At 42.5% G+C, this 72,089-nt stretch overlaps 1 protein-coding gene across 1 annotated transcript; it reads right to left on the reverse strand.

Moving 5' to 3' along the window:
* Nucleotides 1-5,210: 5,210 nt before the first annotated feature.
* On the reverse strand, nt 5,211-58,287 carry LOC126204164 (uncharacterized). The gene is made up of 3 exons (XM_049938571.1): nt 58,102-58,287; nt 23,043-23,164; nt 5,211-6,196 (listed from the first exon to the last, which is right to left on the reverse strand). Exons 1-3 carry the CDS (start codon nt 58,285-58,287, stop codon nt 5,974-5,976), a joined length of 531 nt encoding a protein of 176 aa, XP_049794528.1. The 3' UTR covers nt 5,211-5,973.
* Nucleotides 58,288-72,089: the final 13,802 nt, after the last annotated feature.

Genomic DNA, 72,089 nt, shown 5'->3' on the forward strand with positions numbered 1-72,089 from the left:
CGTGAAGTACTGCACTTCTATCACTGTCGTCGTCTGAGCTTTTCTTAGATTTTCCTGAGCTTAGGCCTAGTTGTCAAACCTATGGCGAAACGCACTCTTCTCTTTATGGTCTTCTGTATTTTCTCTATTAATTCTATATGGCACAGGTCACCCACAACATGAAGTACTAAACAACGGATCGATGTTTCGAAGCTACCACCTTCGTGAATGAATTATATATAATTAGAATTTTTCCAATGAATCTGTCGGGCATCAGCGTCTCCAGTACCTAGTTATTTGTAGTAGTTTAACTCCAGATGGCTGCAGATGAACACTCCTATATACTTTATAGTTGCTAATATTTTCTGTGATTGATCGCCACTAGCGTAGCGGAACAAAAATTGGTCCTGCCACTTATGCACGATACGTTAAATTTGTTCATGGTGAATGTTGATCGCCAAAGCCTATGAGGTCCTTCCTTCACAATACGCAACAGCATCATCCACGATCATTCTGATGCTTTGCCAACGTTATCCACTAGATCATTTATGTATATCGTGAAGAATAACGTCCCTAAAACACACACTTGAGGTAAGTATGAAGATAATTTCGTAATTAATGATGTCTTCCCGTGAAGAATTTCTGGGAAGTCCTCAGTGCATTCACAATGCCTGTATGGTACTCGTCAATCTAGTGTATTGCTCACAATGTCACAGCTTGCAGCAGTATGTAACGCCCTCCGCAACAGTGAATCAACCCGTGTGTCGCTATCTAACAATTTATCTCACAGATTAATAAAACAGCGAACTCAGTTTCTCAAAGTCCGAATTGATCTCCATGTACTAACGTGTTACACTATATGGACGTAAAATATGTCCCATGAATCTGTAGGAAATTGACGTCATCAGTTTATGTGCATCTGCCGGACGATCTTTCTTCAGAACAGGAACGTTGCTAGAACAACATCTCTTACTGGTAAAGTCCTCAGCTGTTAACGTTAGGTGAGGAGTGAGTTAACAGAAACCGAGTGACTATTTTTACTTGTGCACTGTTTTTATAGAGTTTACGCTCTCTCAAAATACAAAAACGACATATTCTACTTCTTACTTATTACTGTGCGTTTACCATAAGTGTTACGTCACCAAACCTGCCGAGGTATAATTTTTGCAGTGGCTGTCATAGCTTGGTTTGTGATGTATATATTTTAAGCAAAGTTACAAGACATTCATGAACGCAATAGTTTCTCGTGGAATTTCCAAAATGTTACCTTCCCTCTCAAGCGAAGTATACATCGTAATGACGCTTCAAAACAAATTGAAACTCAACTGGACTGGAACATGAATCTAAACCGTTGTCCTAAGAGGTGATGGCCCTTTTCGGCTGAACTACGCACGCACTCTTCATGATTTCCCCCAGATACTGAAATGTCTGTTGTTTCCAGTTTAGCAGTTTCCATATTATGAGATATGTTCGGAAAGCCTCCCTTGCGGTTTTCATTGATCAGTGAACATCGACGGAGCGATACTAACGGGACTGCAATGATATTTTTCGAATAGTAATCTTTCCTGTGTTACCTGTCTCCATTATGAACAACACTTGAGACTGCGAAACATGTCAGAATGTAGTTGTTGCTCGAATTTTGCCGTAGTGTGCTCAACTGTTGTCCTCGTGTCAGTAAGCATTTAGGCTGTTGAAAGAAGTTTAGTATTTGTCACTTAATTGTTCACCGAAAAAGTAACTTTTGATTTCTAAAGGAACGATACATTACAAATTGAAATCATAGACCTATTAATAAAATTATGTAGTGCCATCAGATAAATGAGCACTTTTAGAAATGTGTAATTTCAAAAATGGCTCTGAGCACTATGGGACTTAACTTCGGATGTCATTAGTCCCCTAGAACTTAGAACTACTTAAACCTAACTAACCTAAGGACATCACACGCATCCATGCCCGAGGCAGGATTCGAACCTGCCACCGTAGCGGTCGCGCGGTTCCAGACTATAGCGCCTAGAATCGCTCGGCATCTCCGGCCGGCATGCGTAGTTTCACAATGAGGTATCTCATCTGCCCCTACCTGGTATCATATTAGAGGGCTTGCCCTTTTCGTGACTCTTTCGTTTCCTTTCGACGTGGGCAGTACAGGTCAGGTAGGTGAGTGAAGGACAAAGTTTCTGGCGCCAGTCAGAACAGGAGCGGTTGAGGTGATAACACTTAGGCAACTAAAGCCTCTATTTTTGGCGCTAATTACGTGATTTTGTAATATGATTATGGTTCCATACGCGGTGCCAGTTGCGTAGCGATGGGTTTGGTGAAGGCCTTGTTTGGCGTTATCGCTGAAGATTTATTAATAATATGGCATTTCATTGCGGAATTTGCAGTTAATTTAATAAATAAAGGGATTATGTGACCAGCCGAAGGAATGTAAATATATCAGTTTTTATTTGTATGAAGGATTCTGTTTAGGATAATGACTCGTTATTTCTTACCCTTTAGAAACTGCAATTACGACCCTATTAATATCTTCTTGTCACCGTGACTGGAATAAAAAAACACTAATTTACTCATTTATCAATGAAAATCTTTCAGGCTTAATTTGTTTTTAATCTGGGACAAACGGAACATTACCAAGTGGTCTATGACGAGAGTGCATCAGTGCGTGCTGTTCACCAGGTGGTACACAATGGAGAGTTGATTTGTGACCAGCAGCTACGCACTACCGTCTTTAGAATTTTCGATATGCCGCTATGGCCAGAGCTGGACGATAGCAGGATGTTACCAGCTGTGATTCTCACAGCCAGTTGCCGCTTGTATTCACCAGAAAAGTCTTACACCATCTCCTACAAACGCTAGAGTGCCTTACTCCAGTCCTAGAAGCGAAATTTCTCTCACGAAGGCTAATATTAAAGTGTTCCACTGGCAGCGACCTCTCCCCTAGCGAGTGGCCAGATTGGATCTTCATCCGGCCAATCGTTTTCACAGCGGTTCAGTAGCGACCTCTTTCTCCAAGGTACGGACTTCAAAAAGCAAGCTGAAGATTGCTTTTGCTGATCTAGTAACTTTTACTGAATGCCACACTGAATGCTTATACAGATACATGACATGCTTTTTCAACAGTCACCATGTCTGTTCCTTTTCGAGCAGCAACACACAAGTCTATAAAGCGTTCGTCAAACGGCCGGGATCATTTCACTGCGGTTGGATGCGATTTGGCATTTGGTGTACATACCATTAGAATATCACATTGGATCTGTATGCAATTTAGACTTTTTGCCCACAAGAACGTTATCGCGCCAAAATTGTGTCAGCATGGACACACATACACTCTTGTTCTGCAATGGTCTTAGAATATGACTTCATGTGTAACTTACTTTTGAACTCCCCAAGAAATTAGGCAAAAACACTCGCTGAGATAACCTCTAAAACCATTCCCTCGTTACAGCAAATTATGCCCCTTCTGATAATTTCAAGCTCCATATGGAGGGGACATATACATTTTTCAACTCTGTCTTCGAGGAGCGGTTTTTTTTTTTTTTTTTTTTTTTTTTTTTTTTTTTTTTTTTTTTTTTTTTTTGCAGGTTAACTGCGTCCCCGTTTCTCTACTTCTGAACACTATACATAAACGCAGCAGGGCGTAGTGAACCTCCTAAGGAGTGTTCCCAGGCCTCTGGCTCCAGGCTACATATGGCTGCTTGTGTCTCGGAAAGGCAGACTCACATCCTGCTATATTTACAAGGTGTCGCACAATATTCAATAACAGTATATAAATGGAAAGGAGAAGTTTCTAGCTTGTCAGATAGCTTCATCCTCATCTTTAATTTATTTCTGTACGATCGACGTTTCGATCTCTGTGCAGGGATATTCTTCAGGATCTTCCGGTATTCACGTTTAGTTTCAGTGACAACTGCCACGAATGCCTGCAGACTTACATACCAGTTAAATAAGGATGTCGTTACTGTGTTTACTGCTGCTTTTTGTGAAAGCTGTGGCGATGCTGCATTTTCTGTAATATGTACTGCGCTTTCGTTAATGGTGGAGATGTCGGAACACTGTAGAACTCTCATACTTTCAGACAGATTCTAGTGAGCTTTTTTACATTTCTTTCTGGAACATAGTGTGTAAGTGTGTGTCACATGACATTTTCTTACGATATGCTAGATTTCAAGGTTTCTTTTATGAATGTCTGCAGTATATCTTCGAGATGAATAAATCTACTTCCTGTCTGTGTGTTAGCTCCTTAATCTTTTGAGTTGTTGTGATGAAAGAGGACAAGCATCAGTAACGACTTTAAGAAAGATACGCTGTTCTTCTACCATGCTAAGTATCTCAAACAACAACATTGCCAACGCAAGATGCTTCAGTTCAAAAAATAAGCAGCAGTTAGTGTATCAGCGTAAAGTCACTTTTTTTAGTACTAGTTTTAGACCTGCATATACATATGCATGGTCGCAAACAGGGAGATAAATCAAAGGTATCATTTTTCTTATGTGGCCAATGCATCACTAAACTTAGAATTTAGAATTCTTTTCATTTTTTGTAACAACATTCAAATATTTATTATCTTAATAAATTAGTCAATGTAACATCCATAACAAAAATAGAATATACATATCCAATACTGATTAATAAAGCGTAACGAAAAATGTCCACAAGAGAAGATTGTAAACAATTTTAGATGGTAGAGTATGGCTAAACAGAAGAAAACTTTTTAATTTAATTATAGGATAATGATGCACAGCATTATACGATGTTGCGGTTATGGACTGCTAGATAAAGGCAGACAATGAAGATTACAAGTGCCATCAATTCAAATTGCGGTATCAACTGATACTTCTCACCATTAATCGACTCTACATCCGAAAATATGCTGTCATTTGAGGTTAATTTATGCATGAAAGTGAAGCGGAACTGTATCACATACGTATTTTCATGGATGAATTTTAAGTAATAACTTCTTCGAAAAACACCTTACATTTGTTGAAAGAGGAAAGAGTAAAAACTCCAGTCCAATGTTCGTGTTTTGAAGAAATGTCGATAGCTGCAAAGGGTCCTCACTGAAAAATTAAATAAAATAATTTTCAAGTGTGACAGGTATGAGAGGGTACCTCCCCAGATGGGTATTATGCTGACTAGCACGAAATAATAAACAGTCAAATGGAGATCGATAACCATGAATCAGTAGAATTTTGCTGTAAGTGCTGTTATCTTATTTTTCTAGGTCTTATCCACGTTTATTTGTTGAATCTGACAAGTGAGACAATGAACCTTTTTCTGATCATTTTCTAAATTTTTATCTATTTCACACTGCGCATTTCAGAGCCATTGCTATATAATGTGCATATTCTTCTGTATTTTCACCCGGCTGCGCTCTATGTTGGTGAGACTCTTGATTTAGCTTTTAGTGTATCCAGTAAATTGTCCGGCCAAAATTTCTGTGACCTCAAACAGAAATGGATCTGGCGTGGAAATAATCAGATGAATTTCAAAACAACTTTTCTAGTACAAGAGTTATTTTCAGTTATAAATTAATCGCTCAAGTTTCAATCTCGAACGATGAGTTTAACGCTAATGATAAGATAATGATTAACAACTGCAATATCGTATGGTTCTAGACTTTTCTGTATTGTGCGAATCAGTAATTTACTCGTTTTGAAAAGTTGCCATATGCTGGACGTAGAAGACAGAGGGATGTTCGGATGTGAAAAACAGAGAAATAATTTTTGTAAGGGTATTGTTCCGGTAAGCGAAGAACCTCTAGCAAGCAGTACGCTTGTCATTCCAATACCGAGATCGCATGTTTGCTCTCTTTACAGTATACTGCCTTTGTGACAGCTATCAAAGACTTCTGGTGACATCGGAACATAAGAGAAGTTGAAGTTAGCATTGCCAGATTGCAGGTTTGTTTAGATGAAGGAAGTGCGTGGACGAATTCGCTGCGTCGCTATGTCCACGTCGCTGTCACGGCGCCTAGTATGATTGTAGCAGGCGTTGCGGTCAGAATTGCCGCCTGTGGAGCCTGGCGTACGCCTCTCCCGGCTGGTCCTTGCCGAGCGGCCTGCTGATGACGTGGAAGCCGTGCTTGTCGGCGCGATAGGTGACGACGTAGACGGCGCCCGTCTTGGGCGACACCCTGGTGTACGAGCCGGACACGTCGGGCGAGCCGTCCGCCGTCAGCTCCCCCTCCTCGGCCCGTTCCGAGCCGTCGCTGTTCTTGAAGCTGCGACATACAAGGAAATTAGTGTTATCACTTTTTAGCTTTGGAGGGCACCATTCAGAGGTAGGTATACGTTCTGGGTGTTCACAAATTTTTAAATTCACATAAATGTGAGAGTACCGATACGAAATTAATAGCTCCAGCTGTATAACAGTTACGGTTATTAACATATATATATATAAACTTCAGCCCCTGTCAGTAACCATAATAATAATTATAATAAATTGCATAACTTGCCTGGAAAAATGAAGAGTTGTTTTTGTGGAATTTTGTTGTTCTGTACATAATAACGTATTGTTTAGGGCAAGAAGTAAATAATGTCCAAGCTTTCGCTGTTCTCTGTTTCGAATTTTTGTGTAAGTGTATCGTGCATTTTTATTTATTTGGACAAGTGTTCAACATCCATAATTCATGTATTAGTTAACGAATTAACATCTGGGCTGAAAAATCAGGCATTCTTACATTGCTCCTACACAACAACTTATGCTTATTATACACTTCTTTGTTAAATATTCACTTGTAGTCATGCTTATTTGATTTCGTCACTTTCTCAGATAACGGATATGGTCTGGGAAGCCCTAGTTTCTTTACGGCTATCTTTTCATGGTAATTTTCTTTTCTTTAGTGCTTAATACAGGTTCAACAGGGTTCATGTTGACACTCCGCAGGAAGGCCCTATTCCTGTACAGCAGACAACCAACTCCAAACGCAAACTGAAGAATTATTAAATTCAGGTAGTACAATTTACCAACAAGGTGATTCGTCTAGGATACAAATAAGGCGCTGAGAGTCATAGGGGCGAAAAACACACCGTCTTCGACCCACCATATTTAAGTGAATATCAGAGACACCACTGAGACACCTTTTCGTGAATGTTCAGATATACCACAATATGGGCCTGCAGTACAGATAAGTGACCCACCATAAGATAAACAGATGTCGCAAGCATGAATAAATTCTACAGTCACACATACGACGATGATATGCTTCAGTGTTCTCAGTGCCTCAAATGAATTACAATGCAATAAAATCCAAAATTTAATATACTACATTCTACTCAGAATCCCACAAAATAGGTTTTTATATCAGTATAACTACAACATATATTGATGTCCACTTTGAGTTTACTAAATAGAGAGTTAATTCGGATATCTGTGGAGTTTGCTACGACTTAGCAGGATTTATGCCAAGTATATGTAGATAGAAGTCTGCTGCAGTGTACTACCAGCTAGTGGCCGGACGTAAGCTTGTAGTTGAGTGATCAGGGCTAGCACTGCACGCCATGAACAGTGCACATTGTTTATCAAATATGTATGTATTTGCCTCATAACACAATTAAGTCATGCCAGTTGCGCATGCGCAGAAGCTCCTTAAAACATGCACAAGTGGAGGTGTGCTCATGACTCTAATTCCAACTTTTACAGAGTCTAGAGAAACAATGTGTAGCATAGCGCGGTAGATTTAGTGCCGTGTAGTTGAGATTACCGTATCTTGATTGTGTTTAACAGCATTCAAAGAAAAATAACCAATAAATCCGCAAGGTGTCAAAAGTTAGGGTGTTCACAAGCTCTTCACTGGGGCCAATGGCAGTTCAGTTCTTGCCAGTCTTGGCTGTAAACGTAAATTACCCGAGCTAATTCAGAGTGAAACGGGTGACTCACCACAAGTTTTCAAGTCAACACCGTTTCCATATTACCAACGGAAACATGCCCGGAAAAAAAGTGAAAACTATAGATCGTTTACGTTGACAATAAAATATATGCTATCTGATCAAAAGTATCCCGACAACTGTTACTGGACATCAATATGGGCTGTGTCCACCTTCTGCCTGTAGCTAACGGACCCTGGTGTGGAAATAAAAGCGAGGTCGAAAGTTGTAAACGAAATCATTCTAATACCTCTGACAGTGGATCTCTTTAACTGCAATCTCTTTGCCTTCCATATTTTTGGAGGAGGTAGCATGGACCAGAAAAAGGAAAAAAATGTGAGTTTAAACATGAACTACAAAATTCGTAGTTTAAGAGTTGTGAGCATCTGTTTGGTAGAAGAGCATTTTACTTCACAGCGGCAAAGATGAACGCATGCTCGTAATTCTGAAGGTATGCAATTTAGAGCCCATGTTTACTGGCCTTTTTTTTGTTGCTATGGTCTATACTATCTCCTCTCAAATATGGAAAACAAAGAGCTTGCAGTATAAGAGGTCTACTGTCAGAGGTATCATAATGATTCTCGCTTATAACTATTGACTCAGTCGTTTTCGGCCCAGGGTCCGTTACCTCAAATTGATACATCAACCCTTTTCCATAATCCCTGAAAGTTTGTAAAATCATCACGGTATCGCCATATATAATGGAGTGACTATGTGCTATATCAATTGCACCTATACACATCTAAAACCAATGAAGAAACCACTTCGCCATATCATTATCGGATGGTAAAACTGAGAAGAAAAGTTGAAAGAGGTGTCTGAGAAACTTTAAGACGTATAGCCCGGAAGAAGGGCTCACAGAGGGAGTGCAAAACTTTTTTGTCAAAAACCGAGAATATCTTTTAAAGCCATAAAAATGATTACATTGTCATAGGAGATATGGACGCTGGAATGGGAAAGGTGGTGAATTCAAATCGAACATCATAAATATGATTTAGTAGTTTCAGTAAACTAAAGTATTTTAGATATAAAAATGTATGTAGATGCACTTGGTTAGTTGACTATACCGAGTATGAAATTAATGCATGACAGGAAGATATACAGCTGGAAGATGTCAATATAGATCAAATTTTGCTTACCACGAAATTATCAATCCTTAACAGACGACGAAAGGTAAAGAAAATAAAAAAGTAGGAGAAGAAATGTTTATAGTTATCAAATTTTGCTTACCACGAAATTATCAATCCTTAACAGACGACGAAAGGTAAAGAAAATAAAAAAGTAGGAGAAGAAATGTTTATAGTTAGTTTATTAAAGGAAGATACCAACAAAACTCTCTATTAACAAAGACATGGTAATGGAATACACCTGAACATAACAATATAATTCAGGAGTGCGATAATATTACAGTAAGATTTCAGGAAGGAGACGCTCAACGCTGTAATAACACATAAAAAGAGAACTGAAAATAGTTGATTGAAAATATGGAAGAAAGCTACTGCAGAGTCTATAAAAGAAAATAAAGCCACTTATCTACAACATTTACAGAACCCAACAAATGAAAATGTCACTAAGTCTAAAAGAAAAACACTGATAGCCTGTAGAGGCATGTGGAACAATAAAAGATGGAGCTGGAATGAAAACGTCATTGACATCTAACGCGTTCTCTAAAGGAGACAGGAGAAAGTACAGTAGCTGCAGAGGGGATCTCTGGTCTAATGAGAATTAAAGGACCATAGAAACAGTTGAAACAGCAAGTGTGTTTGTTTGTATAGAATAACAGATCAGCGCAATACAACTTTATCAACGTTAAGGAATAGAAAAGCACTGAGATGTAAAAATATAAATTATTAATTGTTTGCATACACAAACAAATGAAGGTTAGAGTTTTAAATCTTCCAAACTGTTGTTTTAAATACAGGCATGAACTGTAGTAACGGAATATAGCAAAGTATATTCTATACATAGGAAAGGAGATAAAACTAAAACCAAAACATAAAGGGATATAAGCTAGTTACACTCAACATATAAAATATGTACAAAGACAGTATACAGAGAAGTTAGTGTAATAGCAGAAGTAATTAATAAATGACAAATTGAACAGTTTCTATAGGGGTAGATTGTGTGCAAATTATGTTTTCACCACAACAGGATTTAACATATATCTTAGTACTTTTAGCGACTATGAAAACGTATTTGACAACGTAAATGGAACCAAATCATTAATAATTTTATTCCACAGTGTTGATGATGTTACAAATAAACAGCAATAATGTTACCAAAACACATTAAAATACATGGGGCTTCTGCATACACAACGTTCTTTGCAACTGACCCAATAATTTGGGCTGGAACAGATGATATATAAAATGGGGTGTCGTTGCTTGAGGAGCAAACTGATATAAATCTTGAGACCTGAGTTTCTCCTGGCGTATACAACTTTCAAATAACTTCCGGGAATTCAGCCAGATAACACTTTCAGCGACCGCCGATATTTCGGCGGGAGAACACCCCGCCATTTTCAAGGCAAACTGAAAAATGGCGGGGTGTTTCTCCCGCCGAAATATCGGCGGTCGCTGAAAGTGTTACCTGGCTGAATTCCCGGAAGTTATTTGAAAAATGATATAAATCTTACAGATATTCAATCAATTGCAGAATTGATGACCCTTAGATTGTGTGAACCAACTGGTATGCAACTTGTAATTAACAACCAAACAAAAGAGCAAGTTAATAAGTAATATATCAAATAGTGGTGAGTAGAAAGCTTCAGAAATTTCAGTATCTGCTTGGTAAAATTTAGTGACATTGTAAAACTGCATAATCTGTATAAAGTAATAGCAGCACCAGTGTTGCTCTATGGACCTGAAATGTTGATCACTTAGTAAATAACTGAAACAAGGGATAAAAGTGCAGCTGTGGGATTTCTGCGAACAGTAGCTGGATGTACATTACTTCATGGCGAAAGAAACGAAGATATCAGGATGAATTATACCTATATAATCCGAATTAATAGGGATGTAAATGATGAAATGGAAATCTAGAACACCACAAGGGAAAAAGAATAAAGGTTTGCTACTTTTATTCCATTTATGTACCTTTAGGACTATATATTACAGCACAGTAATACTTTAGGGTAGAAACAAGTTAATCACTGAAATAATGTTACACAGTGCATAATAAGCTAATATGTGATTATTCTCATATTTTTATAAACATTTTAAATAGCATAATAAACAAAATGTGATTTTGTACATATACATTGGTCTTACATCCATATAAAATTTGTACAAATTGTATTTTTTAATTTATTACAAAAATGCTAATATAAATATTAAAATAGGTAAAGTTATCCATGTATATATTTATTGATAAAACTACTGGAACATTTTGGGAATAGTATTTTATTGCATGAATTGTTATGTTTCATTTTTGGAATTGCCATCCTGTAAAATTTACTTGAATGGACTTATCAACCATTTCCCCAGCAATCATACAGATATATAAAATTGATTTGTATATGTATGTGTATATTTTCCACATCTCTTCCTAAACCACTGGGTCTACTTCAACCAAGTTTAGGGCACATACTTCAAGCTATCTGGGAAGAATTACTGTGGATGTAAGAACCATAGGGATGGGGATGGGGTAAACGAATGTTGCTAACACCTGACATCTAGGCTGCACTTCATGACAGGTGTGTTGTGTGGTCAGTATTGGAATGAAGGCCACAGGTACACACGTGAAGGGCAACAGCTGAGCAGAGGGTGGAAAATGAGATGGATAGAGAGAGGTGAGTGGAGGTGATGAAAAGAGAAAGAGTGGAGGGGGATATCGCCAGCTAGAGGTAGGAGGAGGAGATGGTTGGAGACAGGAGGAGATTTGAGACAGAGAGGAGGGAAGAGTAGATGGACATTTAAAGGTGGAGGGATGAGATGGACTGATAGAGGGGGAGAGAGAAGAAGAAGGACATGAACGGAATTGACAGAAAGAGGGAGTAAAGGAAGATGGCCACAAAGAGAGGTGTAGAAAACGGTGAGAGGGGGGAGGAGAAGATAGAGGGGGAGGAGGAGATGGAAATAGAGGTGCGATGGGAGAGTGATGGCAAGTGGACTGAGAGAGGGGGAGGAGGCGAAAGACGGTGGGGGTGAAGGAGGAGATGGAAACATATAGGGGTGAGAAGAGATGAACAGAGAGAGGGGGATAGAAATAGGTGGGCGAAAAGAGGGACGTGGAGGAGGAGATATATGAAAACTTCAATGAGGCATGGAAAGGTAAGCATATTCAAATACAGAGATACTGTATGTAAACAGGCAGAATACGGCGCTGCGGTCTGAACGCCTATATAAGGCAAGTGTCTGGCGCAGTTGTTAGATCGGGTACTGCTGCTACAATGGTAGGTAATATAGTAGATTTAAGTGAATTTGAATGTGGTGTTATAGTCGGTGCACGAGCGATGGGGCACAGCATCTCCGAGGTAACAGTGAAGTGGGGATGTTTCCCGTGTGACTATTTCATGAGTGTTCTGCGAATATCAGGAATCCGGTAAAACATCAAACCTCCGATATCGCTGTGGCTGGAAAAAGATAATGCAAGAACGGGACCAACGACGTCTGAAGAGAATCCGTCAACGTGACGAAAGTACAAACCTTCCGCAAATTTCTGCAGATTTCAATATTGGGCCATCAACAAGTTTCAGCAGGCGAACGATTAAACGAAACATCATCGAAATGAGCTTTTGGAGCCGAAAGCCCACTCGTGTAGCCTTGATGACTGCACAATATAGAGCTTTGGGCTGTTGAGGACTTGAAACATGTTGCCTGGTCGGACGAGACTCGTTTCAACTGCATATGCAGTTGGAGTGATATGGGACACCTGATAGGCCTAGAAGCGACTCTGACAAATGGCACATATGTAAGCATCATGTCTGATCACCTGCTTCTATTCATATTGGCAGTTAAAGTGCTGACAACAAAGTTTTCAAATAGTCTGTGTGACCAGTTACGCTGGCCACTGATGCGATATATATAGCGATCGTGTCAACCTCTTCTGAATGAAATACTGCCTCAAGAAGGCGCATTGAAACGCCAAAACTGGTTGCAACAAAATAGGTAAAATCATAAGGACGACTGTAAGCGTTTCATTTTCTCGCAATAGTAAACGGCCGTCGTCCTAAAGACGACCTGTCCAAAGGATGTACAACAAAAACTTGCATCTACTAATGTCCATTGTTCATTCCGACGGACTTGTTCAATTCCAGCAGGACAATGCGACACCCTACACGTCCAGAATAGTTACAGAATGGCTTCAGGAAGACTCGTCTGAGTTTAAACATTTCCGCTGGCCTCCAGACTCCCCAGACATGAACGTTATCGAGCATAACAGGGATGTCTCGCAACGTGCTGTTCAGAAGAGTTCTCCACCCCCTCGTACTCTTACGGATTTATGGACAGCCTTGCATCACTCATGATGTCAATTCTCTCCAGCATTACTTCATTAGTCGAGTCCACGCCATGTTTTGTTGCGGCACTTCTGTGTGTTCGTGGAGGCCCTAAATGTTATTAGCAGGTTTACCGATTTGTTTGGCTCTTCAGTTTGTATGTATATGAAAAAAAATCACACCACCAATAAGAAGTAGTGCGACATAAACGAAAGTTGGTAGGCGAGTTTCTACATGTGAAAGATCGTGTCTGTTCAGATTTCACTCCAGTCACATAAGAGTGGCGCCAGTAGTGCCACCATAAGGATTCAGATCAGGTTTGCTTTAAATAGGGCCACAAAGATTGTGAGCGTTAGTTACCTTTGATATTGTACGTGGTGAGTTGGTGTTAGTCATGAATTCATTTAATGAGACAAAGACGCTATTGTCAACGCCTCACTGAGTTTGAACGAGGTAGTGTAATAGGGCTATGAGAAGCTGGATGTTCCTTCTGCGATACTTGGGAGGAATGTAGCCACTGCACGTAACACCTGACTGTGGTGGTCACGAGAACGCATCGCCACAAGCACAGGCTTCAGACGGCCGTGTGGCAGTACTGAGCGGGACGACCATCGTGTGGCATGGGGCTCTGTCGTACTTATTGCATTCTCAGCAGCAATTTGAGCAGCAGCTGGCGCCAGATGACACGATGAACTGCGCCAAGTCTCTTACTTTAAGGACAGATTCAAGCCAGATGCCCTGTGGTGTGAATTACACTTTCAACAAACCACCGCCATTTGTGACATTAGTGGTGCCAAGCGAGAGCTCATCGGAGGGCAGGGTGGAGGACTGTTACGTTTTTTTAATGAAAGCTGGTTCTGTCAGAGTGGTAATGATGGCCATGTTTCGATTATGAGGCTGCGACGTTTTCGTGAAAAGATAACTGTTCTCGAGTGCAAGCCGTTAAAGTGCAAGTCGCTAAGTGGTTTTTCCGTTTCCATTAATTTATACATAATTCAGTGATAGCGCCTGTTCAAATTCGCCGTTAGAAAACATCGAGCCTCTTCAGTTTCTTACTCGTTTCGTGATTTCCGACACTGTAACCTACGCCAGCAATTAACTTCGCGCTGTTTACATTCGCCTGCTGCTACATTCGCCTGACGTCCGGAAATTCTCTGCCCATCTCTCCGGAAACTAAGTTACTTTCTACTAATTATTAATTGGTGTAGCGGAATTGCTTGTAGAGTAATTTGTATTGTTTATGTTTGTGTTGTTCGCTTGTAGTGTAATTTGTATTGTTTAATCTGCCATCATGTGTGACAAATGTGGATGTTGTCGTAGATTAGTGAGCACGGGAGTGAAATGTCAGGATTGTGCGTTGGTGTTTCTGGGCGCTTCAGTCTGGAACCGCGTGACTGCAACGGTCGCAGGTTCGAATCCTGCCTCGGGCATGGATGTGTGTGATGTCCTTAGGTTAGTTAGGTTTAAGTAGTTCTAAGTTCTAGGGGACTGATGACCTCAGAAGTTAAGTCCCATAGTGCTCAGGGCCATTTGAACAATTTGAACTGTTGATAGAAACTAAATCTCATACCTGTGCTGTGCCTGTTGATGCAATTGGAAGGTGGGGTTACACTAGTCATGGCCTCCACCTGAATAGGATGGGGAAGGATAGATTAGTTGATCTTCTTGCAGAAAATGCAAGGGTGACCACATGCAGGCAAGACAAAATACCTGTGGCTACTGGAGTCAGAGGGATACATTTTTTTAGGTTAGAGCCAGGTTACAGACAGAGGGTATTGAAACAGATTAAAACAGAACAGTGCCATAATGTCTGTAGCAGTATCCAAAGAAATAAAATTTGTGGGTTTCATCAGAACATTACAGGATTGAAAAATAAGATAGATCAGGTTGTATGCCTAGAAAATGGGGTAAATTCTGAAGGTATAGTTGTTTTGTGTCTCTCTGAACACCATGTAACCACAGGGATGGAGAAGTAAAATTTAAGGGATTAGAGATTAGCATCTTACTCATGTAGAGTCAACATGGAAAAAGGAGGAGTTGCTACTCATATAAAAACTGGCCACAAAGCCAAAAACATTGAAAGAAATAATTTTTGTGTAGATCAGATCCTTGAAGCATGTGCCTGTGAGTTGCTACTGCAAATACTTCTATACTAACTGTAACAATCTACAGATCCCCTCAAGATAACTTTCAGCTATTCATGAAAAATCTAGAGGCATTATTGAGCTACCTGTCACACAAAAAGAAGCAGTTAGTGGTTTGTGGTGATTTTAATTTAGATTTAAGAAAGACACTGTTAGGAAAAATGAGGTAGAATCCTTGTTTGGCTGTTTCAATCTAGTATCCGTTGTAAATTTTCCAACTCGTTTGCGGCAGGACAGTAGGTCACTTATCGATAACATTTTCGTAGACAGTGCTCAGGCAGAAACAATTAATGCGTTCCCAGTTGTTAATGGGCTATCTGATCATGATGCACAGTCGATGGAAATAACACATATAGCACCTTACAGGATTCAGGCAGGTTCATACAAGGCAGGGAGGCTTATTAATGGGAACAGCACTCAGAGTTTTTAGAGCAGTCTAGAAGAGGTTGAATGGGATGAAGTATACACAGGAAATGATGTTGATGCCAAATTCAGTTTATTCCACCGTAAATTTGTCTCAGTATTTGAGAGTTGCTTTCCTGAAACATTATCCAAAAAAGCCATTACAAAGTCAAGTAAGCCATAGATTACTAAGGGAATTAAGATATTGTTTAAGAGGAAGAGGGAAATATATAGACAGGCCAGAATAAGACTGTATCCGACGTTACTTGCTTACTACAAAAGATACTGAAATATTTTAAGGAAAGTCATTAAGAAGTCGAGAAGGTTATGGGTTCTGAAAGAAATTAATAATTCGGATAGTAAGATTAAAACTATATTGAATATTGTCAAACGGGAGATGGGGCAGCCTGACATTGCACAGCATACGATAGCAATAAAGCTAAATGAAGATGTTGTGTGTGATAATTCATAAGTTGCAAGTATTTTTAACAATCATTTTCTGAATGTATCAGCAAAAATAGGATGAAAGGGTTCAGCTGAAGAAGCAAAAAATGTGTTGAAAATGTCATTCCCCAGGACTTTAGGCCATTAGAAATAGCACCAACATTCCCCACTGAAATTAACGGAATTATAAATATACTGAAAAACAAGAGCTCATGTGGTGTTGATGGAGTTTCTAACAGAATTTTGAAGTGTTGTTCTAATTTAATAAGTGGTGTGCTTAGTGATATATGTAATGCTTCGCTGGCGCAGGGAATTTTTCCAGACAGCCTGAAATACGCAATTGTCAAACCTCTTCATAAGTATGGGGACAAGAGTGACTTAAATAATTGTAGACCAATCTCATTGCTCACTTCATTTTCTAAAATATTCGAAAAAGTTATATATTCAAGTGTAGTCTCACATTTAAGTGAAAATAATTTACTCAGCATGTCACAGTTTGGATTCTGAAAGGGTTACTCGACTGAGAATGCTATCTACACATTTGACCATCAAATAGTACAAGTCCTAAATAACAAATTATCGCCATTTGGTATTTTTTGTGATCTTTCCAAGGCATTTGACTGTGCAGATCATGTCACACTCTTAGAAAGCCTCAGGTTTTATGGAACTGAAGGCTATACACACAGCTGGTTTGACTCATTCTTAATTAACAGAAAGCAAAAAGTTGTGCTGAATAACACAAATAATGTTGGGAGTGTGATAAATTCTAGTGAATGGGGAGTTATCACATCAATTTTCGGCCCTCTGCTTTTCTTTAATTATGTGAATCTCCTCTCACTTGACGTTCAGCAAGCAGAACTAGTACTTTTTCCAGACGACGCGAGAGTCATAGTAAATCCCATCCCAGAAAATGCAGCTGAAGGTATTGTTAAGGATGTATTTCAAAGAATTATTAAGTGGTTTTCAGAAAATGGACCCTCCTTTAATTTTGAAAAAACCAGTATATCCAGTTCCGTACACCAAACAGAGTCGTACTGACAACTGATGTAGCATATGAACAGGACTCAGTTAAGAGTGTAGAGTTCTCCAAATTCCTGGGTGTTCACATTGATTACAACCTGAACTGGAAGTAGCATATTACCGAGCTTCTCCTACAATTACGTTTAGCTTCTTTCACTCTTCGTATAATCCCTAGTCTTGGTAATAAGCAGATCAGCCTCCCGACGTACTTTGCATATTTCCACTCAACAATGTCTTATGGAATAGTTTTCTGGGGTAACTCACCACTTAGACATAAAGTATTGATTGCAAAAAAAAAAAAAAAAAAAAGAGAGAGCAGTGAGAAGCATTAATGGTGTTCACCCAAGGACTCATGTAGGCAAGTAATCATGGAGTTAGGTATTTTAACTGCACCATCAGAGTATATATATTCGCTAATGAAATTTGTTACAAATAATCCATCTCGATTCGCGAAGAACAGTGATGTTCATACATACAACACTAGAGACAAAAATTACCTTTCCTATCCGTTATTGAAGCTGTTAGTTGCTCAAAAAGGAGTACATTATTCAGCAACAAAGATCTTTGATCATTTGCCCAACAACATTAAGTGTCTGGCAAGTAGCAGATCTAGTTTTAAATCTAACTTAAAATCATTTCTTTTGGACAACTCCTTCTATTCCATGGACGAGTTTCTGTTTCAGTAATATATATATGTATATCTTGTAATCTGACTTGTTCCACATCGTATCGATAAAATAATCGTGAAAACGATCTACGGAACATGACATAACTAAGCCAGTTGAGTGCCTGCAACCAATCTGCCTGCATGGTAGATACACTGGACATACACCTGGTGTTACATTATGGGGTGTGATTTCTTACGATAGCAGGAGCACTCTTGTGGTTATCCCATGCAACCTAACTGAATTTGTACATCAGTCTGGTGATTCAACCTGTTGTGCTGCTATTCATGAACAGCATTAAATGGGTGTTTTGCAGCAGGATAACGCTCGTCCACATACCACTGTAGAAAACGAACATGCTCTACAGAGTGTCGAATGTTGCCTTGGCCTGCTCGTTCACCAGATCCGTCTCCAGTCGAGCAAATACGCACGTTTGCATGCTTGCATTCAACATTCTGATGGTGACACTGGCTATTAGCAATCAACATTTACAATGGCTATCCTGTTCTTACATCAACCTATGATCTTACGATGTTAATCACTTAAATATGTTACCTAGACAAATGTACTCGCAAAATTTCATAACTGTGCAATAATTTTCATTATTTATTTTTTGGTATGGTGGCTGTTCTACCTGTCACATAGACTTATATCTCTAATTACTTACATACCTGTTGATGGTGTGTACATGTATGAAGTTACACTGATGCCCAAACATGTCTTCTGCGTTCCTCCCTTTTTGTCAAATGTTCAAATGTGTGTGAAATCTTATGGGACTTAACTGATAAGGTCATCAGTCCCTAAGCTTACACATTACTTAACCTAAGTTATCCTAAAGACAAACACACACACCCATGCCCGAGGTAGGTTCAAATAGCTCTGAGCACTATGGGACTCATTTGCTGAGGTCATTAGTCCCCTAGAACTTAGAACTAGTTAAACCTAACTAACCTAAGGACATCACAAACATCCATGCCCGAGGTAGGATTCGAACCTGCGACCGTAGCGGTCTTGCGGTTCCAGACTGCAGCGCCTTTAACCGCACGGCGCCCGAGGTAGGACTCGAATCTCCGCCGGGATCAGCAGCACAGTCCATGACTGCAGCGCCAAAGACTGCTCGGCTAATCCCGCGCGGCCCCTTTTTGTCGTATATATTTATATACATCGGAAAGCATGGTTAGACTTCGATATATACACTGTCAGTATGTATGTAAGTTAATTAGAGATGTAATTCTCTGGGACAGGTAAAATGGCCACCAGTGTGTCAGTGTGGTTCATATTTAGAGTTGTTACTAGGCATGCTAGGATATGTAAGGGGTGTGGAGAGTGTCGGACGCTGAGTGATCACTGTGTAGGATGTGAAGATGCCATCTATTCATGCGAGACAGAGTTACTAGGACCTGAATGACTTTTACAGGCGTCAAATTGTGGGTCTCTATTTGGTGGGTGGTCGAAGCGTACATTATGCAGATTTGTGGGGCATTCTGATGTGATCGTGGTGCGATGTGCATGTAAATGTGAGGGAAGTGGATACCTGTTTCAACGTCCCAGTACGTCTAACAACCCAGAGGGAGAGTCGCCAAATTGTACATCAACCCCTCCACGCCTATGCCTGCCATCCCACAATACGTAATGGAGTCCCTAAAATATTCTATGTCATCCCACACCGCTGGTCGGAGACTAGCAGCAGCTGGTCAAGGTTATTACGGTCACAGGTGCTGTCGTTAGCATCATAAAAGCGTCGGCTGCCCTTTTAGAAGATACCGTAGCCAGAATGTAAGGTCTGCTACTGAATGTTGCATTTTCGACAGCGATGAATCATGGTTCTACACTACCACAGATATGCGTCACCAGCAAGTAGCCGGCGACCTAGCCAGAGGTCCATGCTTTCAGGATTTTGAAGAGGCACAGCGGCGGTACTCCTGGGGTCAAGTCGTAGGCATCCGTCGTGTATAACTTCAGGTGATGGCTGACTGTTATTGAAGTAAGTCTGAAGGAAAAACGGTCTGTCACGGTCGTCCTGCGTTAAAAACTGTTACCTCCCAGGCGACAGTATCATGAAGCTTCTTTCCAAAAGGATAACTCTCGTGTACACACGGTATGTGTCTCTGTGAACTATGTATGTGATGTTACGATACTCCCATGGCCAGCAAGATCCTGTCACCGACAGAATGTGTGTGGGACCAAGCCGAATGTCCACCCTGTCCCAGTACCGCATCCAGAATATCAAGGACTAATTACAACAGTTGTGGGACAGGAAGGCGATAAATCTGCTTTATGACACCCTCCTCAACTTGATCAGTGCATGTATCCACCAGAGAGGTTGCAATATACTGATAAGTCGGTTCGTACTGCCACGTTCTTTCAGAAAGCCATTGACATTTTGATCACTGGTAGACCAGCAAATACCCTCTGAGCCCATGAAGTTTCGTTTCCCTGTCACCTTCACTGTGTGTGTGTGTGTGTGTGTGTGTGTGTGTGTGTGTGTGTGTGTGTGTGTATGTGTATGTATGCACATGTGTTTGTGCCTTTGTAAAGAGAGACAGCCGTGCAGAATAAGGAACGGTCGAACGGTTCCTTGAGCAAACGGACGCCTCGCCGTTTCGTTACGTAACGTGGTGTGGATGTGGGTCGCAGGTAACACTGAAAGCAGATGCTCTGGCCGTGAGGTGAATCGTAGCGGAGCAGCACTGAAACAGCGGGTTAACGGCGTCGAGTGGCGTGACGGGAAGGTGAGAGGAGCGCAAGTGTTGCGAAACAGAATATAGAGGAGGCTACGGAACCACTGCCATCCAGAAAGCTGGTCCTGAACGACGAGCCATTCAGAAGCGTCAGCTTCGCTGTAGTATAAACTCTGAAATGAGCCTTAAAGTATGTGCCAGTGACTCGTACAGGAATAAAAACACACAGCAATGTAAGAATTTAATACACTACTGGCCATTAAAATTGCTACAACACGAAGATGGCGTGCTACAGACACGAAAGTTAACCGAGAGGAAGAAGATGCTGTGATACGCAAATGATTAGCTTTTCAGAGCATTCACACAAGGCTGGCACCGGTGGCGACACCTACAACGTGCTGACATGAGGAAAGCTTCCAACCGATTTCTCATACACAAACAGCTGTTGACCGGCGTTGCCTGGTAAAACGTTGTTGTGATGCCTCGTGTAAGGAGGATAAATGCGTACCATCACGTTTCCGACTTTGATAAAGATCGGATTGTAGCCTATCGCGATTGCGGTTTATCGTATCCCGACATTGCTGCTCGCTTTGGTCGAGATCCAATGACTGTTAGCAGAATATGGAATCGGTGAGTTCAGGAGGGTGATACGGAACACCGTGCTGGATCCCAACGGCCTCGTATCACTAGCAGTCGAGATGACAGGCATCTTATCCGCATGGCTGTAACGGATCGTGCAGCCACGTCTCGATCCCTGAGTCAGGACGTTTGCAAGACAACAACCATCTGCACGAACAGTTCGACGACGTATGCAGCGGCATGGACTGTCAGCTCGGAGACCATGGCTACGGTCACCCTTGACGCTGCATCACAGACAGGAGCACCTGCGATGGTGTACTCAACGACGAACCTGGGTGCACGAATGGCAAAACGTCATTTTTTCGGATGAATCCAGATTCTGTTTACAGCATCATGATGGTCGCATCCGTGTTTGGCGACATCGCGGTGAACGCACATTGGAAGCGTGTATTCGTCATCGCCTTACTGGTATGTCACCCAGCGTGATGGTATGGGGTGCTACTGGTCACACGTCTCGGTGATCTCTTGTTCGCATTGACGGCGCTTTGAACAGTGGACGTTACATTTCAGATGTGTTACGACCCATGGCTCTACCCTGCATTCGATCCCTGCGAAACCCTACATTTCAGCCGGATAATGCACGACCGCAAGTTGCAGGTCCTGTACGGGCCTTTCTAGATACAGAAAATGTTCGACTGCTGCCCTGGCCAGCACATTCTCCAGATCTCTCACCCATTTAAAACGTCTGGTCAATGGTGACCGAGCAACTGGCTCGTCACAATACACCAGTCACTACTCTTGATGAACTGTGGTATCGTGTTGAAGCTGCATGGGCAGCTGTACCTGTACACGCCACCCAAGCTCTGTTTGACTCAACGCCCAGGCGTTTCAAGGCCGTTATTATGGCCAGAGGAGATTGTTCTGGGTACTGATTTCTCAGGATCTATGCACCCAAACTGCGTGAAAATGTAATCACATGTCAGTTCTAGTATAATATATTTGTCCAATGAATACCCGTTTATCATCTGCATTTATTCTTGGTGTAGCAATTTTAATGGCTAGTAGAGTAGTTTATCTCATCAGGATCAGGAATGCCAAGACATCACATCTTGTTTTCGGAAAGCAATTTAAGCTACGCAGACAAGTCTGATAGGAAACAGGTTCTCAGCTCTCGTAAAATTTATGATGCTCTCTTATGAAACTGGGCTATTGTTTCCGGCTTTGAGTTCTCGTCAAAAGTGTAACACTTAGGTCAGTGGCAGAGGTCATGAAACAGAAGTAGCTGTGTCCATGTCAGGTAGCGACTCGAACCATTAATTGAGTATTAATGCATGAGAGCGAATGGTGGCATGTGGGAAGAGTGTCATATTGGCGAAGAAGAAGCATCGTAACTATGTGTGCACCAAAAAAATCGGAAAGGACAAACATTACACAAAATAACATGGAATAGAACTTTATGTAGAGGTCTCAGCGTAATCAGAGACAGCTCACTGGAGAACAGGTCGAAACACCCATATGTAATTAGTCTGGCAAAGGAGAGAGAGCTAGAGGAGACGGCAAATACTGTAAAATTGTGATATTGTTTATTGGGATATGGTTTGTGGCTGATACGCAGGGTTTGACGAGAGCGAAAGAAATGAATAATAACGGTAGACAAGAGAAAATTTAGAGATTTGAGAATAAAAACTTTCACTCCCATTTCAATCTCTTTCCCATCTCTACTTGTAACGGATACGCTGGAGCAATAACCAGACAAGTGAAAATTTACCCCTTACAACCCCAATGACCATTTTAAAATATCTTTAGCGTCTGAAATAATGTATAAGTACCTCCAGCGCCAGGGGCTAAGGCCGTTGAAGTCGTTTTCCTGTTGGATGATGGTAGCGTCCTTGGTGTTAATTTGCGGTGGCGCTCCCAAGACGCTGCACCACATAGCAGCTATCAGCATCAACTGGAAATAATAATTATAATTTGTATCGATCACATGATTTAAATACAAGCATTTCTAAATAATGGTATCATGATGGGGTGGATAATAGTAACAATAATAATAATAATATCAGTCCATACATATTATAAAAAATGTGTGTGTGTGTGTGTGTGTGTGTGTGTGTTTGTGTGTGTCATGTTCCACATCTCCACGTTGTGAAGTGTCGTGGACATCCAACCATTCAGCCACTATGGCAGTTTCACTGTCCTACCTCATTCTGTAGATGCTCACGACTGTATCACGTGTGTATTCGACCAGCTTCGTCGTTTTCGAGATACTCGTTCACAGGCTTTGCGTGATAATAATCTGCCCTATGTCAATTTCGCTTATATCATTGAATATCCCGTTTGCAGCCCTGATCTTCGCTAGAGTGATCCCCCTTCCGTGTCTACTCCCTTTATATAATTTCGGTACCTCGTCAAGTGCCCGCAACCCCAACAGACGGCATCCAACGTCGCGGTAGCCAGGGGTCATAATTTTTGGCTTATTAGTGCATCCACACCACTACATATTCAGAAATTTATAAATTATTAGAGGGCCTCATCATCAACCATTGTAATAGAACTACTGATGGGCGAGAGGGCCCACAGGTAAATAGCTAATAATAATAATAATAATAATAATAATGCTAATAACCACAACAGCAATAATAATAACAGTAATAACAATAAGTCTTTCGAGCTGAGACAGGGTACACATTTCACTCAAGCGATTACCTCACTTTTAGGATTTGGCAAATGAAATGTCTTACATGTGCCCTATATCATCCTCTCCTTGCCGAACGTTACACTGCATGATGAAGAATCAATACAATATGGCAAAACAAGGTAGCTATTTTAAATGATTCAAAATCGATTAGCGAACAATTCCAAGCTGGAAAACAAACTGTTTTGCACTTTATGTGAATGTCTGTGTCATAGCCGTTTTCCCCAGGGAGCCGTTGACTGGCAAATAAAATTACTGAGTTATCGTGGGGTCTGCTGTGTGTACATCCTGTACTCATAGTTTCTAGGTACTGAAAACTCGAGCAAAACTAGCAAAACCCCAGAGCAAGATGATGATAATGATGATGATGATACTTGGTTTGTGGGGTGCTCAACTGCGCGGTTATCAGCGCCCTTACAGTTCTCAACCTTTTCTCAGTCCAATCTCAGCACTTTAATCAATGATGATGAAACGATGAGGACAACAGCAACACCCAGTCATCTCGAGGCAGATGAAAATTCCTGACCCCGCCGGCAATCTAACCCGGGAACCCGTGCTCGGGAAGCGAACACACGACCGCGAGACGACCAGCCGCCCCATAGGAAGAGGCTCCACTGGAGATGTCCTGAACATGTTTACGGCCTCGTCGAGTTCATTCAAAAAAACAGTCCCCATATTTTCCTATTCATTTACTGAACTTACTGTCCGGGGAGCGGAGGGTGGAGGGTGGAGGGTGGGGGAGGAGAAGTAACAGGACACAGGGGGAGATTACTTGTAAAATTTACAAGGGATTATACAAAATTACCTTTAGTAGACCGACATATTAACCATACGATGAGCTAATTCAGAGAACCGATATAATGTCTGAATAAAGAAACTATTGTTACGTGAAAAATGGAAACCGCACAGTAAGCAGATGAAACTTTTTAAAGGCAGAAATAGAGAGGTAGAAATAATCACACTACATCAAAGAACTACGTCTATACCACATTAATCACCAAAGAAAGATGAGATGGATATCATAGGGAATATCTGAAAACATAAGTGACTAACGACATGATTGAATTTGATAGAACTGGAGCTACTAAAAGGAAATATGTCTTTCAGCTACATACAAAAGGAAAGGTAGCACTGGTCCTAAATTTAATCAACCGATAGTTAGTTGCTTCACACCATGAACCGTAGACCTCGCAGAGCTGGTGTGACTTGCATTCATCAACGATACTCCCAGATGTGCCCTAAATGCAACCACAGTGGTAGCGTAACTGTGACGAGACCAGACAGACCTTACGGTTTCTGTTCTACAGTGCAGTCTGGCGCTCACAGCATGCGATCACTACGCAAGTGACTACTAAATTTGTACACCTGAAGACGGGAATGTGATTCGAGAGATTTATCTTGTTTATAATAAAACAAAGATACAACTGAAGTGGATATGTTTTGTCCAACGATGCAACCCAGCTGCGGATGTACTGTATACAAAAACATGAGCTTATTCATTGTTTAAGAACCATGAAAGCTGCCTGACTTCAAGACACCAGAAGGTTTCAGGTAGATTGTATAATGGTAAGATAGTGATTTAAAGTGTAAAACTTTTTCAGGGCGGATGTTGGTTCTGACCTTAGTTTATTGGTTGTGACCTCCAGATTTAAACTGAAGGATTTGCACAACAGTAGGAAATTAAGGATGTGAGAGCTGAATTAGCTGAAAGAGCCAGAAGTTACTGGGAGTTTCAAAGGCAGCGTTGGGCAACTAATGACTGAAAGTAATACAATGGAGATGAATTGGTAGCTTTGAGAGCTGAGATGGCCAGGAAGAAGAGCAAAAATACATGGCCTTCTAGAATTCCTTGGATGTAAACAAATGACAGTGTACATGTGATGTGTTACGACAGTGGAAGGAACCTGTGACCACTGGAGGTACCTCATTTTACTTATTTTGTGTTTACCGTTAGATATAAGTTTAATTTTATCAAAAGAAACCCAAAACCATGTTCTGAAATAGTGTTTTGTTTCTCCACTAGGCAGTGCCACAAGTTCCTCCAAAAATCGTAACACAACACACACACACACACACACACACACACACACACACGCAAATGTCTTTTTAACAAATGTATACCCACCAGATGATGGAGGTTTGAAACGCATCGTCTAGATAAATGAACACTGACTGGTAACAGCAAACTTGTTGTTTCATTTAACATCGTAAGGCATCAAGGAATTGTTAGTTTGGTAATGGAGGGAAGTGTGTGTGTGTGTGTGTGTGTGTGTGTGTGTGTGTGTGTACTTGGGGGAGGGGGGAGAGGAAAGGGGTGTATTTGCAAAGGCTCGAGACCAAGGCTTGAATACAGCGACCGCGTTCAAGTGGATGCAGTTATGTAGAGACGGCGAGACTTGCACAAAAGAGACTATCATGGAATGCTGCATCAAGCCAGTATTGGAGCTGAAGACAGCAACAAGAACTAGTAATTCTTTCACATGTGTAGATGAGAAGCAACCTGGGGAATTCTCTCGTCACATATTACAACGTAAGGCAGCTGTAATTTTGACTTCAAAGGGAAAGAGTACAGGAACAGTATTGTTAGTGAAGAAAACCATCCTCTTGAAAGTGGTAACTCTCAAACAAGACTCAATACTTGAGAAGGCTTCAATGAACGTAAAAAAAAGCGACTGAAAATAAATATAGGACGTAATCATCAGTACCGTGTACATACAGGACGAAAAGCACTAGTCGAAAGATTGAGAGTCTATGTGGACGCATTGTAACAGAAAGTATACGAAACACCTGTCTGCATCTCCTAACGAAGCAAAAACGTGACTATTTCGTATGTCGGAAGAACGTTATCACGCGTTAAGTAGTTCCTCAACAAACGAGCGAGTCTGCAAAGTGCGAAATACAAGGGACAACATCAGAGACAAAACGACACAGATTCTAATAGTATCTATGAGAAAAAGGTATACTGTGATTGCCTCCCGACTTTGAATCTTCAGGCGTTTGGAATCAGTCGCAACAAACATATCTACAAACTATTAGCACACCTCACAAGAGAGAGACGGTAGATTATCTCCAGAACCACGAAACGATACTCCATTTCTGTTCACGAGAAAAAAATCATCTACCATGGAAAGCATTGACGAGAAGTAGGGACAAAATGATGGTATTTGGCACCAGATGTCTACAAAAAGGTAAAGCAATTCCCGTCAATTACGGGTCGGAGGTTAGAGGGCACAGAACTGGCACACGATAGCGCAATAGACGTGTTCCATTGGGTTCCGATCAGGCGAATTTGGTGGGTTAAGACATCAACGTGAGTTCACTATGACGCTTCTCAATTCACTGTAACACAAGTGTGGAACATGCCACTGCCAACGAGAAAGACATCAAATGTAATGGAACGCAGACGGTCTGCAGTAACATTCACGAAGACCATAGTTGTCATGGTACCAACCTATCACAGCTCCCATGGAAGCCCAACTGAATATCCCATAAAACATTTTAACCATCGACCTGGGGAAACAAGACACCATTCGTCCTACCACGCGACATGTTTCCAAAGATGTGCGGTTCAGTTTCCATGATCCCACGTTCACTGAAATCATAACAACCGAATCGTTGGGTCAACGTGCGAACATGTTTGGTACGTCTTCTGCGGAGCTCCACGGTTAACAATGGGCACTAAACAGTCTGCTTCGAAACGACAACAGGCCCAGATTAACTCGCCGCTGAGCTCAGTCGCTAGCTCAGGCGCTAGCCGTAGCTGACCGCCAGCCACTGTCTCATCCTGGTGTGTCAGAACCGCATAGCCACCATGCCTCGACGACGTGCCACCGCGTCACTTCGCGTGAGCCAGATGTCGACTCTTGACAACGCTGCGCAACCTGGACGCTGTGCATCGACATCAGACTACGCCACACGGTGACAGCACTCACCTATAGCTGCTGTAAGCGTGTTAGGACAGAAATGAGTTTACATGCACGCCGTCTGTCTTACTGCAGCCACCTTGCCACATCGACGGTCTCCTCTAGCTCTCGCCATCTCGTCGAACCCACAACACTAAGGTCAGAGAATCTATCGCCATTCCGACAACCTGAAGAATGGCTCTTCCATCCTTCGGAAGTTCAAATGGTTCAAATGGCTCTAAGCACTATGAGACTTAACAGCTGAGGTCATCAGTCCCCTAAACTTAGAACTACTTAAACCTCAATAACCTAAGGACATCACACACATCCATGCCCGAGGCAGGATTCGAACCTGCGACCGTAGTAGCCGCGTGGTTCCGGACTGAAGCGCCTAGAACCGTTCGGCCACCGCAACCGGCCTCTGGAAGTGATCGATGCACTGCCGATCACTAAAGCTCACATTTAAAAGGCTGTTTATTTGTTTGCGCAAAAGAAATAAAAATAACTGTCCATGCGATGCAATAAATTACTACCTCCCAGCCGACGCAGGATTTTAGGAAACATCTTACATATTGACCTACGGAGATTTTATACAACTCTCTAAAATAAGCGATGAATGAAAATTCGTACGAAGTCCAGGATGAGCATCTCGGCCTTGGTACAAATTTTTGTTCGCTTCAGTCTGTATGTATAGGGTGAACATTAATATAACCGACAAACCGCATGGACAGATTTCTGACTGGAAATGGAGGAAAAAAGGTCTTATGGACGTGACTGGGAATGCATCGCTTTCATGGTATATGGCTCCGACGAATGACAGTTTCTCTGAGCACATGCCGGATACACATAATCGTATTTTGCCTTATACCATACAAGCGGACCACTTGCCTGGAGCTTGTACTAGGGTTCCTCAGTATCTTGTAGAACCTGGTCTTCCAGATCTTTACCTGCCCTGTCTGTTGCCTTCCCGCACATTCATTTGTCTGAAGGGACCCATGATCACACAAACGCTCAAAAAAAAGCTTGAAATGTTGTGTGATGTGGTTGGTTTGTATGAGGACACTTATTTTGTATAACAATCCTGTCTCTTGGCCATCTGCCTGGTTGTACACAAACACGATCTCGGCTTGCTGCCAACATGAATACTGGACCATTCTGCAGGTTACAGTGCTCTGCGTCAATCAAAGAGCCTGCAACACACAAGGCACACTCGGCACGTGCTTAGGAGGACTGTCATTCGTCAGCCCCACCTACCGTGGCAGCGATACATTTCCTCCATTTACAGTCACGAATCCGTCCCTGCAGTTTGAGACTTGAAAAGATCTCTGCAACCATATAGTTTCATTTCTCTAAGTAAGATTCCGGTTATTGTATGTTTTTGACTGAGTTATTCCATTGTTCCACAGTTTTTGTTCTTTTTAGTTTACTTACGTTACCCACCACAGAAGTCTACACACTTACGTTGTGTTACTTTCCTCCTCGCAACTTGACATAACATAAACATCAGAGAGTGCTGCGAGTGTTGCATTTTTAAGGTCCGATCGGTCACGAAGTTAAAACCACAGTGAAAATCCAATGAAGCTTTGCGCAGGCGTGTTGTGCAGTCTTTCTAGTATGCCTCGCGATCGCGTCCCATCGCATTTTTTAGTTCTAAGCACACAGTGAGCAGGTACAGAAGTGTAGGACGATAGAGTCTCTGACTAAGTATGAAGTGGTACCGTCGTTCAGGTTTGTGAATGCTGAGGGGTGACGCTTGATTTCTTGCAGCTCAAATACCGTAATTATGTGTGGAAGCAAAGTGCGGCAGTGGTGCAGGAACTTAGAAGCAGGATTTACAGACGTTCATGATGCAAGCGGTCAGGGCAGGAAGCAACAGGTGGTGTTGTTCAGCGAGTGGCTCAGGCGATTCAAGAAAATCATCTAGAAAGGTCATTTCAGGACAAACTAAGAGGAATTATGTCATCAGATAAGGAATCAGTTGTCTTTTGATCACGCAACTAAATTATTTTTTTAAGGATCATTACTATTGTTACTATTTCGTGAGACTGTAATCCTGATTAAGTAAGTTACATTTCATTATATTTCTTCTCTAATACTGGCAATAATGCATGCCACAATATGGTGGAGACTACAACTTGTGAATGGAACGCGTAGACATCACTTTCCTCACATAGTCCAGCCACTACACACATACTTTGCACTCCGTACCATGCAGCTATGAAAGTAGAGCCGACCAGTGTGGCCGAGCGGTTCTAGGCGCGTCAGCTGGAACCACGCGACCGCTACGGTCGCAGGTTTGAATCCTGCCTCGGGCATGGATGTGTGTGATGCCCTTAGGTTAATTAGGTTTAAGTAGTTCTAAGTTCTATGGGACTGATAACTTCAGATGTTAAGTCCCATAGTGCTCAGAGCCATTTGAACCATTTTTAAGTAGTATTGAGATATACACATGACATATTCTTAAATATCTTATCGAACTACCTCCTCCGACAATTCCGCGTCAGGTCTTTCAGTTTCTGCCAGTTCAGAAGAAAGGTTTGCAGGAATCAAGTGATTTACAGACAGTATGTATAGTGCATGCACATCATGTTAATTGATTATATGAGGGGGTTGCGGTTGCAGGGCTTGGATGAAAAAAGTGTCACCAGGGAGAAGAGTGGTGCAGAGGATGCATTCGGTGTGGATAATTAGCTTCCTTTTCTCAGAAGGAGTTGTAGGTGTTACCTGCAATGGACTGCGAACTGCTTCATAATTCTGTAAAAAGGATGTTAGGAATAAGCAATATCAGTTTTGTCATTGAATCATTACTTCGTGTCTTAATAAAAAAAAACTGTTAAAACTAAATTACAATTACCTACAGTCATTTAAAAAATTAAAGTGTTCAAAGAAAGTTATTTTTCTTTCCTGAGTTTACTTAGGAACTAATGTTGGTAATGGTGGGGTAGGGGGTAATACGGTTGTCAACGGCAAAAAATATCCCTGATATTGACATTAATCAGTAAATGTGGGTTGTTTACGGACAGAAGGTAATGAGTAAAGGTGAGCCGGCCGAAGTGGCCGTGCGGTTCTAGGCGCTGCAGTCTGGAACCGCGAGACCGCTATGGTCGCAGGTTCGAATCCTGCCTCGGGCATGGATGTGTGTGATGTTCTTTGGTTAGTTAGGTTTAACTAGTTCTAAGTTCTAGGGGACTAATGACCTCAGAAGTTGAGTCCCATAGTGCTCAGAACCATTTTGAGTAAAGGTGCTGCTTGTCAACGGTATTTCAGAGACTATGTCTCGACGGTGAGTCGGTTCAAGCGGATCGTTCTTGAACATCTTGTACCATAGCGCAGACAAGGATCCAAGGGACTTGCCTCCAAAAGCTTTGACTTCAACGAAGAACTTCAATATGGGTTTTCGGAATTTTATGAAGAGCGAATCTGTTAGGTGAAAAATGTTTAAATCTCAATGGTGATTAGGTAGAGAAGTAATACAGAGATACAGATTTAAAATTTTTCTATTAAAGGTGGTTTAACAATTACGGAATTTCATTTATAGCTTAATAGAGATGATTTTGCACTCTGTTACGAAAAATAGTTAGAATATATTTTTAAAAACGTCTGAAGTTGTCTGAGCAGTCTGTAATGCAGTTCAAGTACATGATTACGCAGGAAATCGTCACTGAACAATAAACAGTAGTGGTCGGCTCTTGAGTTCATTGCGATTTCATGGATTGAATGCACCTGAGCCGGAGACGGAAGTAGCAGCCAGAGGCTGGTTATAGCTTGTCGTTATAGCCTCGTGAGACCTTCGCCTGCAGCAAGGTTACATCTGCAAGCAGCCGACGATTACCTGGTGTTAACGACCTCTCAACAAGGCACGAGAGCTGACAGTGCGTGTTTCGCGAGTTAACACAAGCAGTCTCTGATGTCATAAACGAGTTAGTCATCATTTTCTTCTTACATTGGTGACAAATAACGTACTGGTATTTCCGAAAATTTTCTCACTTCCATTTACCGGAAAAACATGTTAGTCACAAAAATACATATAGTAGTCACCCCCCTTGTAAGTAGGACGCTGGTTGTTTTGGAGTGCTTCAGAAGTGGCAGAACTCGTACCAGGATGTCATGAAACGTAGCTCACGTCAGTGAAGTGGTGCGTCTACCACTCGCATCAACTAGATATAAGATCATAAAGAGCTGGTAATCCGCAGGGACCACAGGAGTGGCATGATTTTTCAATGACAATCGGTGAGTGATCATTGCGAAGCAGCATGGAAAGGACGTTTGAAGTTTGGTACGTCAGGAAAGAGTATTGTTCTTAACACATATGAACTTCACGTCTTCAGTGGGCCTAAAGTCACAGAAATTGGACGTTTAGCTGCTTGGAATCGACTAGTTTGGTCCAACGGAACGCGATTTTGCCCCGTTTTATATCACGCAAGATGTCGAGTGTAACGACGGCTCAATACGTTTAATCCATAACGTGCGAAAGGTTTGTTCTTGCCGTGGTAGGTGGTTCCGTGATGTTTCTTGTGAGATTTTCATACGATGCCTTGAGTTCATATGAGGGTTACTCAGGAAGTAAGGTCCGACAGTTGCGAAATGGAAACAACAATGAAAATAAAAAATGTTTATTTGCAACAGTTTGCTACACCTTCCAGCTACATCTCTTCATAGTCGCCGCTCCGACTTAAACATTCATCGTAGCGTTATGTCAACTTTGCAATACGCCCCTAACGGAAGGCAGTCACCTGCGCTTTCCGTCACTTCACTATGCAGGTCTGCAGCTCATCGTCTGTGCCAAAAAGTTGTCTTCATAGCCAGCGGCTATGTGAGCAGAGATGAACGTCAGAGGGGGGCCAAGTCTGGGCTACAAGGTGAGTGATCAAATACTTGCCATCTAAAACGCTGCATGAGCGTCCTCATTGCCCTTGCAGTGTGAGGCAGAGAATCGTACTCCAACAAGTATAACTGTAAATTCGATTTTTAATCATGTATTATTTATAGTTGTTCCTAGTTTAATACTGCTTCCTATAACTGCAAATACTGCTCCTACAGATAGTAGATAGTGGAATTGTGCTATTACATAATAAGTGTCATGAAGTAAAAATCAAGGGATGAATTTGCTAATACTAAATCTATTATAAGTAAGGAAATACACAACATGTTAGGTACGTGCGGTTGCCTCAAATCAGGTGAAACCTCGCAGGGGCACGCATACCTGGCGAGAGGCACAGTTGTTGCGGACACCTTTAAGCGCTCACTGTGCGTTCAGAACTGAAAAGAGCAACGTGATTCAATTAACAGGCGTACTAGCAACACTGCCCAACACATATGTGCAAAGCTTTATCTGATGTTCACTGTCGTTTCCATTTAGTGATCTATCTGACCTTACTTTCCGAATAGTACACAATAACAAAATAAATGCCCAGTCTTTGGAAGAGGTAACATCCATCAAGTAACTGGGTGTGACTATTCGAAATGATCTCAAATGGAATGGTCAGACTAAACAAGTAACGTACAAGCGAACTCTAGATTGCGGTTTATTGGTAGAATACTGAAGCGATGCAGTCCTTCAACAAAGGAAATTGCTTACAATAAGTTAGTTCGTCCAGTCTTAGAGCATTGTTCGTCTGTATGGGACACTTACCAGTTGGGTCTGATTCAAGAGATTGAGAAGGTCCAAAGAAGAGCTGCAAGGTTCGTGACTGATACATTTAGCCATCGCGAGAGCGTTACAAATAGCGTTGAAAGTTTGAAGTGGGACACACTTGCAGATAGACGACGCGCTAGACGGAATGGGCTGCTCACTAAATTCCGAAATGCGATCTTCGATGGGATGTAGAGCATATATTATCACAACCAACTTTCAAATAGCTCAACGATCACCATTCAAAAATAAGGGAAATTAGAGCTTGTACTGTGGCGTTCAGACATTTCCCTCGCACGATCCGCGAGTGAAACAGTGGTGGTGGTGGGGGGGGGGGGGGGGGATATGACTTTGGCGCGAATTGTGCCCTCCGCCACACAACGCTTGGTGGCTAGCGGAGTATATATGTAGATGTAGATGTAGATGTAGATGTAGATGTAGATAGTTCTCGTACATTCAGATTACTGCGACGATGAACGAAGATGCTTTTTTCAACATACTCGGTGCTCTTTCTTCTACATCGTCATGATGAGGAAGATGTGAACACTTCCGTCCTCGAAGACGACAGAGCTACACATATGCTTTCCTTGTTTGACGAACGCTCACAGACCCTGACCCATCGCAACTGGCCCTGTAAATCCCCCTATCTTAATTCCATAGAAAATATATGGACTACATTCAACAGTGGTTGAACCGTAGCCAACAATGACCGAAACATTTTCTAGTGCTACCAGATGTTATCACCAATGAGTTGCTTTAACTGTATATGACATACGTAAAGACGCCTCCTGAATCCCTCTAGACCATTAGCGTGGCTAGTGGCGATGTCACTGTGTATTAGGGTGATGCATCCTGAAGGCGTCAAATGTTTTTGTTCTGTGCTTATACGCTGGTGTGCGAAACTGAAAAACGAAAGTATCATCGGCATGATGTGACACAATAACGTAGCTCGATAAAACGTGGACCATATGTAGAAATAACTAATGACGCGTAGTACAGAAGGTAGCAGAGAGAAATATCCAATGAGACGAACAGAAATGACACTTTTATTCAAAGACAATAAATGCACTGATTTCACCGCTATTCATGGTGGTACCCTGGCCGTTAAAGAGGCGGGAAACGGTTTTTAATGGTGTGTAGGATCAAATGCATGCTCTGCAACGAGCTCCCATGCTGCGCACAAAGTTGGTGAGAAGTTCTCGTGATGGCGTTTTCAGTTCCTCCATCAGCGCGAGTGATAACTACTGGACGTCAGAGCAAGTGGATATGCTGTAGTACGTCTTCCCAAAGCATCCCACACGTGCTCGATGTGGAACGGGCAGCCCAGTCTATTCGTCAATAGATTAAAGGCAGACCCAAAATTTCCGTGGTCCAGCAAGGATTTGATCACGCGACCTCTCGATTTCCAGGTAATCACAGACCATCAGGGGCGACATAAAATAGTAATGGTCCCTGCCCTCCTGGCACGATCTCATACGGTGCCACCGAGCACAATGTACTGGTCGTCGGACAAGGAGACTCTCCCCAAGCAGTCACCGCGCCGTTATGGAGCGTGAGATTGCGCGCCCTGCAGTCCTGTCAAATGTGGTTGCAATTGCATGTTGCACGGTATAGGGGTCGTCTGCTGCTGTTGTTGAGCATGGTCGAACGTTTCATCTCCTCCGAGCAGCAGTACCTGTTGTTTGAAAACCGGAACACTCGCCACACACGTAAAACGATGTTGTGACTAGCACCAAACTCCTGGTCTATACTCGTTAAACTTCCTCCTACTTCCAGTTTCCCGATGATTCTTGCCTGCGTAAAGTCATGCAAATGATACCTCTGGAGCAAGACATAATGAAGAACACCACCTCAGTGCACCATAAATGCTCGATGATTGAGACATATTCTTCCAACGTTCCTTCAACTGCCCCATTTGGCGCTATAGTAACGCTAGCCTAACGCCACGTCTCGCACAACTTCCTGTGAACGACTGGGAACCTCTGGTAGTATGTTTCCCTTCTTTTTATCTATTTTTCCCCAGCCTGTCTCTCCCTCCGGCATCACCTCTCTAATGCCCTCTCTCTCTCTCTCTCTCTCTATGTCTCTCTGTTATTGTTACAGGAACCAACACTGCAAGTTCCTGTACATGAGAGTGTGTTACATTAATTTCTCGGCAGCTTCGTATGAGACCTCTTCACCGGAAATAATACAAAAGTCACTCAAAATATTATGCATTTCAAAAATGTTCAAAATGAACTGCTAAGGGACCAAACTGCTGAGGTCATCGATCCCTAGACTTACAGCCGACTTAAACTACTGTAAACTAACTTGTGCTAAGAACAGCACACACACCAATGCCCGAGGGAGGACTCGAATCTCCGGCGGGAGCTGCCGCACAATCAGTGACATGGCGCCTCTAACCGCGCAGCCACTCCGCGCGGCTATTACGCATTTTAGAATTGATTAAACAATTCACTTTTTCTGAGAAATGATCTTTCATCTTCCATTCTCATATGGCGAGAACGCTGTCGTGAAACTTCCTCATTAATAAAAAATGCCTGAACTGGATTCCGGCACAGAAATTTGACTTTCGCACGCACTAGCAATCTAAACTGTGGGGCGGATCACCTGGCTTACCTGATTGGTTATCATTATCCGCGATATGCAACCTTCCGATTTCGAGTCCTACTACAGCACAAAGGTTAAATGCTTCAGGAGATGTCAACCATGTTTATGTTCGGTCAATAAGGTGATTCAGAAAACTGTAGGGGAAAGAGTATTAAACCATCGTCTGACAATCGTATATTGGGACTTCCACAGTTAACCTGATGATTATAGGTGAATGGTGGGACCTTCGAAAGAGCGCAACTCTTTGTCCGAACTAGTACATTTGTAAGTAGGCTGTTTAGGTTTTTTATATTGGTAACGCCACGTAGCGCTCTGTATGAAAATCACTGGCTGTGCTGTGTGCAGTCAGTGGCTGGTTGGCATTGTTGTAATACTCGCCATAGTAGTGTTGGGCAGCTGGATGTTAACAGCGCGTAGCGTTGCGCAGTTGGAGGTAAGCCGCCAGCAGTGGTTGATGTGGGGAGAGAAATGGCGGAGTTTTGAAATTTGTAAGACTGGATGTCATGAACTGCTATATATATTATGACTTTTGATGACTATTAAGGTAAATACATTGTTTGTTCTGTATCAAAATCTTTCATTTGCTAACTATGCCTATCAGTAGTTAGTGCCTTCCGTAGTTTGAATCTTTTATTTAGCTGGCAGTAGTGGCGCTCGCTGTATTGCAGTAGTTCGAGTAACCAAGATTTTTGTGAGGTAAGTGATTTGTGAAAGGTATAGGTTAATGTTAGTCAGGGCCATTCTTTTGTAGGGATTATTGAAAGTCAGATTGCGTTGCGCTAAAAATATTGTGTGTCAGTTTAAGGACAGTCGTGTATAATTTTTCTAAGGGGACGTTTCATATGGCGACCCTGCCAGGATACCTCACTGGAATCTTCTGATTTTTTTCTTGTAGTTTGTGCAATTAGTGCAGCCTTTGTTTATTGCTAGCACGTAATTGTAGAGAGAATTTCCTTTGTAGTTGCAGTCTTTCATTGTTGTACAGTAAAACAGTTGTGGCATGCATGTAAATTTGCACCAAGTATTTCGCAACTGCAATTAACTAGATTTTATTTTCAGTGCCATGTTAATGTGTTTTCTTATTTTGCTCTTCAAATTGTGCTTTTCTGTGTCGTCTTGTGAAATATTGTGACAATAACGGCGTGTGAAAAAGGTAATACTAGGCTCCAAAGTAAACTGAGAAATAATAGTGACGACAAGGATAGTTTATCAGCATCACTGTGTAATGAATTAACAGACATTTAAAGTAGTAATTTGGTAATTGTGCATAGGGAAATGGAGCGGGCGGCAAATAATGGCGTAGACAGTGAAACAATTAGTGAACAGGGAAGCATTATCGATCGATCGGTCGGCAATAGCTCGCCTCAGGAATCCGAAATGACAGGATACAATCTCGCAAATACTGTAGATTAAGGTTTTGCGTCCTCACCGTTTTCTCAAATAAATCAAGACACATTTTCTGCTTTTCAAAATGCGAATTTTGCCAGTTCAAATGCACTGCCAAATAGCACCGAGGAACATGTTTCAGACACCAGTGCATTGTTATTACAGTTAATGCAACAAATGGGTCAAAGGCTACAAAAGTTAGACACAATGGAACACAATCTTCAAAAGTTAGACACAACGCTTGAACAAAATCAGAAACAAATGGGATAAAATCTTCAAAAGTTAGACACAATGGAACAACACCAGAGACAAACACAGCAACAGTTAGACGCAATGGAACAAAATCTTCACACCACGCTTGAACAAACACGTGAAGATTTAACTACTGAGTAACATAAAATCGAATCGAAATGTCAAAAAGTCTGTAACGACGTAAAAACACAAATTTGTGAGCATTTCCAACCTATTTTTTCGCGTCATGAAAATGCATTAGAGAATCACGAAGCAGCCATAAAAGAACTGCAAACTATTGTTCATGAAAATCACGACACCTTGAAAGCTAAAATTGACTCAATTGCATCTACCGATTCGGTTACGCAACTTGCAAAAACTCAGGAAAACTTAAAAGACACAGTAGATACGATTTCAACACAAATGGACACTCTGAAACTTGGTTCAGAAAAACACCCAGAGGATATAATTTCACTAACAGATAAAGTAGCCGAACTTTCAGATCAGTTCACTAACTTATCTACAAAGGTAGATGATGATCTGAATGACACAACACCTGTAGCCTTCACTGACACTGAAGAGTATGAAGAAATTAGAAAATTCAAACAAAATCAAAATCAAATCAATACACAATACAAAAGAGAAATCCGGGAAGTGCAAGACCAGTTGGCACAAGTAGTACAAGAATTACGTATTTCAGAGGACACTCGCGCCCCAATACGGGACGAGGGACATAGAAATACGGAACAGCCACAAAATAATAACACAGCGCATTTCGGAAATTATGAAAGAAATTGGCAATGTGCACCGAATTTTGAGATGGAACCGCCGACACGACGTAACAATGACCGACATGCGACTCGCCGACACGATGATTTTGACTATAAGCTGTTCATTACTACACGTAAATTCAAAACATTTAAGAATTCTGACAACGACATTCATCCACAAGCATGGCTTCATCAATTCTCTCATTGTTTTCCTCCCAACTGGTCATTGGGGCACAGGTTAGAATTTATGTGTGGCTATTTAGAGAATGAACCAGCTGTAAGAATGCGATCGGTCATTCACGATTGCCACAGTGAAGGAGACTTTTATCATGCCTTCCTCTCAGCGCATTGGTCTCAAGCTACACAAGACCGACTAAAACATAGCATCATAACGATGAAACGTTTCGAACAATCTGAATTTTCCAGTCTTATGAAATATTTTGAAGACATGTTGCATAAGAATCAGTATCTTTCAAACCCATACAGCCCCTCAGAACTCATTCGCATTTGCTTAATCAAATTGCCTGAACATTTACGACATATTATTTTAGCAGGACGTTGCAAAGACGACATTGAAGCTTTTCAGGGACTGTTACAAGAACTGGAAATTGACACTGACAATCGCGGAACGCGAAAACAGGAGCACAACAATTACAGGTCACATCTGTCACAATTCCGCGATGACAGAAATAATACACGACAAGGCTATTCTTACAACGTAAATCGTGACCAACACAGACACCACCCGTATGACAACCGTTGGCAGAGTAGTAATAATTATAGGGAAAGATCACCTCTCCGCAGTAATGACTATCACAGAGACAATCAGAGAAACAGACAATATGGGAACCAAAATAATTATTATCAAGGGAGACAGAATAACTTGAGAGGCTACAGTTCAGCGCGCAGTTACGATTCTAGGAGAAATTCTCCACCACATGACTGACTAGAAAGAAACTGTGGAATCTACGGACATGACGACAAACGATATGATCGTAACGACAGACTTGAATTGCATTCAAACAGAGCAGGGCACTCTCGACAAGGTGAATTTGTAGAAGTTAGGTCTCCTGATCCCAATAACGGCGCGCGCCAACAAAGAGACAGACAATGACTCGCACCGCAGGCAGCCACGTGCGAAAAATAACATAGACGCTAACCTTGAGAAAAATTTTAGCATTCCTTACTGACGTATACAACATGATAATTGTGTTGAAGTTGAAACTCTGCGTACTAGGAAGAGTAAAGGTTTACACCACATTTCACATGTAAAACCGTTTCTTGAATGATAATCTGCTTTTTAACTTGGTCCTTGCTATAAAATATTTCACTTCACGTTACTGGTACTCTTTGTCACACTTACAAACTGTTAACATGCAACTATGTTTTAAAGTTATCTATCCATTCAAGAACCTAGGGAACTTAGACAAGTAATTACGAATGCATTGTTATAGTGAACAGATGACACACTGTTATTATTTGTACTTTCTTCCTTGTTAGTTGCACGATTACGTAACGACTATAAGGCTCACATACTTAGAACATTTAAAAAGTACTGCTAATGAGATTTTAATGCAACATTTTGGTTTACTTGAAAATACATTCTGGATTTAAAGTACTTTCAGTGAGATACCAGATGACACAGTGGTTAGTTTATGTGACAGCTACACGATTTTATTACGACGCTACTAATGAGTGACAATTTACAATGTTGCTTTTGCGGTGTATCTGTTTTATATCTGCACAGTTTTTCTGAATTATTCTGGAAAGTAAAACATGTTTTAGTAGTAACCTTTGTGGTATAGCTACAAGGAGACAGCCTTTTCCGTAGCACAACAATACGTTACAGCACAGTACTTTCTTCATCACGGCAATAAGCGTAATAACTAAGATATCTATACGCAAAGCATTTCACTTTTGTTTATCATGAGGTAAGTACGTTGACTTCTGCAGAACTTAGCTTTCGGAGGACGATAACTACGACACTTCCACAGAGATTATCTTACAACAAGACGCACAGTTTAGCGCTACAGTACACGTATTTAAGTGATTAATTTTGTACTTAAAACATTTATTTTTAAAGATATTTGAAGTACAATGATACAAAGTTTTTCCGTGATACATTTCATTCCATTGCAATAATCTGTAACACCTGAGGGTATAATTACATTAATCCTCAGGGAGGCACACGCTTACTTTGTGTACCATGCGTTTGGCAAGCACAAGGAGCCCTAGCTAATATAGTATTTGCTTATACAACTTTACACATCGGTACCATATTTCTCTAACACATAAATTACACAGCTATCTGATCATTTTACTGAGAGATAAACATTTTTTTTTACTACGTCAGTGACAAATGTTTATGCAATTACACAGTTGGGTAACTTCACACTTATGAAATTGTATTTTCTCAGTACTTTGTGAACTGTTCATATTTTTTCGGAACCATTGTGACACTATGAGAGCTTTGAATGATGTATTTGGTAAGGGAGCATGATTTTAAAGTATGCTTGAAATGAGCAGAGAATTTTTTTAGGTTTTAAAATATTCAGAAAGTGACGACGCTTTTGAGATTTGACTGAGGTGTTATGATGTTATTTTTACGACGACGATGTGTATTATGCTGCTGAGGTATGTTTATGATCAATAAGATGATGCTAACGTATATGAGGAATTTGATTATGCTACGTATTTCTTATGATAAAATATTGAAGAACTGTCGACGAATATGTATATTTGTAATAAAGTAAGGAGTAATGAACAGTGGTTAGGGTCTCTGATATGTGAAAAAGGATGTTGGAAACCAAGAATCGTACTTTTAAGAATTATGAAATGTGTGTACATGCGTGAATGTATTACAATGGTGTCGAAAATTTTTTGGACACTGTTATATTTATAGGATTTTGTTTCTGGACTTTTCTACTGTAATTTCTCGACTTGTGAAATTTTATTTGTATATGAGACTGTCACTGTAGTGCAAACTGGTGTCGTAAATATTTCGGTAAGAAAGTTAAGTGACCACCTGCACGTAATGCGTCGTGGGCACCCAGCTGCGCGACAATCGCCTGGAAAAAAGTAATTTATGTGTGCCTTTCAGAGGCACAGGTGAAAAAAAAGGGGGCTATTATCCTTGCTATTGACATTCCTTTGTAGAAAGCATCGCAAATACGACATGCTCAAACTTGAAAACGTATGATAACACTGTGGAGCTCTTAATTTATTATATTTACTGAAATGTCTAATGAAATGACGAGAAATATTTTATGTCTATACACCTGATTACTGTCTTTCTAGTTGAGAGATTTTCTTTACTACCTTATGAAATGCCATATGGCTAATGAATGATGTTTCATGCCTTCCTTTGTACATATTTGCTCATTTTCGTTAATATCTAGTTTCTAGCTGCACTGCAGCATTGGTTATTATAAAATTTAATAGATGTACTAATAACACTGTTCTCTGTCTACAGACGCAGTAAAGAATACGTTTCTCATATACTTTCTTAGAAAAGAGAGCACAAATAGACATTTCCCTTCACAGGAATTGCATAAATAATTTTTTTAATGACTTGGTAACTTTCTTGCAGAGTAAGTTTTTGTGATGCATCACTATAGTGTTAAGATGTGACATAGGTATTAGACATGGCCATTTTTAGTGTAATATTTTTTCTGCTTCAGCTTTGTCATGTTTAGGTATAAGTTATTTCATTTGCTGCTGCTGTTTGCCAGGCATAGTGTTACTGAATTTGACTTTGCATTACTCTGTTAAGCCAGTTTTACTACTGATTTATTTTTATTGTTTGCTGCACATTGCTTTATATTAGTTGTAATATTGCAATTGCTCTGCTAATTTATTTTAGTGCTGCTTGCTTTGCCAATTTGAATTTTTTTGTCATTGCTGTTTGTATTAATTGTTTTGTGCTGCTGCATTGCCTCGTCCCTTAGTTTAGCATGTGAGCTCAGTAGATTTAAGTTAGCTTAAGAGGGGGTAGACTGTATAAGAAACTGAATATGGAGAATAGGGAAAGAATGCATTGAGAAGTTATATGAAAAAGATTTGGGCCACAATGAGTATTGTACAATGAGAAATAATTATTTTGAAAGAAATATGAATAGAATACAGAAAGGAGGTGTAGATAGGACTTTTGGGAATAATGATGAATGAAGGTAGATCTCGAAGAAGTAAAGAAAGTTTTGTTTGCAAAATACTGCAGTAAAACAAACCCTGTCCTTTCCTTTTCTATTATCCCCCTATGTGTTTGTCTACTCTTGTATATTTGTGTTTTTCCTGTCTTTATGTGTTTAGCTGATGAGAGTTATGTTGTGGAATTTTCTAATACTATGTTATTTACTTTGTAAAGATGTTTAGACATTATTTGTTCTGTTTTGTTTTAATGCTCATGTGTGAAGTTCATGTTTCAAAAGTTATTCTGATCTTTCATGTATTTACTTAAGTCATAATTCCTGTAACACTGATGTGTATATTATTTCGATTGTTCTGTAAAGCCTGCATTACCACAAATGTTATCTGTATTGTTATGTTCTTTATGATGTATTTTGTAGCTTTGTTATTGTATGCTTATGTTATTGTAATTGACACCAGTTCATCAAATTAAGTAACTTTAAGTTACATTTCACTGCACACGTTTCTGTTGGTCATAGTATATGGACAATATGTGAGAAGTAGGGACTGTTAGTGTTCGCACGTGTGTTAGTAATTCAGCAAGGGACTGGATAACAGCATTGCTGGTTCTAAGGACAATTCCAAAAACTTTGTGAGTGCACAAGTGGTGGTTTATGGACTTGCTATATTCTCCGCAAGACTCTTCGATGGTGATTGTGCACCTGCACAGTCGCAACAGATGGTTGCTGGCCGTCTCTACATGGACTACAGTGGATACCATTATTTCTACAAGGACTGCAGTGGGTCTGCACCTCTGGTGGCCCACCAATACCATAATCTCTACCAGGACTACTGTGGGTCTGCTCTGTGATGACCTACCTACCAATATTCTTCAAAACTTCGACTGACTCTGCTGTGGGTTTGCTCTGTTGTGGCCCATTACCTGTCTGCATGTCAAGAGTCAGCACTGTCTTTCCGTTGTAAGGACAACACTACTTCTTCAAGACTGCATGGAAATCCACTACTTCCGTGTGCATTTTCTTTTACTGCTCAGGCTCGAAAAAAAAAAGACTGTAATTTTACTGTGATGAATGATCAGAACTGTCTTTACGGACTGCGAGAAAATTTTAGATTTTGACCAACATTGTATCAATAAGTGTGTGAATTTGATTTCTTTGTTATTGTAATTATGAAAAATTTTTTGAAATCTGTATTGGCCACTGCCCAAAACAATTTATAAATTTTTTTGTGGGGAGCATGGGGGCTATGTAAGTAGGCTGTTTAGGTTTTTTATATTGGTAACGCCACGTAGCGCTCTGTATGAAAATCACTGGCTGTGCTGTGTGCAGTCAGTGGCTGGTTGGCATTGTTGTAATACTCGCCATAGTAGTGTTGGGCAGCTGGATGTTAACAGTGCGTAGCGTTGCGCAGTTGGAGGTAAGCCGCCAGCAGTGGTTGATGTGGGGAGAGAAATGGCGGAGTTTTGAAATTTGTAAGACTGGATGTCATGAACTGCTATATATATTATGACTTTTGATGACTATTAAGGTAAATACATTGTTTGTTCTGTATCAAAATCTTTCATTTGCTAACTATGCCTATCAGTAGTTAGTGCCTTCCGTAGTTTGAATCTTTTATTTAGCTGGCAGTAGTGGCGCTCGCTGTATTGCAGTAGTTCGAGTAACCAAGATTTTTGTGAGGTAAGTGATTTGTGAAAGGTATAGGTTAATGTTAGTCAGGGCCATTCTTTTGTAGGGATTATTGAAAGTCAGATTGCGTTGCGCTAAAAATATTGTGTGTCAGTTTAAGGACAGTCGTGTATAATTTTTCTAAGGGGACGTTTCACACTGTCTCTAGTGGCAACAATGTCGACGAGACGCGAAATTGGGACTGATTTCCATCTCCGGCCCTGGACAGAGTTATGAAACATTTTGTTGCCATGGTCTACGCCACAGTAGCGAATGGATTGCAGTTTCAGGTGTCCAGCTGCCGCTGTCGTGAAACTGATTGTGGGCTGAAGCGACGGTCAATGTGTATTTAGCAGTCATTGCGAGTCAGCACGTAAGTGCAGGACAGGCCGCTCCTGTTGCAAAATGTAACAACTGTTGCAGCCGGCATTTGCGAGTGGTGAATCAGTCGTCTTGGCCGCGGTATTAATGTGTCGAACAGAAAGCGAATTGGAAATACGGCAGAAAACGATACAGTTGCTACAGGCTACGCGCAGAAATGCAGTGAACGTCAAGCACGCGGAATACGATTTAGATAATCTTAGCCACTTACGAGTTTGAACTTTAGGATGTTGGGAAAAAGAAAACATTAGGACATCAGGCGCGGCATTCACTTGTTTTGATATTAACGTGTTGTAATACGGGGCAGTAGGCTGTATGAATTTTTCAAAGAAAATTATTTTACGATTATGGCTGTAGAAGATATTACTCCGCTATTGCTTTACGGCTGCTGTTAAGAATAATTAATTTATATTTCAACCCTCTCGAGAAACAGCACAAGTGAAGGCACCGTGTTGCGTGTGTTACTGGTCACAACTGTTACTTCTATTTCTGTTAAGTGGGACAGAACTCTTCACGGATATCGTTACTTATACCATGTTATGCTTGACAGTTGCTTTATGCCGAAGCTACAATAGCCGAATGACAACCATAATGCGGAAGATGACGTCCTTTAAACACTTCTTTTGTTGAAAAACCTTCCCTCGATGTGTTTTACTTATTGCAAGTGGGAACATAGTTCATGTAAAATGATTTCAAGGTATTGCTATTTTGCTTGCACTGCATTTATGTACTCGACTTTATTTAGTGAGGCTATAATTTTTTTCTTCCTTCGTGGTACAGTTAAGAGTCCGGCTACGTGGTACGTAACTTAAGGATTTGCTCGGAGACCGTTTGTAATAGTCACACCCAAACGGCTGATACCGTTTCGCAAGCGTTATTTTTCCGTTTACGGACTTCAGTTCAGTCTAACGTCACGATGGTCTGTGCAAAGATTTCATGACTAATAATTTTCTCCTATTTTAACAAGGTGCTATCTGTAACACTCGATTCGAGTCTTGTCCCAACATATTTGTATTATCTCTTAAGAAATTTTGCATCTTAACAGGTAAGTAAAGAAGTAAAGAGTGTCTTGTCTAGTGCAGCTGCGGCGTAGAAATTCTCTTTCTGTATCTAGAGGGTGCCCAGGTTCACCGTCCAGTTAGGGACACTGGAAAAAAGAAGGTGAATGAACAGTACGGTAGAGCAAAGAGAGGTAACATAGGTTAAGCCAGAATTTTTGATGACTGAAATTAATGTTTAATCTAAGCTGCTTGAGATAGCAATCGTGTCCTACAAAGGTACGGATTAGAAAGCCAGAGATGTTAGTGTTTAATGATTGTCGATATCGAATACAATGGAGATAGATATCTTCAATAATAACCTCTTGGGTACTCTTTTAAACAATTTATTTAACGACCGGTTTTGTTGCCTCGAAGCCATATCACCGGGTTAGATATGATGACTCATGACATTAAAGTTACAACATGGGCGAGAAAGGAGATAGAGAATAAGAGTGAAAAACTTTATGACCTATGACCTTTAGTTGGGGAAATCTACCATCAATTGCCTCAGTTATATACGCAAACCATGGCTGTAGGAGAAACTAAATGAAATTCCACATAACTAGCTGTCTAGCGTTTTAAAAATTGGTGCTTTCCGCTTAGACAGTGTTTCCGGTTATAGGTTTGGACTGGTATGTAATTTTAACGTATCATTGGGTTCCTTCATTACTATTTCATGTCGGGCGCGGTGGTCTAACATTAGAGTGAGTACCTAGAAATCAAGAGGTCGGTCGGTCAAATTCTTGTTGGAGCACGGAAATTCTGAGTCTGCCTTTAATCTGCCCTTTAGAACAGTGGTCGCCAAACTGCGGCCCGAATCAAGTCTTCGTGCGGCCCGCGGATCTCAGCCGTGTTTTATAATAACAGCGGAATCTAAATTCGTCAACGTTAAGAGCTTCCTGAGAGTGTACTTTTCTTGCTCAGTAATGAAAAAATTCTTTATTTCCAGAGAGAGTAATATTTTAAGAAGTACTTAATTTTAAACGACATTACTGAATTCGGCTGTGAATTAAGATTAGTTACTATGTTATAAAAGTAAAACGGAAGTGGAATGGATTCTTCAATGCGCATTATGAAGACGGTGAACTTCAAATGTGATAAATGCTTGTAGCAAGTAATATGAAATAAAATTAAGGCTGTTGTAATAAAATGAAACGAGTAAATGAAAAAAAACGATGTTCAGAATTTTTGGTAATCATTTGTGATTGTATCTCACACTGCAGTTAATGTCATAAATTAACATAACATGCTAATTTATGTGGGTTACCAATTATTAATAAGCTCGGTAGGGAAAGGTATGGTAACGTGACCAGGATGAGACAAGAGGTCACTACATATTTTTTTCACTGAAGTGTGTTGCTGTCTGCCGAGAAGTGGTCAGACTATGTAGTTCTAATATACATCGCCACTGTCGTCGGTGTGACCGACAGAGAAAGCTTGTTGTGTTATATTTTACTTAAAACTTTTTTTTGTTTTTGGGTCATTTGATGTAAGATAATTATTTCTATTATTCTTGTTTTGTCACTTGTACGGAGAGTAATAATTTTTTGCAAAGGTAGTTTCTTGTTAATTATTTCAGTGCGATAATGTCTTCTAGAAAACGTGTCAGAAAATCAGGATACCAGACATGGGATCCTGTAATGATGGCGCTAGCTGTAGTAGCCTGTCAGGACCTACGTAACCCTTCAGAGAGAATGTAGTTCCAATATACATTATCCCTTTCACTTAAAAATATTTGGTGATTCTTTATGATTTGTAAATTTCAAAATTGGGTTTCTCTTCGAGCGATTGAGCGACCACATAACTCTTTCTCCCCCTCCCCCCTCTCCCATCCCCTTATCCACTCCCCCTCCCGCCCAGTTCCTATGTGGCCCGCGGAGTCTCCCTAAAATGTCAATTTTGGCTCTTAAGCAAAAGAGTTTTACGACCACTGCTTTAGAACGAAATGAGGTTCGGATACTACGTTACACTATAGGTCTCATTTCTCCAGATGGATAACGGGTCAGCTAAGAGCACTCAAGTGGGTTCCAAGCGACATGATAAAATTATTTAGCGATTACCCTAAATTACTCACGGAAAATAGTGGGGCCTTTCTTACGGAAACATAGAGGATTTGTTTCGTTAAGATCCATTACAAGCTGCTCCACTAATCCCGACGTCTACAAGGGGTGAACTAGAGTAGTGATAAGACACTGGACTCACATTTGTGGGGGCGATAGTTCAGATCCCCTCGCTTCCATGTGTATTTAGATTTTCCATGTCTTCTTTCGCATAAACCAACTGCTGGCGTGGTTCTTCACGGAAGGACACGGTAGATTTTGCTGGCTTTGCCGACGAGGGACACTTAAAATCTAATCCTCCATCCTTTCAGTGTCACCAGACGCCAGAATCTAACATAGACATCTGTACTCCACAAAGTACGGTGTGCGGCGGAAGGTGGACTGTCCGTCAGAACCATTTCTTCTTTTTCCTGCTGTGTTAATACCTGTTAGTAACAGCTACTATCAACTGCGTGGACAATGTAGTCAGTGACAGAACATGCATTGCCACCATTTCCATTTGCCTGCTTGCTCGTAACGAGGGTTCTCTTGTATGCTATACACTACTATTGCAACAGTGATGCAAAAAACCTTCTGTAGGCATTGGTAGCGTTAACTGCTAAGAACGGTAGTATTTATGCAAGAAATAAGTCAGAACAAATTTTAAAATTTCCTTCCATTCGCGAGTAGCTCATCGAGATATTTTCAAACCTCTGGACTCATTTCATTTCCCTTCGCAGTCTTATGACGCATGTTAGAGGTAGAACGCGGGCACGAAGAACGCCCTTGACCGGTTTATTTGTTGCCTTGCATCACCAGTCCATCCGTAACAACCTAGCGTTACTCTCCATGAGCAACGCTAATAACACAGATTACTGAACTGCGTAATTGGAAGAAAGGTCTCTCACAACAGACCTAGAACCTTATCTTAAAACATAATAATCAAACCAAACACACAGAATGTGACCTGACCCATATATAATCATTGGCAAAGAAAATGCAAATCTCTAGAAGCACACAAATGTTACAGAAGTGATTAAATTTTGGTTATTCAGACAGTAACGTTTGTGAAAATTGCAACAGCAATAAGAGGCACCCAATGAAGGCCGGCATTGCCTTGCTTATATATGAATGCTTTACTAATACATGACATCTGCATCGAAATAAAAAAAATGGTTCAAATGGATCTGAGCATTATGGGACTTAACTTCTATGGTCATCAGTCCCCTAGAACTTAGAACTACTTAAACCTAACTAACCCAAGGACAGCACACAACACCCAGCCATCACGAGGCAGAGAAAATCCCTGACCCCGCCGGGAATGCATCGAAATACATACTTTATAGGCGACCATGGCATGTGTGATGGAGGGTACTTCGTGTAATATTGTCGTTTTCCCTCTTACTTGTTTCAGTCACAAACATTACTCGCAAAGAACAACTATTCCTAGGTTGCATTATAAGTTCGAATCTCTCACATTTTACGTTCATGATCATTTACGAAATACAAGTAGGAGGTAACAATATGCTAACTAACACTTCTAGAAACATGCACTCTGCAATTTTAACAGTGAACTACACCATGATGTACAACCCTTTTATCGAAACACCTGCCATTGGAGACGGAATAGCATCTCCGTGACGCTATCGAGCTTACTCGTGACGGAAGGCGCTGCTCTTCTTCTTATTATCTGGATCTACTCTATCTGTAAGGATTTCAGGCTGACAATAGATGCTCAAGTTTTGGCTGAACGAGAGTTTTGGAAGCTGGAGAACAGTACATCCTGAAGACTCAGTCTGACTTTTGACGTTTCTAGCACTACGTTTCAGTTGCGGTTTCAGATTAAATCGCTTTGCATCCATCCTCCCAGTTATTCAATGGATGATTTCCGCCGTTCATCCTGCATTCCGATAGATTTTTGAATCCTAGCTATTTCAGTAGTTATAGCTAGATCATCTGCAGACAGCCTCGTGGAATTTTCGATGATATCCTCTTCGTTTGTCGGCGACGGCTGTATAAGACAACAAGTGTCCGGCGCAGTTGTAACATTGGTTACTGCTGCTACAATGACATGTTATCAAGATTTAAGTGAATTTGAACGTGGTGTTATAGACGGCACACCAGCGATGGAACACAGCACATCTCCGAGGTAGCGATGAAGTGGTGTATTTTCCCACATGACCATTTCCAGAGTGTACACTCTTGAATATCAGGAATTCTGTAAAACATCAAATCTTCGACATCGCTGCGGCAGGAGAAAGGCCCTGTAAGAACGGGAACGACGAATGAAGAGAATCGTTCAACGTGACAGAAGTGAACCCTTTCGCAAATTGCTGCAGATTTCAGCAGTGGGCCACCAACAAGTGTCTTCAACCGAACCATTCAACGAAACATATTCGATATGTGTTTTCGGAACCGAAGGCCCAATCGTGTACTCTTGATGACTGCACGACACAAAAAGCTATACGCCTCGCCTGCTCCCGTCAACACCGACAATGGACTCTTGGTGACTGGAAACATGTTGCCTGGTCGATGAGTCTCGTTTCAAATTTTATCGAGCGGGTGGACGAGTACGTTTATGGAGACAACCTCATGAATTCAAGAACCCTACATGTCAGCAGGAGACTGTTAAAGCTGGAGGAGGCTCTGTAATGGTGTGGAGCGTGTGCAGTTGGAGTGATATGGGTCCCCTGACACGTCTAGACACGACTCTGACGGGTGACACGTGCCTAAGCATCCTTTCAGATCACCTGCGTCCATTCACGTCCATTGTGCATTCCGACAGACTTGGGCAATTCCATCAGGATAATTCGATACGCCACACGTCCATAAATGCTACAGAATGGCTCCAGGAACACTCTTCCGAGTTTAAACACTTTCGCTGGCCACCAAACTCGCCAGACATGTACATTATTGAGCTCATCTGGGATTCCTTGCAACGTGCTGTTCAGAAGACATCGCCCATCCCTCGTACTCTTACGGATTTATGGACAGCCCTGTAGGATTCATGATGTTAGTTTCCTCCGGAATTACTTCAGACTCCATTTCACTTCGTGTTGCGGCACTTCTACGTGCTCGTGGAGCTCTATACGATCTTAAGCAGGTGTACCAGTTTCTTTGGCTCTTCAGTGTATACACACACACAAACACAAATATATATATATATATATGCACGCGTTAGTTCGACGAGCATTCTCGAGAATGTAAAGTACCTGTGCATTTTCACATCATCTGGTTCCTTTAGTTCCTCCAGCAACTGCCAGAAGACGGGAAAGTGCTTTCGCGTACTCTATGCAGAATGTTGCAGATATTCCATCAGGTATAAAAAAAAGCGTGATTTAGCCTCCGATTTTCACATTGACGTAATCGTCATATTTCATTTCATGACACTGCAAACACTGCGCTTGTTATGTAATCGATAGACAATGTAGGGTGCCTGACTGCGGTAACCATCATTCTATGTTTTAGATTGAAGGAAATATACTCTTTCCGACGAAGATTGCTTCTCGTAGTAGCGTGGCCTCCAACAGTCATCATAAGTGTTGGAGTCTCATTCCAATCCGCGACTGCTCTATCATGGTCAGCAGCTCACAAAATGCAGCTTTCGGAGATGGCTCTAGGCAAGCATATCCCACCGTGTCATCTCACATGTATCCAGTACAAATTATTTAAGGTAATGTGGGAATCCATAGGGGCACCTTTGTCTCTGCAGAATGACCCTCAAATCACAGTAACGCCATTATAGGGCGGCTTACTTCAAATGGTTCAAATGGCTCTGAGCACTATGGGACTCAACATCTTAGGTCATAAGTCCCCTAGAACTTAGAACTACTTAAACCTAACTAACCTAAGGACATCACACACACCCATGCCCGAGGCAGGATTCGAACCTGCGACCGTAGCAGTCTCGCGGTTCCGGACTGCAGCGCCAGAACCGCTAGACCACCGCGACCGGCTGGCGGCTTACTGATCGCTTGTGTGGTGCTATAGGGGAACAAACGAATGCACGTGATTGGGCAGTATTTTCCCGTATCTTTGGCCGGCGAAACATGGGGGTCCGGTGGTGGTGTTCCTGTACCAATTCTAGTGCCCTACAGCGTATGGAGAACAGAAATGATCATGTAGGCGATGGGCTCCGGGACCCTTAGTCAGGAGGTGATTGTGATATAGATGCTCAATGAATGCAGTCGTTCAGCGTACAGTTGGTCAGTTATTTGCTGTTGTGGTGAGCATTTTAACCGGTGACACAACTGGTGCCAGTGGACAGTGGCTGCCAACATCAATCTGAAAACTCGAGGTACTGCGTTCACTAAACAGCTCAAAGTGTATCGGGCACCTACGGTCTGGCCACGAACAAATGCGCTGATACCCAAAGTCTATCACAACCCCGACGGCCAACGCCAGTACCAGTAGGAACAACCCAACTCGCCATTCGTTCTGGCGCTCTCCCTCGCAGCTGTGTCTACTTCGGATTGCTCATGTCTACGGCAGTCTGTTGTTCAACTTGACGCGAATCTTTCCAAGAAACACTACATTCAAGCAATGACACTGACAAGGTGCACCGTTAGGTCATTTTGGTATCAGGGCAATGGAAGCCAACTTCTGGTCATACAAGACGCAGCATTGACTGAATGAAGTCTTCATGTCACTGCAGTAATTCTGTATACCATATGATGAAAAGTATGCAGACACCCCTATGTAGTGCGGAACTGACCACCATATGCCACAAGAAGTGGATGCACCATTATACAACGAGGCGCAAGTTATCGCATTCTCAGGAGAGAATAGTAACACAGAATGATTCAATCAAGAGAGCTCAGTGACTAGTGGACGAGTCACTGGATTTCACTTGAAGAGCAAGTCCATCAGGGACATTTCAGTACTTCTAAAGCCACTCGTTCTGTGTCTACTTCGGATGGCTCATGTCTACGGCAGTCTGTAGTTCAACTGTTAGTGATGTGAAGTTGAGACATGCAGTAACAATCACAATTCAAAGAGGACCAGGCAGGCGTAATGTGCTGATGGACAAGGACCGTCGAGCATTCCGGGGAGTGGCTGTAAAGAACGACATGAAATCAACAACAGGAACCATTCGTGAGATCGAAAGCACTACCAGAAGTTCGTCTAGGATTAGTGAGTCGAAAAGATTGCTGCCTAATGGTCGAGCAGCTCTTCAAAACGCACACATTTCTGTAGTTAATGTTAAGGGACGCTTGAGGTGGTGTAAAGAATGAAGCTACTGGACAGTGGATGGCTGGAAACGCTATATTCTGAGGCAATCCGATGGAAGAGTCTGGGTTTGGCGAATGCCTGGAGAATGTTACCTGCAATCATGTGTAGCGCCAACATCACTTATCTTCCCTGGTTTCGGCTCTTCAGTAAGAGACATTCAGATACTCCACTGACAGTGTTCCTCAGCAGACTTCAGGTGAAGGTTGGACACACCGCGTATTAATGTCCACGAGTTCGGGTACTTTCATTAAAACTATTAAGGTACTGCAGTTCACGCAATGAGTGTACCAGAACGAAACCACGAAAAAAATCTCCATACCATTGCAATCCTCCTCTGTAATTCACGTTTAAGTCCATGAAAAACCTTTTCTGGATGCTACAGTTTTCAAGGGTATTAGTGTACAAAAGTTCTGGAAGCCAGCTAACAAACACCAATAAAATCAATGAATACACCTGAAATTTTTGCCAGTATAGATATCAGACAGAATTTACTTCCACCGTGCGCACGAGACACGTCAATATGTCAACCAGATTCATATTTGTGACATTTTCAATACCGACGATGTACCGTTTTGTCAATGCTGCGGGTAACATGTCATATGCTATTTCAGAAAGTTACATTAGTCGATCTGAATATACTGTAATACATTACGCTGCGAAACTTGAATGTTTATACACCTGTAAAGTTTCTTATTTTCCGCTTGGGGTGTTACTTTGCCCCATAGGTTCCTTGATTTTGGCGGATACCAGCAATGTCCGTACACAATACTTCGACAACGTAACTCATTATAGCTACACTTCCAAAATGGAAGTAAATTCTTTGTAATATCTACAATGGACAAATTTTCACGTTTTTGTCATAGATTTGAAGAGAACAAAAATTCAGAAATGAAACAGAAAGTTCGTGAAGATATCTAAACGTACAACATTTCAGGTCAAAAGGAGAGCCTGTTTAATTTTCATTAAAAACCCAAAAATGTAATTTCCAATAATGGTCATTAAAATAGGGAGAGATAAATCTGTGGGGCATCTGGTTTTCATGTAAAGCAAGCGAATAATTTATAATTGATTTGAACCATCAAGTGAAGAAACTCTTATAGTGTAAGAGTAATGATAACGAAAGTAAAAATTGTAAAAATATGGAATAATCCAAATAAAATCAATGAGACAGAATAATAAGGGTGATTTTTTAAAAAGGCAATAATGCCAAGACAAGCAATGGTCCTTTAAAAGGAATCGTATTAACAATATGTTTGTATAGTGAGATTATCATGATTCAATTTTACGTCACCTCGTAACGTATTCGGAAGTATGTGATAACTTGGGTTGATGAAAGTGACAGAACACTGACAGAGTACGTCATTTGATTAAGTTCACATCGCACTCGAAGAAAGGAAAACCAGACAGCACAGAAATAACGCTTTCCTGCACGGAGACATTAATATTCTGTCACCTATTTATATAGTTGTTTGTAGTAAATGTGGATACTGGTTCAGACGTAGGACAGAAAAAATTGAGGGATGGGAAGGGGGCATCCAATTATGAGTTTCACTGTAGAGCTGTGTCAGCCAGCTTGTTGCACAACCAGCCATTTACCGAGGCGATGAAAAGATGGCACGGAGGGAACCTTGACATACCACGGCGGGTAAAGCTTGAGATCCGGGTCCGGTCCCCGAAGCGGATGTTCTTCTGGTCCTCTCCGCAGTGGAATTTATTATCCTAACCGAAGTTCCGTTATTTCGGAAACAAGCGGATGCAGGCCATATTCTTTCCATTGCTTTAGTGCAGATATGGAAATCGAAAATACTACAGTAAAAAAAATCTAAAAAAGAAGCTAGTAAAAGAGTTAAGCTTTGCTTGTCGAGAAGAGATGCGGTAAACTTTTTGTCGACGTTTACATTTGTCTCAGAAGTCAGTGCAGCGAGAAGCGACCTTGACCAAGGACGCGGAGACGACCGAGAGACTACTAGACACCGGTCCCTCCGTACGTTAGACGGTAAGATCGGTACCAAACCTTGGAAACCGACAGGGTATCAACCTAAACTTGTGCTATGAGCTGTCGTCAAGGAGCTCGTGCGTAAAGGGAAAGTAACAAGTGACACCTGACCTGTGGAGCACAGGAAAAGTGTAACAGAGGGCGTCTGCCGTGAAGAGCTCTGAGAAAGTCGTAGAGCGTTAGTTTGTCGTACCAACGGTCATGGGTTCGAGCCCTGGTCATACTATACTCTGTGCTGTAGTATATATCAAACGGTTACATGGGACGTGTTCCTGACATGTAAAAGGACAGTTCGAACTTCGTAGCCATGTTCTATTGGCAGTCTGCTTGTGCTTCGTTATTTGAGAGCAGCAAACCTGTACATTTATAGTTTAACATAATAAACTAAACAATCGGAACAGGGGAATAAAGAAACAATTCCAACATACGCAGGGAAGTGTTAATTATTAATATTATAAATAGAAGATTCCTACAGCACCGACAGTCCTTTTACTTGTCAGGAACATGCAGCCCTCAGTTTCACAAATACTACCGTGCAGAAACTGGCATGACCAGCGCTCGAACCGTGATCCTTGGTAAAAACAACCGCTCTACCGGCTGCCCAACGGCAGCTCTTCAAGGCAGAGGCTCTCAGTTTTGCATTCTGTGTGCTCCACTGGTCAGGTCTTACTTGCTACCTACCGTTTACGCACGTTCTTCTGGAGGTCAGCACATAACACAAACTGTATCGGGGTTTAGATTGATACTCTGTCGATATACCAAGTTTGGTACCTATCTGACTGTCTGACATCTGGAGGTTTGGGTGTAAGAAGGTTATTCTTGAAATACATTTTGCAATGTTAGTGCTGCAACGGCCTTTATATGAATGTGCTTTAGTAATATGCGATAGTTTGCAGATTAAAATCTAAAGTTAGTTCACTATCGAAACATATTTACCACGTCTTTTTAGGCAACAGTAGATAGCACAAGAAAATGAAATTGGAATTATAGATCGTTCTGCAGTACTTTTCATCAGTTAATAGATTACCTTTGTGTAGAATGCGAGCATCCTAACACGCATTGCTATTACCGAGTTAACAATAATTAAAACACTGATCACATTTTCTGGAAGGGTAGGATTAAAAGTTCCACACAGCCTCCCAGATTTTGTTTGTTCGTCGGTTCGCGCTACTGCGGGAATAATGCATATGAGAAAGTCACAGCCCACTATACTATCGGCCATCATACTGTAGTGTCGATTTGTTCTCTCTCCCTAACAACGCCGTCATCGGCGAAACGTTAGCCCCTTAGTTATCTGCTTCTTACATATTAGTTTTTCTTATTCATACGACATGTCATGTCATGTCAGATTAGTATGTCAGTGATTTCGTCAATGTACGGTCGTTGCGAAGAGAGTACATAATTCCTCTAGCTTTTCTTCGTGGTCTTTGACAGGCTATTAAAGTAGAAGTTCGCCATACTGGAATGGGATTGGCCTTGTTTAGAAGGAACGCGCATGGATGAAAGCAGCAAATCTCGGCGAAAGTGAGTATACCTTTTCCATCGCTTTTTTTCATCGTTAATAACAATTATTAAAACAAGTGGACTCTTGCTATAAATGGACAAGAAGCGGCGAAATATAATTGCTCAGTATTCGTATTACAATCTCTCCTGCACGACATTATGTTGTAACTTAACATCAAAAGCATATTAAACGACTAGCACGTCGATGAGCCTCATTTAAATCCTGCTGAAGACATACAAATCAATAATAACGTAAATGGGCAAATATCAGATAAACAAATCTCTTTAATTCACGGTTGTCGGCGTCGGTGGCCGAGCGGTTCTAGGCGCTCCAGTCAGGATCCGCGGGATTGCAACGGTCGCAGGTTCGAATCCTACCACGGGCATGGATGTATGTGGTGTCCTTATGTTAGTTAGGTTTAAGTAGTTCTAAGTTCTAGGGGACTCATGACCTGAGATGTTAAGTCCCATAGTGCTCAGAGCCATTTGAACCATTTTTTTTATTCACGGTTGTTCTGAAGGAATTTGGTGGTTTCGTGTTCAGTGAGTCATTATTAGGACTCCGTATCTTGTTACCAGAGTAATTTGTCGTGTCGTAATCTAGCGTCCATCGTGGTCACTTCAACTAACTCTAGTCGTTCTAAGTGACTACTTGACATGTTACCTTCGTACAAGATGCTATTCCGATGATGGCTAAGTCGAATTAGGTTGACAGTCATAAATTCATCAAATACGTTGGAAAAATTTTTCAATACAACAACATAATACCAAATAAATCACGTGTTCCAGTTTGACGTAGTGAAATTTGGTTAAATAATTGTTTTTTACCGGTTACAAGGATCTGATCACATTCAGGTGTCATAAATTGTTTACAACAAGCTGCAGCGCAACGTTCTTACTGTAGCGCCACATTAAATAAAAACAGCTTTAGTAATAACGGCAGTGATGTAGAATGGTTATCCTTTTATTTAGCGCCAAAGTAAAAAGTTGTGAAACATGCTATTGTCAATAATTTTGTGAAGTCAGATGACTGAAGCCAGTAGTTAATATAGAAATGTGACTTTTTTTCAGATGGTTAGAATATTTTTGGGAAAAAATATAACGAAACAAATATCTATTCGTAATCTTTGGTTTTCATTTACATTTGTAGTGGAATCCATAATAGCCGGCCTCGGTTCTGGCGCTTCAGTCCGGAACCGCGTGACTGCTACGGTCGAAGGTTCGAATCCTGCGTCAGGCATGGATGTGTGTGATGTCCTTAGGTTAGTTTTAGTAGTTAAAGTTCTATGGGATTGATGACTTCAGGTGTTAAGCCCCATAGTGCTCAGAGCCATTTGAACCATTTGAATCCATAGTAGATGGCTTACAATACCAGGAGATTGTGTCTTGGAGTTTAAAAATATTAAATCAGCCACGTAACGGATATAGAAGCAAGTCCGGAAGTGATGATAAGGAGGGTCAAGCGGTTCTTTCACGAATATGAAGTGCGGTGGCGCTGGTGGGGGGGGGGGGAGAGCGGGGGGTTAGAAGGTGGCAGAAGGGAGTGGTGATAGAGTGTTGTCTAGCACTGTTGGTGGGAGAGAAGGCACGGGTTATAGAGGCGATAATAGGTGGTGAGAATGGTGGTGACCCGGTGTGAGGCTTGGGCGTTGACTTACCGTGGCCGGGTTCATGTCGGCGGCGTAGCTGGTCTGGCGTCGTGGAGCTTGGCGCACTGGCGAGCCAGGCCGGCGGCGGCGTGCTATATATGTAGAGACGGGCAGGCAGGCAGGCAGTACGTGGTGGCGCCGCCAGCGGCGGCCCCCGCCCCGCTCCCGGGCGTCAGGCGTCGGCCGTCGCGTCATCGCCGTCGCTCTCGCAACACTCTAAAGAGGCGAGCGCGCGCGTACAGGAACTGGCCGTTTGTTAGGCACAGCCTTTGTTGCGGAGCTGCAGCGCGTGAAATAAGACGCGTCCGCCTAAGCTGACGGTGTGGCGATTTCTCAGCTCGCCCCCAGGCAAACGTTTAGAAAAAAGCAGGACTCCTCAGGATCTTTAGTGGGGAACTCTAAGCGAGTTTATGAGCTTCCAATTGGTTATTGAATAGTCATCTTGCGAAAACTCACTTTTGTCGTTTTTGCTTTCAAATATGCACTGAAGCGCCAAAGAGAGTGGTATAGGCACGCGTATTCAAATAAAGAGATATGTAAACAGTCAGAACATGGCGTTGCGAAGGGCAGCACCTATATAAGACAACAAGTATCTGGCGCAGTCGTTAGATCGGTTACTGCTGCTACAATAGCAGGTCTTATTACGTTTTGGCGTTCCATCTGACTACCATCTCCATCTGACGGGGAAGTCGCCACAGAAACACCCACCACGACTGCTGAACCTCGGTGGAGCTACAGGCTCTTCTCCAGGCAGAGTGCACATACGCTGAAGAAGGAAAAAAAAAGAAAAAATAATAATTATAAGCATGTGTATTCAAATACAGAGATATGTAAACAGACAGAATACGGCGCTGAGGTCTGCAACGCTTATACAGGACAAGTGTCTGGCGCAGTTGATAGGTCGGTTGCTGCTGGTACAATAGCAGGTTATCGAGATTTAAGTGAGTTCGAACGTGATGTTATAGTCGGTGCACGAGCGACTGGACACAGTATCTCCCAGGTAGCGATGAAATGGGGATTTTCCGGTACGACCATTTCACAAGTGTACCGTGAATATCAGAAAACTGGTAAAAGATCAAATCTCCGACATCTCTGCGGCCGGAAAACTGATCCTGTAAGATCAGGACCAACGACGACTGAAGAGAATCGTTTAGCTTGACAGATGTGCAACCCTTCCGCAAATTGCTGCAGATTTCAGTGCTGGGCCACTGGGCCATCTACAAGTGTCAGCGTGCGAACCATTCAACGAAACATCATCGATATGATCTTTCGGAGCCGAAGCCCCACTCCTGTACCTTTGATGAATGCACGACACAAAGCTTTACGCCTCTCCTGGGCCCGTCAACACCGACATTGGACTGTTGATGACCGAAAACATGTTGCGTGGTCGGACGAGTCTCCTTTCAAATAGTATCGAATGGGTGTGTAATGTAAATGAAAACTAAAGATTACGAATAGATATTTGTATCGTTATATTGGAAATATGTTTTTATTGAAATTTTTTTCCATCGTATTTGATGAATTTATGACTGTCAAACTAATTCGACTGTACACATCATCAGAATAGTATCTTGTACGAAAATAACATGTCAAGTAGGCACTTAGAACGACTAGAGTTAGTTGAAGTGACCACGATGGCCGCTAGATTACGTCATGACGAATTACTCTTGTAACAAGACACAGAGTCCTGATAATGACTCACTAGAGACGAAACTACCAAATTCCATCAGAACAACCGTGAATAAAAGAGATTTTTTTATCATATATTTACCCATTTACGTCATTATTGATTTGTATGCCCCCAGTAGCATTTAAATTAGGCTCATCGATGTGCTAATCGTTTTATATGCTTTTGATGAAAGTTTAAGTTACAACATGGAGTCGTGCAGGGGCGATTGTAATATGAATACTGAGCAGTTCTATTGCACCGTTTCTTGGCCATTTATAGCAATAGCCTACTTGTTTTAATAATTGTTACTAAGGATCAAAGAAAAGATGAAAAGATGTACTCACTTTCGCTGAGATTTGCAGCTTTCAACCATGGAGACATGGGTATAGAGACAATCTCATGAGCCCAAGGATCACCCACGTCAGGAGGAGACTGTTCAAGCTGGTGGATGCTCTGTAATGCTGTGGAATGTGTGCATTTGGAGTGATATGGGATTCCATATACGTCTTGATACGATTCTGACGGGTGACATGTACGTAAGCATCCTATCCGTGACTTCGTAGGCTTTCCCGGGGTAACAAGTCTTGAAAGACTCTTCGGGTTTGCTGCCGGATCCTAAAATCAAGTCAAGTAGATTTTAGGATCCGGCAGCAAACCTGAAGAGACTTTCAAGATCCTGTCTGATCAGCTGCATCCATTCATGTCCGTTGTGCGTTCTGACGGGCTTAGGCTATTTCAGAAGGACAATGCGACACCCCAAACGTCCAGAATTGCCACAAAGTGCTTCCAGAGCACTCTTCTGAGTTTAAACACTTCCGCTGGCCACCAGACTCCGCAGATAGGAACATTATTGAGTCAATCAGGGATGGCTTGCAAGGTGCTGTTCAGAAGAGATCTCCACTCGTTCGTAGTCTTACGGATTTGTGGACAGCGCTTTAGGATTTATGGTGTCACTTCCCTCCTGCACTGCTTCAGACATTAGTCAAGTCCATGCCACGTCGTGTTGCGGCGCATCTGATTGCTCTCGGGAGCCGTACACGATATTGTCAGATGTAACAGTTTCTTTAGATTTTCAATGTGTATATTTGGGAAAACGGATTCTGCCTGGACCAAATACAACTATCTTCTTTACCACATATATTTCGGTGTAATTTTACTTTGAGTAGTGGGCTAATTTTAATTTTCTGTTGAAACACAGGTAATAAATTCGCAAATATGATATCATAACACTCAAGCGGCTCACCAGAGACCACGTCACCAAACGTGTTTTTCCTTTGGGTTCCTGAAACCTAACGAGGCAGCAATACAAAAGTTGTTCGTGTGACGGCAGTAAGGATCGAACCCGAACCAGAGGCTGAACAAACTCGTGCGATGTCGTGTATGCTATGAGAAGAACTGACTCTAATTGTTTTTGGCGGCCACTAGACCTTGTGTGAGCAACAGCCTAACTGTCTGATAGAATAATTCCAATGGCAATTAAGTTGGAAACGTGCAACATATCGTACCTTTAACAATTATTTCTCAGCCCAACCTACCCTGCGGCACACTTACAAGCTTTTCAGACTGTTTATTACCATCTGAAAAGCTCGTGATTCAAAATTCCTATTACAGGCTTATAGGAGCTGTACTGAAGACTCCGCAGATGAAGTTTAGTTAATGTACCCATATCGTGAAATTTTTCGTGTGGTAAAATCAGTTTGAGGATCGGATCTCTTTCAAATCTCTCGCTTCATGGTATGTACACAGTGGAGGCGGCGCACTCTGATACTGTGCTGTTGGAGCACGTGGCATGAATAATGTTTGAGTACTCGTCCTCGGGTTCTCTTCTACATGACGAAGGACGTGTCCTTCAAATTTAACAGTGTAGCTCGTCTGTAAAACACCACACCCAATTCGAACGTACCAATTTCTCGCAGCTGCTGTAGTTGGACGAAAGTGTCACGTGATGTCATAATTACAAAACGCACTGACGATGACTCCCCTTCTCAGTTTGTAAGCGTATTGTGTATTGGGAGTTTTGGAAGTGATCCAGTCTTCAAACTTATTTTATATCCAAATTGTACCATTTCCGAACAGGAGTTCCCTATGTTACGCTTAATAGCTATAGTTACTAACTTGCAAATGATGTAAATTCTAAAGTAACGTTGCTCAGTGCAGTGTTTCCTGTCACCAGTAAAATATATCTGCCCGTATATATATATATATATATATATATATATATATATATATATATATATATATATGGCCATTAAAATTGCTACACCAAGAAGTAAATGCAGATGATAAACGGCTATTCATTAGACAAATATATTATACTACAACTGACATGTGATTACATTTTACGCAATTTTGGTGCATAGATACTGAGAAATCAGTAACCAGAACAACCACCTCTAGCCGTAATAACGGCCTTGATACGCCTGGGCATTGAGTCAAACAGACCTTGGATGGCGTGTACAGGTACAGCTGCCCATGCAGCTTCAACACGATACCACAGTTCATCAAGAGTAGTGACTGGCGTATTGTGATGAGCCAGATGCTCGGCCACCATTGACCAGACGTTTTCAATTGGTGAGAGATCTATAGAATCTGCTGGCCAGGGCAGCAGTCGAACATTTTCTGTATCCAGAAAGGCCCGTACAGGACCTGCAACATGCGGTCGTGCATTATCCGGCTGAAATGTAGGGTTTCGCAGGGATCGAATGCAGGGTAGAGCCATGGGTCGTAACACATCTGAAATGTAACGTCCGCTGTTCAAAGTGCCGTCAATGCGAACAAGAGGTGACCGAGACGTGTAACCAATGGCACCCCATACCATCACGCCGAGTGGTACGCCAGTATGGCGATGACGAATACACGCTTCCAATGTGCGTTCATCGCGATTTCGCCAAACACGGATGCGACCATCATGATGCTGTAAACAGAACCTGGATTCATCCGAAAAAATGACGTTTTGCCATTCGTGCACCCAGGTTCGTCGTTGAGCACACCATCGCAGGCACTCATGTCTGTGATGCAGCGTCAAGGATAAGCAAAGCCATGGTCTCCGGGCTGATAGTCCATGCTGCTGCAAACGTCGTCGAACTGTTGGTGCAGATGGTTGTTGTCTTGTAAACGTCCCCATCTGCTGACTCAGGGATCGAGACGTGGCTGCACCATGCGTTACAGACATGCGAATAAGATGCCTGTCATCACGACTGTTAGTGATACGAGGCCGTTGGGATCCATCACGGCGTTCCGTATTACCCTTCTGAACCCACCGATTCCATTTTCTGCTAACAGTAATTGGATCTCGACCAACGCGAGCAGCAATGTCGCGATTCGATAAACCGCAATCGCGATAGACTACAATCGGACCTTTATCAAAGTCGGAAACGTGATGGTACGCATTTCTCCTCCTTACATGAGGCATCACAACAACGTTTCACTAGGCAACGCCGGTCAACGGCTGTTTTTGTATGAGAAATCGATTGGAAATTTTCCTCATGTCAGCACGTTGTAGGTGTCGCTACCGGCGCCAACCTTGTGTGAATGCTCTGAAAAGCTAATCATTTGCATATCACAGCATCTTCTTCCTGTCGGTGAAATATCGCTCCTGTAGCACGTCATGTTCGTGGTGTAGAATTTTAAAGGCTACTAGTATATACAGGGTGGTCCATTGATCGTGACCGGTCCAAATATCTCACAAAATAACCTTCAAACGAAGAAACTACAAAGACCGAAACTTGTCTAGCTTGAAGGGGAAAACCAGATGGCGCTATGGTTTGTCCGCTAGATGGCGCTGCCATAGGTCAAACGGATATCAACTGCGTTTTTTTTTAAATAGGAACCCGAGTTTTTACTACACATTCGTGTAGTGCGTAAAGAACTATGAATGTTTTAGTTGGATCACTTTTTTCGCTTTGTGATAGATGAGGCTGTAATAGTCACAAACATATGGCTCACAATTTTAGACGAACAGTTGGTAACAGGTAGGTTTTTTTAAATTAAAATTCAGAATGTAGGTACGTGTGAACATTTTATTTCGGTTGTTCCAATGTGATGCATGTACCATGTGAACTTATCATTTCTGAGAACGCATGCTGTTACAGCGTGATTACCTGTAAAGACATTAATGCAATCAATGCTCAAAATGATTTCCGTCAACCTCAATGCATTTGGCAATACGTGTAACGACATTCCTCTCAGCAGCGAGTAGTTCGCCTTCAGTAATGTTCGCACATGCACTGACAATGCGCTGACGCATGTATCAGGAGTTGCCAGTGGATCACGATAGCAAATATCCTTCTTTCCCCACAAAAGAAATCAGGGGACGTCAGATCCGGTGAACGTGCGGGCCATGGTATGGTGCTTCGACGACCAATCCACCTGTCATGAAATATACTATTCAGTATCGCTTCAAACGCACGCGAGCTATGTGCCGGACATTCATCATGTTGGAAGTACATCGCCATTCTGTCATGCAGTGAAACATCTTGTAGCAACATCGGTAGAACATTACGTAGGAAATTAGCATACATTGCACCATTTAGATTGCCATCGATAAAATGGGGGCCAATTATCCTTCTTCCCATAATGGCGCACCATACATTAACCCGCCAAGGTCGCTGATGCTCGACTTGTCGCAGCCATCGTGGATTTACCGTTGCCCAATAGTGCATATTATGTTACCGCTGTTGGTGAATGACGCTTCGTCGCTAAATAGAACGCGTGCAAAAATTCTGTAATATCTCTTGTGCCAAGTGGGAGAACTAGACACGACTTTCAAAGTCGTCTCAATGCAATTCCTGGTGCACAGTGATATGGTACAGGTGCAGTCGATGTTGATGTAGCATTCTCAACACCGTCGTTTTTGAGATTCCCGATTCTCGTGCAATTTCTCTGCTACTAATGTACGGATTAGCCGCGACAGCAGCTAAAACACCTACTTGGGCATCTCCATTTGGTGCAGGTCGTAGATGATGTTTCACATGTGGCTGAACATTTCCTGTTTCCTTAAATAACGTAACTATCCGGCGAACGGTCCGGACACTTGGATGATGTCGTCCAGGATATCGAGCAGCATACATAGCACACCCAGGTTGGGCATTTTGATCACAATAGCCATACATCAACACGATATAGACCTTTTCGCAATTAGTAAACTGTCCATTTTAACACGGGTAATGCATCACGAAGCAAATACCGTCCGCACTGGTGGAATGTTACGTGATACCACGTACTTATGCGCTTGTGACTATTACCGCGTCATCTATCACATTGTGAAAATTGTGGCCCAACTAAAACATTGATATTTCTTTACGTACTACACGAATATATAATAAAAAATGGGGGGTCCTATTTTAAAAAAAACGCAGTTGATATCCGTTTGACCCATGGCAACCGCCGGCCGAAGTGGCCGCGCGGTTCTGGCGCTGCAGTCTGGAACCGCGAGACCGCTACGGCTGCAGGTTCGAATCCTGCCTCGGGCATGGATGTGTGTGATGTCCTTAGGTTAGTTAGGTTTAACTAGTTCTAAGTTCTAGGGGACTAATGACCTCAGCAGTTGAGTCCCATAGTGCTCAGAGCCATTTGAACATTTTTTTGACCCATGGCAGCGCCATATAACGTGCCAACCACAGCGCCATCTGGTTTTCCGCTTCAAGCTAGATGAGTTTCCTTCTTTGTAGTTTTTTCGTGAGATATTTGGCCCAGTCACGATCAATGGACCACCCTATATATATACACTCCCGGAAATTGAAATAAGAACACCGTGAATTCATTGTCCCAGGAAGGGGAAACTTTATTGACACATTCCTGGGGTTAGATACATCACATGATCACACTGACAGAACCACAGGCACATAGACACAGGCAACAGAGCATGCACAATGTCTGCACTAGTACAGTGTATATCCACCTTTCGCAGCAATGCAGGCTGCTATTCTCCCATGGAGACGATCGTAGAGATGCTGGATGTAGTCCTGTGGAACGACTTGCCATGCCATTTCCACCTGGCGCCTCAGTTGGACCAGCGTTCGTGCTGGACGTGCAGACCGCGTGAGACGACGCTTCATCCAGTCCCAAACATGCTCAATGGGGGACAGATCCGGAGATCATGCTGGCCAGGGTAGTTGACTTACACCTTCTAGAGCACGTTGGGTGGCACGGGACACATGCGGACGTGCATTGTCCTGTTGGAACAGCAAGTTCCCTTGCCGGTCTAGGAATGGTAGAACGATGGGTTCGATGACGGTTTGGATGTACCGTGCACTGTTCAGTGTCCCCTCGACGATCACCAGTGGTGTACGGCCAGTGTAGGAGATCGCTCCCCACACCATGATGCCGGGTGTTGGCCCTGTGTGCCTCGGTCGTATGCAGTCCTGATTGTGGCGCTCACCTGCACGGCGCCAAACACGCATACGACCATCATTGGCACCAAGGCAGAAGCGACTCTCATCGCTGAAGACGACACGTCTCCATTCGTCCCTCCATTCACGCCTGTCGCGACACCACTGGAGGCGGGCTGCACGATGTTGGGGCGTGAGCGGAAGACGGCCTAATGGTGTGCGGGACCGTAGCCCAGCTTCATGGAGACGGTTGCGAATGGTCCTCGCCGATACCCCAGGAGCAACAGTGTCCCTAATTTGCTGGGAAGTGGCGGTGCGGTCTCCTACGGCACTGCGTAGGATCCTACGGTCTTGGCGTGCATCCGTGCGTCGCTGCGGTCCGGTCCCAGGTCGACGGGCACGTGCACCTTCCGCCGACCACTGGCGACAACATCGATGTACTGTGGAGACCTCACGCCCCACGTGTTGAGCAATTCGGCGGTACGTCCACCCGGCCTCCCGCATGCCCACTATACGCCCTCGCTCAAAGTCCGTCAACTGCACATACGGTTCACGTCCACGCTGTCGCGGCATGCTACCAGTGTTAAAGACTGCGATGGAGCTCCGTATGCCAGGGCAAACTGGCTGACACTGACGGCGGCGGTGCACAAATGCTGCGCAGCTAGCGCCATTCGACGGCCAACACCGCGGTTCCTGGTGTGTCCGCTGTGCCGTGCGTGTGATCATTGCTTGTACAGCCCTCTCGCAGTGTCCGGAGCAAGTATGGTGGGTCTGACACACCGGTGTCAATGTGTTCTTTTTTCCATTTCCAGGAGTGTATATATATATATATATATATATATATATATATATATATATATATATATATATATATATATATATATATATATATATACTGCTGGCCACCGTAAATGCAACACCAAGAAAGGCAAGAGGTAGCACAACAAAATTTATTTTGTAGATAACATGTTGGCCAAGTATCAAATGATTACGTTTACAGACGTCTGTGACATGTGGTTCCTGCCAGAATCAGTAGCCAGAGTAGCCGCCATTGTTGGAGATCACCGCTGTCACACGTCTCGGCATTGAGTCAAAGAGACGTTGGATGTGTTCCTGGGGTACAGCAGCCCAAGCAGCTTCCACACGTTGCCAAAGATCATCTGGTGTGGCAGCTGGGGATGTAATCTGGGTCACTCGTTGAGCAACCATGGACCACATGTTTTCTATCGGCGAAAGATCCGGAGAGCGAGCCGGCCAGGGAAGCAATTCAATCTGGTTATTGACGAAGAACCTTTGGACAATGCGTGCCACGTGTGGTCGCGCATTATTCTGTTGATATATGGCTGTGGCCGAAGCTGAAGGTAAGGAAGGACAACTGGCTCCAGCACCTCGGATATGCAGCGCCGGCTATTTAAATTACCGGCAATGCGTACTAGAGGCGTGCGAGAGTAATATCCAATACCGCCCCATACCATAATACCCGGTGCAAGACCAGTGTGGCGGTGCATAATACAGCTGTCCAGCATCCTCTCTCCACGGTGTCTCCACACTCGAATCCGACCATCGTGGTGCTGCAGACAGAAGCGTGCCTCGTCAGTAAAGACAACGTCATTTCATTCTGCCGTCCACATCCGTCTGTCATCACACCATTGGCGACGGAGACGTCTGTGGTTCTGCGTCAATGGTAGACGAAGCAATGGACGTCTTGCGGACAGACCACTCTGCTGTAAACGGCGTCGAATGGTACGCGCTGACACTGGATGATGCGTTAGAGACGCAATGTGCTGTGCTGTGGATCGGGATGTCACTGAGCGATCGTCACTGCCATGCGCACAATTTGCCTATCAGCACGTCGAGTGGTGCACCGAGGTGAATGCGATTGACCACGTCGGTCCGTCGTACCCTCCTGCATCCAACGGTCACATATCCGCATTACAGTTGTTTGGTTTCGTCCAACACGACTAGCGATTTCTCTGCATGATAATCCACAATCTCGGTAAGCCACTATCCTTCTTCTGTCGAACTCGGATACTTGATCAAACGATGTTCGCTGTTGTCTACGAGGCATAACTGATCGTCTTGTGAATCAACCACAAGGTAAACACACGTGCCGAACGTACACTCGTCGAAATCGCCAAGCCTTAAATGGCGCTATGAGGTGGCGCCACAGGCGCGCGTGATGTGCATCTGCGCTGAAATTCTAATCAGTTGCATATCTCATCGCTGCAAACTCATGGTGTAAATTTCACTTGATTCGGATGCTTCCTTCAGGGTGTTGTATTTACGGTGGCCAACAGTATATATATATATATATATATATATATATATATATATATATATAGTGTGGTCCATTGATCGTGACTGGGCTAAATATCTCACGAAATACGCGTCAAACGAAAAAACTATATATATATATATATATATATATATATATATATATATATATATAATGGTAGGGGGGTGGGAAGGTTCGGATCAGTGCTATCATCTGACGCCCATATCAGTGGTATCATCTGACGCCGGTGTGTCAGACCCACCATACTTGCTCCGGACACTGCGAGAGGGCTGTACAAGCAATGATCACACGCACGGCACAGCGGACACACCAGGAACCGCGGTGTTGGCCGTCGAATGGCGCTAGCTGCGCAGCATTTGTGCACCGCCGCCGTCAGTGTCAGCCAGTTTGCCCTGGCATACGGAGCTCCATCGCAGTCTTTAACACTGGTAGCATGCCGCGACAGCGTGGACGTGAACCGTATGTGCAGTTGACGGACTTTGAGCGAGGGCGTATAGTGGGCATGCGGGAGGCCGGGTGGACGTACCGCCGAATTGCTCAACACGTGGGGCGTGAGGTCTCCACAGTACATCGATGTTGTCGCCAGTGGTCGGCGGAAGGTGCACGTGCCCGTCGACCTGGGACCGGACCGCAGCGACGCACGGATGCACGCCAAGACCGTAGGATCCTACGCAGTGCCGTAGGAGACCGCACCGCCACTTCCCAGCAAATTAGGGACACTGTTGCTCCTGGGGTATCGGCGAGGACCATTCGCAACCGTCTCCATGAAGCTGGGCTACGGTCCCGCACACCATTAGGCCGTCTTCCGCTCACGCCCCAACATCGTGCAGCCCGCCTCCAGTGGTGTCGCGACAGGCGTGAATGGAGGGACGAATGGAGACGTGTCGTCTTCAGCGATGAGAGTCGCTTCTGCCTTGGTGCCAATGATGGTCGTATGCGTGTTTGGCGCCGTGCAGGTGAGCGCCACAATCAGGACTGCATACGACCGAGGCACACAGGGCCAACACCCGGCATCATGGTGTGGGGAGCGATCTCCTACACTGGCCGTACACCACTGGTGATCGTCGAGGGGACACTGAATAGTGCACGGTACATCCAAACCATCATCGAACCCATCGTTCTACCATTCCTAGACCGGCAAGGGAACTTGCTGTTCCAACAGGACAATGCACGTCCGCATGTATCCCGTGCCACCCAACGTGCTCTAGAAGGTGTAAGTCAACTACCCTGGCCTGCAAGATCTCCGGATCTGTCCCCCATTGAGCATGTTTGGGACTGGATGAAGCGTCGTCTCACGCGGTCTGCACGTCCAGCACGAACGCTGGTCCAACTGAGGCGCCAGGTGGAAATGGCATGGCAAGCCGTTCCACAGGACTACATCCAGCATCTCTACGATCGTCTCCATGGGAGAATAGCAGCCTGCATTGCTGCGAAAGGTGGATAAACACTGTACTAGTGCCGAAATTGTGCATGCTCAGTTGCCTGTGTCTATGTGCCTGTGGTTCTGTCAGTGTGATCATGTGATGTATCTGACCCCAGGAATGTGTCAATAAAGTTTCCCCTTCCTGGGACAATGAATTCACGGTGTTCTTATTTCAATTTCCAGGAGTGTATTTTGGAGACGCCACACAGTTTTATGCACATATGTGCGATTAAGGCACATATAAAAAGCTATGAATATAAAGACTGTAAACAAATATGTATGCTACCTGATAAAAAGATTAACCGTGTCATGAAGCAATCCCATACAGACAAGTTGGCCAACAACTGTTGTAAGTGGTCCTTGTAAGTGGTCCTTGGTACCATGGGTACTGGCGCTGGGAAAAAGTACACGTCAGAACTTGTCACACAAATATTATATTGGGGATAGATATGAAGACCTTCCTGGTCACAGGAGTACCTCACCATCACGCAGGCAGTTCTTAGAGACATGTGCCATGTGAGGACAAGAATTGTGCTCTTCATAAATGCTAACACGATACTTACATATGAGCACAAGATATGAGGACTCAGAACATCCGTGAGGTACCTTTTTGCCATCGGAGTTCCCTCAATCGCTTTCAACCGTCATCTGAACTTGTACACGATGCCTCCTAACACCAGGATGTAAGGAGTAACACCGCTATCTCCCCAGGCACATCTCCCCACGTCGCCACCATACTTGTCAGCTATGGGCACTGGGGGTAGGGCAGAACAGCAAGTCGTCACTGAACACAATGCTTCCCTCGCAAAACTCAGCCTTTTGCAACTGTGGAGCTTCCTAGAGCATACACCTGGGACGCTTAGTCCGATTGCTTCTAGTCTCAGACCGTAGGTGTAGGAAGGCAAATGAGGCTTCAGAGTGTCCGTTACCGGTACTCGGATGGCAGGCACAAATCCTTGGTGCAATAATGTAGCCATCCTCCCTCATGCTGGCCAGAAATGGTGGGCCTAAAAATTGCTAAAGAGTGTGTCTACCTTGATGGTCCCATGTAGTACAATACTAGACCGCTGTCACATCATAATGCCCCACATTTCTGGATAGATCACGATTCCACCAGCTGGCCAAACGGAGACCGACAAGGAGGCTTAGTTGTAACACTGTCTCACACCAGTCCAGGAATCTCTGTATCCTTCACAGTGCTCACTATAAATCTGGTGCTTTTCATACCCCTCATACAGGGACTCCCAGGAGGAATGGTCAATACACAAGGATACAGCAGGATCATTCGAAGCAAAACAGTGCAGTTTAGGTATGCTCCGCTCAGCTTACCGAAGTATCAGGAATACTAGTTCATGACCCGGGCAGGCTGTAGTGTTGAACTCCGCAGCTGGTGATTATCGCGATGTAGCCATCTCTCCCAGTATCTGCCGTTCCTCTGTAGTGAGAAGGAAATTTAGAACAGATTTGTGACAGACTTCACTTTACTGCAATCAGGGAATCGAATGTGATCTTTATGTACGCTGTAGATCCATCTGACAGACTGCCTTGCTAGGGTCTGTATGGAGAGAAGTTACCCGATGTCACTTGTCATAACTGTGTATGACTTTGCCTACATCTAAGCAACCACCTGTTTCACGTCATGCCAGGGGAGGACTCTCTCTGTAGCACAAATTTAATGGTGGTCTACATCAGCCTCGTAGTTTTACTGCCAATAACTGGACGATGGTCATCCGACGGCTAGTGCTGCGAGCCATACGGGATATGGTTGCTAGGTGCAGTTGCTGGAACTGAATACTATTTCGAGAGAGTGGGCTGCGCTCTACTATCCACTTGTATGCCCATCCCCCCACTCTGTATGACAGTCCTGGAATTTAATCTGCTATTTATATCCATAGAATCCACGGGCAAAATGAAATTAATGTATCATAGGTACTGGGGCCTGTTGGGCTTGCTTGGTGAGCACAGCTGTGTGTAGACTGTTCAGACATTTGGAGCTAACCACTGACTCCTCGAGATCATCATACTGTGTGTCTTAAGCAGGGATAAGCCTAATGTCATTTAAAAAGAGTTTACCAGTTACCCTAAATTCATTGGTAAATTACTTTAATTAACTTTATTTGTGTGTATCGACTGAGCCTTGTTCAAAAATGTTCAAATGTGTGTAAAATCTTATGGGACTTAACTGATAAGGTCATCAGTACCTAAGCTTACACACTACTTAACCTAAATTATCCTAAGGACAAACACACACACACACACCCATGCCCGAGGGAGGACTCG

Source organism: Schistocerca nitens, chromosome 9, assembly GCF_023898315.1.
Source record: "Schistocerca nitens isolate TAMUIC-IGC-003100 chromosome 9, iqSchNite1.1, whole genome shotgun sequence".
In the NCBI taxonomy this organism is placed as follows: Eukaryota; Metazoa; Arthropoda; class Insecta; order Orthoptera; family Acrididae; genus Schistocerca; species Schistocerca nitens.

Coding starts and splice junctions, on each gene's coding strand:
- LOC126204164 (XM_049938571.1), bottom strand. CDS start 58,287: ATGACGCGACGGCCGACGCCTGACGCCCGGGAGCGGGGCGGGGGCCGC. Junction 23,165..58,101: donor CCGACATGAACCCGGCCACG/GTAAGTCAACGC, acceptor TATTATTTCCAG/TTGATGCTGATAGCTGCTAT. Junction 6,197..23,042: donor CTTAGCCCCTGGCGCTGGAG/GTACTTATACAT, acceptor TGTATGTCGCAG/CTTCAAGAACAGCGACGGCT.